Genomic DNA, 72,089 nt, shown 5'->3' with positions numbered 1-72,089 from the left:
AGTCCACAACCCACTTTCTCTCTATGCTATGCACACAAACATGTTCAATATGTACTGTATGATTGTGACATTTTATTAAAGCAGAACAATTTTGTCCATGTGGTCCTTTAGTGAATTTGAAACATTTTTGAGGATACCTCTTGTACAGGACAAATGGAGAAAGCTGGCTGACTGAGGGTTTCTGCATTGATATAAATGTATTTTTACACTGTTGTTGGCTCAGTCTCAGGCTTTGCCATCTGTAGCAGAAAATATTTCATGTGAAGTAGGCTCTTGACTGTGGTTAGATAATAAAGGATTATACTGAAAAGGTTTGTCAGCAAATATCTGCAAGGCTGCTCCAACCAGCCTGTGTGGCAATGACTTCAGCAGACCCAGGGAGAGGTGATGGGGAGTGCAAGCACCCCCGTTGCATGCAATATGGCATCGCTACCTGTGGCAAGAGAAATACATAAACGTTAATATTTAAGCTAGACTTTTTTTTTTTTTTAAATCAAGCATGTAATTGAAAGAATAGTCCTTTATACTTCTGATAATATTGGTTGCATCCAGCTATGCATTGGAATAAAAAGATAGCTGCAGTTTACTCAGTGAGGGCCCTATTTAGCATTCCCTGCTGCCACAGAAGTCTTATTGTCTCCAGCAGGAGCTTTGCCTGACTAAAACAAAAGAAATTCTGAATAGGGACGGAAATAACCCAGCACAATACCCAGGCCTTTCATCACACCCGCCTCGCCCTGAGCCCTGTGAGGCCGGCAGCGGGCACATGCTGCCCTGTGCCCTGGGGACTCCTGCAGACACCCAGCCCGTGCCTGGGACGTCCTGAGCAGCACCACCTGCAGCTCACCAGGGACATCCATGAGAGCCGACCCAGGGCCTCAGTTCTGGCAGCAATGGATCCAGCCAGCTACCTGGTAATATAGCATTTTTGTTATTTGGTGCAGTGACATATACCAGTGAGTGCCAGGCTGGTGAGGAGGAGAGGGTATAAAGCTGGAGAGGGAAATTGTTGCAGTTCCTGAGTTTGGCTTTCCTTGTGTCGGTGGCTGCACTATGTACAAATCCCAAGGGAAAAAAAATGCATTAGAAGGAAAAAGATTATAATCTGAGAACATCTCATGGCTGAGAATAATCTATACAAATGTTGCATTTAATCAAGCAGGCAGGGTTCCCTCTCTTTATGGTAATCATCTCCAAAAGGAGGGATGTCATCACCTATGCTATTCCAATTCTCCTAAGAAAAATACAGTAGTGATTTATCATCCTTATCTGGGTGTCATGCACGAAGGTGCATGCTTATTGTTTACTCTCGCTTTCCAAATGGTGACGGGATTTCCTTCTGAAGGTGCAAAAGAGAACATGACTCAGTTATCCTCCCAGTGAATTCAAAGAATCAGTACTCCCAGTGTAATTTTAGTATATAGTTTTGGGGACTGGGGCAGATGCTGTTTCAACAGGAGTCACAGCTAATGTAACAAACACGTCAGGTTCCCCCCTCCTGCTCTATCGCACGTGGACACAGGGGGCAGGTGATGGAAGTGGCCTGTCAGGCAGAGACAGATGAGAGTGCCTCATGCTCCAAACCCTTCCCCTGCCTTCTGATAAGAAAAAAGAAAGAACATAAAAACATACCTTACTGATTTGCCCAGGAATTTTTTTCTTTTTTTTTAAGTCACTCTACTTCAAGCCATACCATTATAATTAAATCCAAATGTTTTGTTTTTAAAAAGGAAGAAAGAAAAAAAGTCACAAGGATTTCTGGAGAGGCAGCAGCTCCTCAAGTTGTTTGGGTTTCATTTTTTAATGCAATATACATGAATTAGACAGGTAAGAGTACCTGTCATATGCTATTAAATTCAATGAAAACGGTTTGTTTCAATTAAAACTGAAAATTGAGAATGTTAAAAAATTAGTCCCTTGCCATCCCTTCCTGACCTCAAGCTTTCAGTAAAAACTTTGGAGCTGAGCAATTTGTCTCAGTCCCAGGGAACCGATGCAGGAGGCAGATGCCTCTTTGCTACAAGCTTGTACAAATGTCCCAGCAGAAAACAGATCCATCCCCCACCTCCCAGAGGCCCTAAATCTGGAGCCAGAGATGCCCCTGAGGCTCATGCTCGGGTAAGCCCTAGCGCGTGCGCCCTGAGCTCCTGGACACATTTCGCTGCTCCTTCAGGGGCGGCCAAAACCTTCCAGAAAGTAAAATGCAGAAAACCTCCCCCCAGTGCCAGTGCTTCTCATATATTGCTTCACACTTTGGTGTGTGCCAGAATTTTTGGATGGGAGCTACTGTTTCACCCATCTGGCTCCATAGAAAAGCTTAATTGCACCATGCGGTTCTGGGTACTGAAAGACAGCTGGAGCATCTGCCAACCTCACTGGTGCCTAACCCAGAAATATATTTCCAATATTGAAACACCAAGAGCAATAAGGATTATTTACCTTCATGACAAACCTACAGATGATTGGCAATCACATCCTGATGGGAAAACAGAGGGGCAGGGATGCCCTGCCTACTTGGTAGGGATGAACTAATGCTTAGTCTCTAAAAGAGGTGATGGCACAAGTCCTTCAGCTTTCAGGTAAAAAATTTGGGAGTTTCCCCTCCATGGCCCAGTCCACTCATTTGGTAGTTGGGTTTTTGCACTGGTTGTTAGGAGTCACTAGGAAAACTCTGCATATGTTTTTCAAGCTGGTTTTCACAGTTACAGGTATGAATTTAATAAATCCAGGCTATTAAGAACAGTCCTATTTTATCTATATATAGTGCAGTGAGGTCTGGTCTCCTTCCTCTGTATGTACATTTAAATTAGCAGAAAATAGACATAAAATGACAGTGACTTTCAGGCAGAAAAAAATATAAACTTGGGGTTTTTTGTAATAAATAACACGACATCAACTTTTTCCTCTAGGGAGTTTGGTTTGTTGCACCAAAAGCTTCCCCCACTTTTAGGTGCTCTAACCAAAAAACTCAGCAAATCAAAGGGGCAAACCTCAGGACAGATAAGAACTTCAGCCGAAATGTTCTTTTATGGTAAGTCTTGCTGCAATAATGTACAGCAACACATTTTGCAGATTTAAGATGCTGTTTGTAAGCCTGTAAAACATCCTTATACAGAGCATATTCTTTAACAGAGGAAGCAACTTTCTGACAAATACATGAAGCGGTATCATTTATTTCAATTCCCTGATTCTATCTCAGCTTAAAAACAGCAGAACACACTAAATTTTAGTTGTATTAATTACAGTAACACCAGTATTTTCCACACACAAGAAATGATGTTCTGGAACATAATTGTATCCATGAGGCTGCGTCCCCATTTTCCATCACTCCTGCTGTTGTTGTAAAAGTTAATGTGGGTCACAGTGTGTTTCATATACATTACACAAGCAGGTCTAATAACCTTTTTCTCTTTTCTCCAGTTCTGTATACTTTATCACTGTAGCTGAACGTTAAGGTCTTACAATGAATGTCAAGGTAGGATATTAAGCAAAATTAATGAAATTCATGATCAGCTTCTTGCCTTAAGAAAAAAATCCCAATCCTTTAGCTATTTTACTTCTCATTCATTTTTTATTTTTTTTCTTCCCAGAATTATAAAATTGGCTACCAAGGAGATTTGTAGGCGGTTTTAGAAATTAATTGATAGAACCAGGATTAGAATTGTTGTAGGTTTTCTGGTAGTTCAATTAAATTTTATACATTAAAAAGAGATATTATATAATTATATAATAATAATTTCATGTGGTTTTTTTTCCTGACAAGAAGAGGTTTTGTAGTCCATAGTATTCTTTTCTTTCTTCTTCTTCTTCTTTTTAAAAGTATGGCAGTCAGCTTTAAAACAGATGTTTCAAACACTATGCTGGGCTGACTGCCAGCTGCTTTTGCATGATTCTACTGACTTCCGTAGGGTTACACCAACATATACCGACGTTTTGAGAAAACAACAGTGGTTCCACCTGACCAAGTCTCACTCATGTGGTTTTATGTAATTAACGGGTATTTGAGCAGGAAGCGGCAGGTTCAGGTAAGGCCATTTCTGTCTTTTTCTATTGCGCACCTTTCTGCTACGTTACACAGATGACAGAATTATTGTCTTAAATATGACTGCATGCCTCAAAATAATGCTAGAAGCATTTATCTGACATACACATAACTGTATTAAAATGTCCAGGATTAGTCGCAGACACAAGCTCTATCATCAAACCTGATCTTGACTTTTGAAGGACCTTCAGCAAATTGCAATAGGATTTCCGTGGTCTTCAGACAGAAAAACTACTCCAAATGGAGTTTTGATTGTTTCTTGAGGGGTGTTTGTCAAGAAAATACAGGTTGAACACTGCTGTTAATCATCTCCTCTATGTTTGTGTTACCAGACCTCCCGGAATGGAAAGCCAGCAGCTAGCTGTTCGGGGCTGGAGGTTATTGGGGAGATTATTAAATCTTTTCCTGTCTTTTCCCAAAGGCTTTAAAAGCAATGTGAATGCTCCAGGTTTCCCTGGCACACAGAGGTCACGTTTAAGCCCAGTTTGCGGTTCCACATACAAGCCACAAAAGAGAAAAGTGAAAAGCAAATCTCAGGGGGGTTTGAAGCCACATGAAGCAAATGGCAAAGTCCCTGGGGAACTGAAGTCTCCTGTTTTGCTTAGCAGAGAGTATAAATCATGGCATAAATGCTGTAGAAGGTGACAGGCAGAAGGTAATCCCGTTGGCAGACATGCCATCCTATTCACAGGTCAAGATTTATGGCAGATGATGGATACACTAACGGTTATTTCCCTTCTGCATGGTACACTAATGGTTATTTCCTTTCTGCATGGTTCAGCGCCGAGCAAGCTCCTCCAGCTCACCCAGGCACCGCTTTCATATCCCCATTTCTCTGTCCCTTTCCTACCCCAAGCTATTCCTTCACTATTCTCCTCCACTGTAATCCTCAGTCACAGGGACTCCCCAAACACCACCTTCTGGGAAAAAAAAAAAAGGCAAAGTTTTAGCTTTCTGATTTTTTTTCTGCTATTTATTCTCAGCAGTGAAATGGAAGTTGTATTTCTCCTGTGTTGAGCTGGGGAAGAGGCTTCCAAGAAACATCCCACAAACCAAAACACCACCTCCCTCTGTATTGCACTCCCCTTTATGCTTCTTTTTCCAGTCCAACTCCTTACAAAGATCACACAGCCCAGTAGCTTCCAACATCTTAATCACTGCCTGCAATCCCAGGAGAGCTACTTTCACTGAAGATTTTTCTTGCAAAAGTTAGCATGTGCAGGAACACCCAGGCAGACCCAAGGAGCCAAATGTAGCTTCCAGGGCTGTCCGAGCTGCTGAGCTCACCTCCTCCACAGCAGATTCGATGGCACCAGAGGGCATCCCAGAGCTCTTTCCTTGGGAAAAAAAGAGGCAATGTACAGAAAAAAGTGCTTGTTTTCTTATTAACTCCTATGTTTTCTTTATCCAACTACTACACTCTGTGCTAGTTAAAGTGACCAAATCATGCTCATGTACTACTTTTGAATGATTGAAAAAAATATAGATACCTCACAAAGACGTAAATTTAAGTGCTTTTTAGCAGGAATCTCTCCAATGCTCTTATAATTAACCTGCACATGAGCCATAGCCTATCAAACATCCTCCTTTAACCTCCAGACCATCCCAGCAGAGCAGGAGATGCCTGAGAACACCACAGGAGCTTTGCTTTCATGTCCTCAGGTGCCTGCAAACACACGCAGTGAATTGCACACCTTGAGACCCTCACCCAGAAGCCTCAGCACTGGGGAGATGTTGGGAAAGTAATGTCTTCTGTACTTCCTATGTGTGATAGCACTTCAATAAAGTAAAGGAAAATTTCATCTACATCTCTTCAAAATACAAACCTGATGCAAGCCCTGACGCTATTCTCCTGTTAGATGTGACTTTTGGGGAAAATGTCCCCGAACACACTCCTGCGATTACAGGTCTCAAGACTTTGCCTCTATGTCATGAGTCTCAAAAACCTTGAAGTTAAAAATGTTTCTAGTAGCCCCCTCAATTTAATCAACAGAGTAGCTCCTTTTCACTAGTAATTGAGTTGTCAGCTTGCAAAAAGAGTTCCTGTGTTAATATCGCTGCATTCGATTAAAGCCACAATATCGCACGGCACTCGGTCACAGATGGGGCAGTGGCTCTGACTGATGGTCACGCTGATGTGTGCATGTTCACAGCATTTTATGTGCTCTGACAGTGCTGGCCAGCCAAGGAGGAAAACATGACCAAAGGGGAGGATGAAATTTTCTTCTTCTCCTGCCGCTAGTTACGTTCACTGAAGCTGCAGGCTGAGCTTTTAGCGAGCAGAGCAGCCCACATGTACAAATTTGTGAGGATGCTGCATCTGCAGTAAGTTCCATATTACCATATAAATCTGTTGTTCTCCCAGAAAGTCATTTAATTGTAAATCTCATTGCTTAACTTTCAATAAGTAGCATGTTATTCCTAATACTTTACGGTGGGTGATGTCAAATAGAAACACGACAATGAATTGTTCTTCCTTTCTTCAGGCGGTGGCAGTGATTTTAGGGAGATTCTAATTAATAAGAAACATTCATAGCTCATTTGTACTTACTCACAGTTTACATTTTGTAGGGGGGAAGTTGATGCTGTAAACAAGACTTGAAATCATCACCAGGCAAAGTCAAGGAGATGCTGATCAACCCCGTAGTGCTCTTGCACACTTGCTACCCATGCAGAAAGCTTGTTCCTCTTGCCAGCAGCTCCCAGCCTAAAAAATATTAATATTCATCAGAACTGCCACACTTGTCTACTGAAATTAATCAGTACATCATAATTAGCCAGAGCTTTGCACATTTTAGCACACATTTTAATAATTCGCAGAGAGCGACCTGAAGAATTTGAAGCCAAAAAAAAAAGGAAGATACCAAAGGCTGCATTTAAAGTGTGACATTTAGGCATGTAGAGGCAGACAAGTCCAAAATATCAATTCTTAAAGGCGGTGCCTTTCCACAGACTCACCAAGGGGCTGAGGCTGGAAGGGAGCCCTGGAGGTCCCCTTGCCCACCCCCTCCTCAGGCAGAGCCACCCAGACGGGGCTGCCCAGGACGACGTGGATATCTCCACAGATGGAGAAACCACAGTAGCACTGAAAGACCTCCCCAGGTTTGGTCCGCAGGAGCTCCCCGGTGATGTCTGTTCTCAGCCAGGCAGCTGTTTCACCACTCACCTGCCATTACCTGCAGCCGGATCACACACATTTCCATGACCTCTGAACAATGGCTCTGTTACAGGTAATTATTTGGTTGTTCAATAACAATTCTATGCAGCTGCAACTGTGCTTTTCCCTCCCTCCCACTTCTTGCTTCCCCCCCCCCCCCCGCCCCAGTCCTCCTGCAGAGGTGAACGATGCTGCAAACATCTCTGAGCCTTGTGCTGCCGCACACCCCGCAGCACCCTCTCGTCTGCTCTGTGCAATGGACGCTAATGCCACTCCCTGAAAGCCAGGTATCTTTTGCTGGCTCAGGAAGGCCATGCTCATTGTGTGTAAGCATTTCACTTTTATTTAATAATGTTCTGTAGTCAAAGTGAATTGTTTTACTATCACAAAAATCTTTCCAACTTCCTTGCAGCCACACCTTTCCACAGCACCTCCATTTATCACACACACACCCCCACGCCCCCCAGACTCTTGTGATTCATACAAGACTAGCAAATCTGTGGGGAACCTTGCACCAGATTTTTTTTTCCAAATTTCCAAAGGCAGTACCCTCCGACTCCCACCACCTCTCATAGCCGACCTCCACAGCCTTCTGCTCGAGCACCCAGACCCCAATTCCCCCGCTGCCCCCCCCGACATGGGGCCGTCACTCCTCCGCACGCAGCACCCATTGCCAGCTCTAATGAGCTGCAGTTGGCTCCCTCTCTGCTCTGACAGACAGGCTCCACCACAGAGAAACACCAGATCCCTGCTCATAAACCTCCCAGCTGGATCATTCTAGAAAACGGCAGGGAAAGGAGTCACCCTCACAAGGATTTTTCCCAACTGCCTTTTCCCCCTTCTCACGTTTGCCCATCGTTACTTCTGTTTTCAAAGAAGAAAAGCAGATTCTTTATGCTTTAGCTACGGTTTGATGCAGAGGATATGGACTTCTCCTGGTGCTGTGCACATGACAAGGGGAGTAAATTAATGGGTAATTCCCATTATTTGGCTCTAAATTGATTCTGGAATGAGAAATAGATGAGTTGATGACTAGCCTGATGAACAGATAGAAAGGCTGATGCAGTATTTTAGAATAAAGCAGGTTTGCAATGACATTTTCTTTGGCAAGTAAGTTTTCCACAAAGGAGAGAGAGGACTGGATTTTGCTGTACTGGTTAGCACAGACGTTAGCTGGATTTGCCCCAGCATTCTCTGCAGACATGTGGGGGAACAGACTGTTAACGGTGTATCTGTGAAGTCCAAAATTTTGATTCTGTCAGAAAGTCCACTGAGCAAAAACTACATTATCTCACCAGCGTTCATGGAATTATCCTTACTGATGCTGTCTGGGGATGTTGTCCTGGGAGACTGAAATTAATATGAATAAATTCTTGTAAAGAAGCATAAAATCTAACCTGTTGGAGAGTCTAAGCTGTTAACATTTTCATTTCTTCATTTCTGGAATGTTATTTTTTTACTTCTTTTTCAAACAGTGAGAAAAACAATATTAACTTGTCATTACTGATAATAAAATCTCTCACACTGATAACTTTATATGACACCCCTTAATCTCTTTGCTTGAAAACAAACCCTACCTTTGCTTATCTGTAAATGGATTAATGTTTTCAAATGTCTCCATCCATCAGGAGTTTTCATACTTGCAACATCTGGGATCGAATTTTTAAAACGGCACAAAAGTAACATTAAAAAGTAGTCCATGAATATGAGAGCACAAGGCATTTCTGAAAACTTTCTTCTTTCCCTTTGAGGTGTCTGTTTTCAAGCCATCCAGGGGCAATCCTGCTTTGCCATCAGGAAGATCAGGGCTGCCTTCTATCTGATAGAAAATTGCCCCAGGTAGTTTGGGATGTGGAAACAGATTAGTTGTGTGGGTAAAGTATGCTCAGCCCTCGCTTGAGTATGATTGTACGATAATGGCATGTTTTGGCACTTCTGACAGCTGAGTCATTTCCTTAAAGTAAAATTTGAATTCAAGTAACTTCGACCATTAAATTCAGTGTATTATTTACTTCCCAGTTAGAGCTGACACAGATCTCGGCAAGTCGGGTGTTACTGCATCATTTTGCAATTATTTCTCTTGACAGGTTGAAAGTGGCTTCGTGCATGACAACTATTTAGTGACTTTTTTTCTCTTCTTATTTGAATACCTCATCATTCTGCTTGATTGAGAGACTGATATCTACCAAACACCAGACCAGCACCCCGTGGACTCAGAGTCATCGTAACCTTCGGAGCAGAAGCCTCAACCTTTGGTCAGGCTATCCAAAACTCCTTGTCCCCCTCTCACCTCCCCTTCCTCCCATGCACCTATCAGCAACCTGAAGCCACTCACTACTAACAGTCACTTCTGCTTAAATGTTTTCAGCTTCTCCTCTGTATTAAAAACAAGAAATCTGTGACAATGAGTAAAATATTTTCACCCTTCCTTTGCAGTATTTGCTTGGACATTGCTTTTATTCTTTCCCTAGTAGTTTATGCCTCTAGTGAGGATTCTCCCCTTTGTAGCAAACACAGGTGCAGGGTTTTGCAATGCTCACTTGGTGGGTAGACAAGCTCCTGCTCTCTGCAGAAGCCAGCTCCGCATTTTCACACATAAAGCTCATTTCCACCAGTTTTAAGACATTTTAAGGTTTTCATGACACCCCTAAGATACCACTAAAAATTATGCAACTTCAGGGGCTCCTGAAGCGCAGAGGCTCATGCCTTGGTGAACATGATTCCTGCGGGAACACGGAGCAGGTGCCCTGCTGGGACCCTGTGGAAAGGGGGAGCAGATCACAGCCAACATCTTGGGATGCTGCTGGGGTTGCTCCTGCTTCAGAAGGACAGTGCTCACCGCATCATTTGAAATGATCCTGCCACAGCATCAGCATCCCCAACATTTCCACTTCCATCCAGAGGCACATGAGCTGCCCCAGCCAGGATTGCAGCACTTGACAGGGGTGCCTGACAGAGGAGCTTGGTGCCTTTATTCGGAGGCATATCAAAAGATAGCTGGCCCATGTCTGTCTGCAGTACCGGGTAGCCAGGTCAGGATGACGGGCTCCTTCCCCAGTGTCTCACGGGCCCTATTTATCCTTCATTGGATCCATGTATCAAAGCTGGGTTCAACCGACAACGGGATTTCTATGTTAGCCCAGTGCTGACCTGAAAATAGGAAGGTAAGGAAAATAGAACAGAACAGTGGAAAATAATTTAAACTGAGGAAAACAATGAGTATGAACCTGGGAAAGGAAAGAGCCGAGTACATCAGTAAGCAGGAGCCTTCATCACAGCATCATGCAGCTGGAAGTATAAGTCCCAACAGTCATCTTAAACATCACATTCCCAATCAGCTCTGTTTTCCCTAGTGAAATACAGGAACTTTTTAACAAGTTTAGCAAAGGATACAGACTGTAGTCATCTGCACTGTTCTTCTAGAGAAAACTGATGAGATTTTCCTTGCAAGACTTCCCTAGTGCCTTGAACAACCACAGGGCTGCATCCCATGCTCACGGGGAAGCGGGACACTCCAGCCACGGTAGGACCAGCTTGGCTTAGGCTGGGCAAGCACGGTCCCAGCATCCTCCTGTACCACCTGCCACAGCACTGCATCCTCCTAGACCTGGTGTAGGCTGATCCCATCAAATACACTCAGAGGATGGACAGCTACAAAGAGAAGAAAAGAGCATGTACGTAGTGGGTTTTTTGGTTTGTTTCCTTTTTTTTTTTAAATAAATGAACCACCAAACCATTGACTAGCATGAGGGCAGAAGAGACACAGCTTGGTCCACATCCCAAAACTGGCTAATGGGATCTGAACTGAAACACTGTCAGCCGACACAGCGATTCCTTGAGAAACCGCTAAATGCCTAGCAACGACTTCCAGCCTGCAAAGCACGAACTGAAGGTGAAGAAAAGCTGGAAGAGTCAGATATGCTGCTAGAAAACTCAAGATCAGAGGAAAAGCTAAACGTGCAACCAGCTGCACAGCACGCGCCATGTGTAGCTACACCCGAGGGCGACGCAGGGACCTGACCGCTGGCAGAGCCCCCGCAGGGAGCAGGGAAAGAGGTGGAAACGCAGCAGAGGCAGCTGCTACCTTTTCGTTTGCAGGACGGGATGGGTTTTTAAATATTAAGAGACAGAAGAGGCCGTGTTTGCACTTCTCGAATTTGGGATGAGCACACATTCAACAGTCACAGGAGTCTGTCTGCAGAGCTGTTTGGGTAAAGGATAAGGGCTCTCTTTGAATAAAACAAGCTGCTTACAGCACACTCAAGATCATGAAATCAGAGAATAAAAGGACTGCAACACCCTGTTTTAAGGATATGCCACTGAACAACAGGCTTATACTAGGCAGCAGATCAATTCCTATTTAAAATTGGTGTAAATCTAGAGAAAATCCCTTCTAATTAATGGTACGTTCTGGGTCTGCCCAAGTACAAAGGTGTGAATAAAGCCTGACCCATCATCAGCATTCCTTTTTCCCCTTTTATGGGGTAAACTTTTTGTTTGAGATTGTATTTGTTAGTTTAGTATTAAAAGCCCGACCTATTTAAGGAGGGCAGAGGTGAATGTTGGTTTTTTTGTCCTAGATTTTGCAGAAAGTTGAGGGTTTTTTCCATGTCAACTTACAAAGGACATTTCCCACAGCACGAGACATAGTTTCTACCATATTTTTCTCATATATTAAGTTTTGAATTTACCTTTTAAAAAATATTGTGTAGCTGAATTTTGTCTTCCAAGCATGTTTTGTTTCCAGCTCACACAAGTTTTGTAGCTTTGTAATAAGTCCTTCAGCTCAGACAAGAGGGAAGTGGGAGACCTGCTCCTTCACACCAACACTTATGTGAATAAACATGTGAAGCTAATTTCTCTGGCCCTCCCAGCCCAGGGATAGGATCAGAATTGCAATATAAATATCAATGTTAATTTGGACAATATTCAAATTCCATTTACAAATGTGCATTAATGGCAAAATAAACCACATTAGTTTGCAGGAACATTAGAATTATTTAACATTATGAGATTAGATATTTCTAGTGAAATGCTGGTGGTTTCATGGAGAGGGCTCATTTCTGTACAGGTGAAGCGACCGTGCCAGGGTGATGGGAGCCTCCAAGAGAGAAGGGAGACACTGGGGAGTGGGTGGCCAGGTTGTGCTTGGCAGGAGGGGTCAGCGGAGGTAAGCACCTACACACACACACACACACAGCCACACGGGGCTGGGGCTGCAGGACCACGACACGCTGGGCAAAACAGGGTTGGATGTCAGAAATCTCCCATTTCTGGAACGCAGAGCCGGATGCAGAGGCGTAAGGTGGCTGTTCAGCTGCCTATGCAACGCTTGATCGCTTGGTGACAAAAATTCAAACAAATCAATAGCCGGTGAAAGAGACCACAAACTGCAAAAGCAGAAATGTTTCCCAAAAAAATCTACAAGGGAGATATCCTGGCAAGGTGATGCCGGGCTCCTGCCCTGGACACCCATCACCCCAGCAGCATCCCAAACAGAACGCCCATCATAGGCTTCAAATGCTCCAAAACATTGCACTGCAGGTAAACGAAGAACAAACTCCTTTTGGATCAAACTAGAAAGGAAACCCCACGCCAAAGGTGCACATGGCAGCCTGACTGATGCTTGCTGATAAAATCCCAAAGGAGAGAAAAGAAGTTAATTACATCCAGAACGTCTTACCAGGGACAAAAGAGGCGACATTGATCACAGCAGCTACGTCCCAAGTTCCCAATGACCACTACGCACGTCCTCACTGTGGGAAACGGCGCAAAGTTAACACTCAGCCAAACAGCACCCCAATCTGGACCAGAAACGGCGTGCATTAGAAAGCAAATACAGTCCCCACATTACGCCAAAAGCACGCCTCTCGGCCTCTTATCTTCATATGGTTTCTCCCGCTTTTCAACAAAAACCTATAAACAGTGTGCTCCTACTGTGCAGGAAAAGTCCCCAGGCTGGGCTGCTGCTCTGTCCGTGGGATCCAAGTGCCATCTTGTGTTCACACGCTGCATTTCAGGGGAGCTTTTCCCCTCCTATATTCATCAAAACACCACCTCTTGCATGCCACGGAAATGCTTGTAGAGAGTTTTGGGTCTTTTAACGCTGAATTAATTGCATATTGAAATGCCAGCAAAGCCATTTAATAGTAAATACCGCTGCACATTTTATAAACGTGAACGCCTTATGCAATAAATTCTTGGCGCTTACCTTGCATGACTGCTACAAAACCCATTTCCATCCCAACTCCTCCTTTTGGATGCAGGTATAGCTGGGCTGGTCATCAGCATCCCCATTCCTCTACCCACCCCACAAGAGGACGCCTCTCAGTGTAATTAGAGTTGTATGAAATTTTTGTTTTGCAGGCAGGAATGAGGGGAAAGCAGGGGGAGTTGGAAATTGTAGGTTTGCAGAAAAAATTATGTGTTTATAACAATGAACTGCTCAGGAATTAAAGTCAGATTTCCTGGAAAGGCACAGCTGAGGTAAATTAAAAACTCCAGTAAGATAAAGTGCTCTATCTTGAGATGGTCATAGTGGTATACTAGAAAAGTTTCAACATTTAATAATTTAGACACATTTTAAAAGGAAAAGAGATAGAAAGCTAAATCAGAGTTTGTTTTTTCACTGAGGATTAAAGCTAATACTTTAGTCAACCCCCAATTATATTTCCCGTTGTTGATTTTGCCAAAATACTAGCCTATGGCTATCCTGGAACAATATTTTATTTATTTCCTTCACTGTGCACACCAGATCTAAAAATGCCTTTGTTCTCACAGTGCCAATAAATATATGCATTTTCTACTGTCCATTCTTCTGCCTTTATATTGAGTAGCAAAATCTCTTTGTGCTCCACATGAACAGAAGTGATTTTAGATGCTGTATGCACACGTGCATGGACCTGACAGCCCATCCTTCCCCCTCCCCTCGCCTTCCCCCCATGCAATATTACCGCGAACGTCATAACTGTATTTGTAAGAAATCAAGGTACAGGAAAAAAACATTCCTCTCTGGCTTACTGTGGAACTGAAGAGTCCTTCCGCCTTCATGGTGTTTGTGGCACCCATGTCCATCACCTTTGGCGACCCGCTGGCTCCAGGGGTGCCCCTGAGCTCAGTCAGCAGCCTTGGACATCAGAATGACAACCCCAAATCAGAATTCCCTTTTCCCCTCAAATTCCTGATAAAAGTTATCACTATCTTATGAATGAAAATTCCAGTGCTCTGACCAAGTGCACAAAAACGCTATTTTTGGAAGAAGTGCAGTAACGTGGGGGTATGTTATACCCTCATTTATCAGGCAAGCTCTCTGCTTGCTTATTTACAGTGGATTATTTAACAAACTATCTGAAGTCTTTCTTCTTCTAATAAATACATATTTGCATCGTGTCTGTCTCCAGAAGGAGGACAGGAAGGGAACCGAGGCTAATGTCAGGACAGAGATCACTGCATGATGTCCTTATGTCTATGTCATACATAATAAGAGATCAGAAGGTGTTCGTGGTGCCTTTTTACTTTAAAACCTATGAATAAATTTACTAAAGTTTCAGATTTATGGAAAAATAAAAGAAAGTGAACACAAATGAAAAAACTATGGAAAAACTATTCACTATCTATGGTCTTGCAAAGTCTTAGGGTCTCCTGAAAACCATTGGCAGTTATATATTTTGGGGTAGGACCATTTCTCAAAGGGTACAAAATTTGTCCTTCAGGCTGTCACCTCGAATCTCACCCCTTGTGCAGCCACTTGTATTTTTGCTTCTACATCTTTGCCTTTTTACGCACTGCAGCCTGCAATTACAGGCAAGTACAATGCTTTTACCAAGCATAATGCTATGTCTCAGCGTATCACAGAGGGTTTGGGCCAAGACCTGCTAAAACAAATGGAAAAGCTCCCTCTGACTTGTGTGGGTTTGCACCAGGTGCTTGTCTCTGTAGGTTTCCCAAGCTCCCACACATGGCTCATCTTTTGTGACCCCAGCAAGCCTTTATTCCCTCTCCAGATCAGGTATTCTGTTCCCGATAATGCAAGATCAATAGGTGAGACTCCACTGAAAGAACTATGTAGTGACTATGTTTTCTTTCAGACACAAAGGCACCTTTCTTGTAAAGAAACAGCACTTAGAGTTGCATCCAACTTCATCTCAGGGCAGCAACAATATCCCTGTAAAATTGGCACCTCACCCTGGGAGAGAGTGCAATGCCTCGTGAAGATGAGGGAGCTGGGGAATGGGCGATGGCAATCAGACTGGCAGTTGCTTATTAAAAGAGAAGAGCTTTTACTGTTATTTTTCTACATCTCAGGAACTCAGCTCATATTTATCAGCCAAGCTGTTTAACATAGGTGCTGTAACCCTCCCTGGGCTCTCCCAGGGCATGGAAAGAGCATGAGATTTGCATAGGAATACAGAAACACCCAATAGAGGTTCACCATAACACTGGGTGCAGCAATGCCAGAGAATGGGAAGATGGAAAATTAATCAAATAAAAGAAATTTAGGCGGAATAGGAGAGAAACAACAATAATATGAAATAGCCTGGAAAAACAAGAGAGATCCCATTAGCTGGATGCAACAAGTGGACCGGTGTAAAACAGTTCATCCACTGACATGGGAATGGATGAGATTAAATAATGTTTTCAGCACTGGTTGCAGAAGTTATACTGTCTACAGAAGTAATTGTTATTTCTGTTCCAGAGCTACTGTACTTGGGCTGGATAGCTTTTTTGTATCTTTGCTAGCTTATGTCTTGATGGCTCAGTCAGACCAAGTAAGCCCTGGACCACATGTGGTACGTGAGAGTCAGGATGCAAACCAGCTCCTGGGCATTCAGCTGGTGTGGGAGCATGATGCAAAATCATCTCCCAATATACCTTCAGCTTTGATGAAGATGCATCAAGGTAAGAGCATTTCAGATTGCAGAGTAACATCCAACTTTATACTTTACTGATTTCATCACACTTAATTGTAAACATAATGCATAATAGGTATGCTATGGTTGTAAAAAGTTACATGTCCAGGCTGGTAGTAATAAGTCTATAACAAATAAATAAAATAAATAAATAAAATTTAAAAAAAAAAAGCAGAAAATAAAATAATTAAGTTGAATCTGAAATCCACACAGGAAAATATGCCACATAACATGCGCTTTACTGAGATGGAATTTCTTTGCTGTTTCTCCCTACTCAACATATTGTTTTCTCTCATTTTGTAGGTATGTAAAGAATATACCCCTAATTTTAGTTATCTATAACAGATAATCTTCATAAACTCTCAGGTGTTGCCCTGTTTTCCTGTCAGTAAGGTCAGAACAACCTGGAACGATCAAATTTCCATAAAAATCCCCACTGAGGTGCCCTTCCTCAGCAGCTTCCAGGAGCTGCAGGTCTGGGCAATGGCATTTCGTTCAGGGGAGCTAATTCAGGGTAATGCAGACTTACTGGAGATCTCTTCTAATTTTTTTCCCCCCTATGACCCGAATGAAATTAGATTGAAACCAAGGAAAGATTGAAAATAGAAATGAAGACAAAACTGCAAATTGTTTTCACACAAGCTTCATCAAACATGCAAGTCACTAAGTAATAATTGTTGGAATAATGTCTGTTACAAGACAAACACAACCAGAGACTTACAGCTACGGCACATTTTTCAAGAAAAAAGTATCTGTAGTGTTTGCTTTCAAACCCTTTAATCTTTTACCTCTGTAGAAAAGATGTTTTCTTTCCATGTACGTACCCAGTACAATAATAAACCTTCCCATCTTGGAAAAAAAAAAAAGGCTTACAATTAATCCTTAATCCTTTTAATAGTCCTGCTAAAGCAAATGAAATCTCTGGGGATTAAAGTAGTACTTGTTACTCACTTTGCAAGGTCACAAACATGAGTTAGGTTAATGGCAATTAATTGCTGAAGAATGTGCCTTTCCAGTGCGTTTGTCTGTGTGTCTGTGTGCACATTTCCAGGGTGTATGTAACCGAATATTTCTGATGCGGATGTCCCCTCCCTATAAAAAAATCAGGAAAATGCTTGAAAATCCATGAACATGCTGAACAGCATTGATTATTGCAGCAGTACTTGTTATCCGCTTTCTCTGAGCAGCGCATTGCGTTCATTTTTTGTAATAATAATCCCACAACTCCTTTGCTGAGAACAGGTGCCCCAGATATGTTTCTTTCTATTTTCCTTCTAATTCTGCCAAAATGAAGCTCCACGGTATCTGCCTCTGACTCGGAGTGACAGACTGACAGGTGTTGTCAGCGAGGTGCCTAACGACCACGAGATTTGTTTGTCTTTTAATGGAACTCAATAAGGCATAAAAGCAAGACAAAGCAGCAGCATGTGCAGCTCAAGGAAGCCTTTGGCAAGTCAGCCTTGCAAAATGTAAATCCCCCGAATATTTTGATTAGGCAATAAAGAGCATTGTCTATACAGTTGCCTTTTAATATGCTGACACAGACCTGATTACTTATCACTGCTCGGGAAGTGGGTTCTGCCAAACCCACACATTGTGGCTTATACTCAGCAATCTTAAGCATAAAGCCTCATGGAGGTTAAAATGAGGTTTAAAAAAAAAAAAGGCTTCAGCCACTTTAACACGGAGCTGTGGCTCAGCATCTAGCTACTGGTGCAGTCAAGCATTTGTTTTACATAAAGAAAATGCTTATTAAAAAAGTAATAACTCCTTCTAGTCTTCCACATGCTTATTGACAGTAATAAACTGTAGTTCATAACCATATGGCTTTCTTTTTAAATAAAGAGGAAAGGCAGCAGATAACTTTATCTGTCTACTTGAAAATAAAAGAAAACTGAATTACAAGTGTTCCTACATAGTCATAATAGCCTCAGGACTAATGAACCTCCAGCCATTTCATGTCACCAACAAGAACACCTCAAAAGGGACAATGTCGAGCAGTGGTTCCCACGCCTGGAGATCGGCCATGCAGACAGAGGTTAAGGGTGTAACAGCACAAGCATTTGGCAGCACATAATTGCGGCAGTTTGTTGCATGGAATGATTTCATTTCTCTTCCATACAACAAAATGTCATGGTCCTTCCCCCAAAACATTCCTATTTATAAGGCATATCACTTCCCCTTCATCCAGCTATTCCCCTCCATGCATCTGCAAAATCACATGGCTCTGCTCAGGGTTTTGCTCACAGGACATTGGTCAGAGCGCTGTTGTAGCCATGACCCACCATGGGCTCCTGCACTGCTTTAATCCCACCTGCCAGAAGGGTCAGAAGTGCAGGTGACTGCACCATGCCCTTGGTGAGTTGCATGGATTGGCCACAGGGACAAATCCAAATGCCACCGCCCTTTCACCGGGCCAGCCTTCAGTTCCAGTTAGGGTTGTATGAAACATGTTGACACATGAAAAAAAAAAACCAACCTATTTTACCTTACTGAGCAACCAAATTTACCATTGTATTTGTTCTTTCTGTTCATAAATATTAGGTTTTCACATGAATTAATATTCTAATAAGGGAAAATCCTAACATATTGCTGAAGTTCAGGAGCAATGCAATAAGCATCATTCTTTTATATCAAGATGTCAAACTGGATTATAAATAGATTTTCCCATTATCTATTGCTTTTAAAGTATTTTTTTTTCTTTTCTAAGTAAAATTCACATTAAACTCCAGACTAGCAGCTGTTCTTCCCACCCTGCAAGGGTGGACAGGAATCAGCAGCTATATTCAGTCTTGTGAAGGGAACCTGTTTCACGGAAATCAGTGTATTCTCTGAAGGAAAGAATGGATAAAAAAAAGAAACCTGCACAATAGATGGTAAAGAAAATCCTTGTTATTCCTAATACATAGCAGACCTTGTTCAATAGCTTGCCTGTGTGAAAAGTTAAATGCAACCTTTGTGTTTCTTCCAAGGTCAGTGAATGCTGGTCATGCAAGTTAAAGTTGCCTGGGGCCCATTTTACCTTACACAGCAAAAAGTTCATTTAAGAAATCTTAAAACTTTAGAAAAAAGAGAGGTGCAAGTTGAAGGGTTTGGGCCATCACTTTAATTTTTCCCTACTCTGAGATCCATCACTTGGGAATTGTTTCTTTTCAGGGTTGAAAACGCAGGTTTGTACAAATTTTGGAAGCTGCTTCCCAAGGACACGATCCTGCCTGGGACGTTGCTCCTGTTCTCAGTCATCTGCCTGAGCTTCAGATCAGCATTTATCTCGCTGAAAAAAGGGAGCAGTTCCTGTGTTTAAGTTTGTTTTCAGCACAGAGAGAAGTTGTACATGAATAACTGACCAGTTAGGAATCTGTGAGTTTTCTGTACATTTACTATCTGTATAAAAGTGATTTATCAAAGCGCAAACAGAAAAATGGGCAATTTAATCAGACAACTTTCACCACTGTAAAATTTGCATGGGAAAACGTGCATGGGAAAACAAGAACATCTAAGTGCTATTGTTCATCCATCAAGCTTACCTTGACCCAAACCCTTTTTTTAAGGTTCAGAAAAGCCTGATACAGTGGTTATTTTTATTTTTCATGCACCTTTGCTGTTTCAGATTCTGGCTGAGATCAGAAGACGATGCGCTGAAATACCATGACAGAACGTTACAATGGACTGAAAAAGAAGTGCCATCACTTTTTTCTGAAAGAGGCCATTGTCATAAGGTTGCCCACCTAATTCATAGTTACAAGATATTTGGATAAACTTGCAGAAGCAAGAAAAGCTTTTGGGTGCCTGGGACCACTTAAAGTGAGTCTGAATCAAAAATTTGCAAAGACTCAGCTGGGGTTTCTTACTAAAAAATTGTACAGCACTTTTATATTCGACTCACCATCAAATTCCATGGATGAGCGTCTTAACTGGAACTGGACTTCAGAAATCCATACATGGAGGAAAAGAAAATCCAGGCAGACACTCCTATCGCTCTGTGATATCAGCCCTCTGGATAAAGACGCTTTCATGAGTGGGTTTATCGTCACTTCCAGAACATTTCCAAGCTTCTTCCTTCTCTTGACCTTAGCTCTGATTAATTCCTCTTATCTGTGCCTTACAATCATTTCCTTCTTTGCCTATTGCAATCCCATTATTTATGGGCTTCTTATTTTTAGGGGGAGGAGGTTATAACTCTGCCATAAAATTTTCCTCCATCTCAGCCATGGAACAGATTTGCAGCCTGAGAACAGTTTTAAAGAAATATTAAAGAAATTTGTGGATGTTTTAAGTTAAAGTTTACTAGCTTCAGAAGTATTTTTTGTACTTCTGTAACTCAAAGAAGGTATTGGTTTTTTTAATGAAATTGTGCAGATCAGTTAAGTTCTTAATAATAATAAATTAAAGTTGAAAACATTAGATCAAAGGTAACCCCTGGAAATCCATTTTTAAGTTCTCTTCTCTTCAGACAACACTTCATATTTCCCTATTACCTTACCTTTGTATCGAGACAATATCTAGGAACACTTGTGAAGAAAGCTTAGCAGCATTTATGACAAAGACCAGATAATATTTTTCCCCTTGAGCATTTCCATATGGCTCAGAAGGACATGATATTTAGACACAGTTGGACAAATCCTGACCTGTTGCCCTGTAGAAGCATTTACTGATGTGCTTGAACTCCATCCCACCTGCTCCCGGACGCTGCCACCTCCATCAAGTCACTCCCCAGTGATGCGCTATTTAGCGTGCAAACAGAGGAACAGATTTTGCTCTTCTAGGACTTAGTTCTCTTCATCTGAAAGCTAAGGGAGCCGGGTTTTGTTGTCTGCAAAGTTCCTTTTTCTCCCCCCCCCAGTATATTTAGAGACAATCTGCAAACACTGGCATGTTCACAGGCTGATCCCACGGTGCTGCCTGCCATCTGCAATCGCTATTCCCAGCTCAGAACGGCCTTTGTTTGCACTCCTGTTAGACTCAACAGGTCAGATGCAACCATAACATGCCGGCTCTCCGCTGCTCTTCTAATTTACAATATTGCCAGCTTTATTGCTATTTTCATGCAATATGGTGTTTTGCTCAAACGTCTTCTGGAGGAGTCGTATCATAGTGGAAGTCACAATTCATATATAAACAAAGCCTAACCCACAGGGTGATGGAAAAAAAGACTGAAACTCCAAACCCTAAAGCCTAAAAACTTGAAGCTATTTTAATGCCCAATAATTAAAAACTAATTCTTATGATTTTTAAATAACTTTGATGATACAAGGGGCATTTTCCTTGCGTTTGAACATTCAGAATCAAGAACAGCCTGGGTTGGAAGGGACCCTGGAAGATCATTTGGTTCAACTTTTCATGGGAAATGGAGCCTGGGTAAGATTTTCTAGCACAATGTCCAATCAAACCTTGAAAACCTCCAGTGATGGAGGCTCTCCACCATTTAGGATTAGCAAAACAAAACGATTACTGAAGTGGAGAGGTACACTCTTGATTTGGTCTTTGAAGATGGTATCATGTTAAAGCGATGGAATAACTGTAAGGACTTCTCAAAATTGCATCTCAAACCAAAGTAAATATTCCTGAAAACCCAGAAAGAGAAAATGGGATTGAAATGAAAATTTAGTGGCTATATGAATTACCATTTTCTGCTTAGGTGTATAACATGGAGAGGAAAGTGTGGAATGGGATGTTAGTAGAAAACAGGAGACTAAATTAAGTAAATATACACTGACTACACATTACATACATTTCTAACCATGGCATTTAGAGCAGTTAGCCTATTCTGCAGCATGATCCGTACCATTGGTGCTGGGTAAGTACTCAGTTACTAATGGCAGTTGCTGTAAGTATCTGTGTGCGCGTCTAGTAGAATAAATACATTAACTTCCTTACAGAAGAAAGTCTCCTTCTTATTATTGGTGGGGTTTTGGTACATAGGAGAAGACAACTTTACTTTTTCCTTGCAGCAGGAATAAAGTACAAGCTTCGCTCCTGCTACAGAAATAACTAATTTTACACTGAAATACACAAGCTTGCTAGTTAGTTTTTAACTGTTGAAGGGTATATTCTATCTCTTGATTGGACACTTTACAGAACAGAAAACTTGCTAAAGTTTAAGAGTAGAAAACTCTTTCTGTATTAATTTCCATTATTTGGATTAGACTGAGTTTAGATTTGAGTTTTTAAAAAAATACAAATCAATTTAAATGGATAATTTGAAATCTATCCACTTTTTCACTGGAAGCACTGTACATCCTGCATTTCACTATCACTAGAGGCTCAAGAAATTATACATCAGAAGCTAAGACTTGGACTGTATTCAGTCACAGATCCATGAATAAGCATTGTTATTTTTTTGTCAAAAACTCAGTCGTAATTTCCTTTGAACAGATCTCAACAGTCTTTTCTCCATTTCATCCCATTCTCCGATGTAGCTTCTAATGGGTTATGTCAGTCAGTCCATGCTAAAGTTTAGAAAGCAAGTTTCTGTAGCTAAAGCAAAAGAACACAAAAACATTCACACGCTGAGCTGAATGCAAGAAAAATACAGCCCAAGGAACTTTAATATAGAACTGTGCTCCAAAATAATTATTTTTATATTTAACTAGGGCTTCATAATGTCATTAAAAATTTAGGTCAAGCACATGATGTCCAAAGGTTCTCAAGTAATACAAGGATAAAATTATCTGCCAGTAATTTATGTCCACCAGTGAGTAGCAGCAGGTAGCAGTTAATTGAAAAGTGGCTTATCCCTAATTATTCTTCCATATCCTCCTTACCAACCATATTAGAGTGAATACACAGAAAACATACTTAAAAACTGTTGAGCCTGATGTAAAAAGAATATTTGGAAATGGTGATACTTTTATTTTAATCCATGTTTTGCACAAGAAGCTCAGCTTTTTTTTATGCTATATACATGATATTTTCTGAGTCATACACAGGACTACACATTTCATGATGTTGCTCCCACAAATATAGAATTTAATTCAACTCTACTTTTTTTTTTTGTTTCTACTATTCTACTTTCTGAGTTAGATTCTTTCTGTTTTTTTCTGCAAAGGAAAAAAAAGTGGGTTTATGGCTTGAGGTATTGCAGCTAGTTATGAGTAACTCGGAGATGCTCCACAGCCTCTAAAACTACAAAACTATTCTTGGCCTTTCTGTGAATTTCTTTGGAGACTGAGGACATTTTGATCCATCAGCAGCAGATGGCCCTTAGCTACAGAAGTGATACTGACACAGAGTTTCACATTTCATTATTGCAAAGTTCAAGTCTAAGAAATTGCTTTTTTCCTTGTTAGGAAGAGCTATAGCTTCTCCTTAACCATGCTAGCCCCAAGACCAACAGTATATCACTTCATTACAGCTGCTCCTTCATTCACGAGTTTCAGTTTCCAGAATATACTGCCCACAACGACAACAGCATTTTAATGTTGTCCTGATGTCTCTGCATTGGGAAGAGGTGGTGGCAACCGCCTGCAACCAGGGAGCATCTCCTGGATGACCTCATTTGCCAAACGAAAATGACAAAATGATGTGGGACTTGCTCAATTAGGAAAATGCCTTCTCAGTGGCACATAGAGTCCTTCAGCTAGCAAACGCTTAGAAACAAAGTAGGAAAATTTTCAGTCTGTTGAAGTAAGCTGCACAGCTTTTTCTGGAAAAAGGAAAAGGATCAGCAAAATCACCGGTAAAGCAAAAGATCAGCTAAGAAAACCACCACCAAGGCAACTCTGCTTTTCCCTGCACCATTTATGTAAACATTACCTCTCATCCTACGAGCCAGAGGGACGAAACTGCCTTAATTATACCGAGCACATCTTTTCTTTTCAGCATCTCTCAAACAAGTCCTCCAGCCAGAACTAGCCCAGGAAGCCCCTCTGAGATCCTTCTACGCTCCGCTGTGGCCGTGGCTGCGGCTCAGCCCCACTGCCCTCTTTGGTGTCAGCAGTGAATCCCCCCACCTGAATCGATGTAATATGCACTGCCTAATGCTGGAGCAAAAATATTACTCTGCAAAGACAGAGGGATTTCCCCTCCCATGCTGAGGGAGAGTTTCCAGGAGAACAGGATCCGCATTAAATGTGGTTTTTCTTTAGTGGATCTGTTTGAATGTAACCTTTTCAGGCTAAGGACTGCTGCCAGAGCTAAGCAAAACTGGGTTTTTTCAGACCACAAAATGAGAGCAAAATTTTGCAACAGCAAACTTTGACACATGCTGAGAAAACACTAGGAAAGGGTCTGAAAACCCTTGCAGGTTTCTGACTAATATTTGCATCCAGAACTCCATTTTATGGCAGCCAAATGATCTTGTGCTTTCTTGTACCTGTTGACTACATCTAGTAGCATAAATAAACAGATTTTTCACATCCATCTATATATATATAAAAATGCTTATCTCAGATCAGTATCTCTCTTGATTCATATCATGACATGGGTTCAAAATTGTGACCCCCCCATGAAAGTATAAAACAGTTCAAAGTGCTTTTATTCTGAGCCAACAAGGGATTAACTGAGGGTCAGAACAGCAATCCTCTACTGAGATACTGCCTTCTTTTACTTTTTAAGTACTAATAGTTATATACATATGGTTAACATATGTCCTAAAAGGAAACATTAATATGAGACAAAGGACTGCGCAGATGTACCAGACACAAAACATCCTCAATCTGCGATGGGCTTTGGCAGAATACGATTTGGCCCCTGGTCCCTATCCCAAAGAGACTTCAGTCTCCCTAACCCTGAGTGTTCAAGTCTCTGCATTAAAAACAATAACTTAAATTGAAAACAATTCCAGCTTGTGCTGGGAAAAAAAAAATACAATAGGATGAGACTTCACCTTCCTAGTACCCTGGGGGAAAGCACGGCTGCAGCACAGGCTTAATTCACAGGTTTCCTCCTTTAGTGGCCTCGTGATCCTAGCCCAAAGCAGGACACTGTATGCAGCGGTGTTCCCCAGCCACGTGTCCTGCACTGCCTACATCCAGTCTTGACTCCTCTCCAGCTCCAGGAGAGCAGAGGCAGCCCACACCACCAGCCCTGAAGCCATCTTTCAGCAGCACCTCTATGAACAGTTGAGGTTGAACAGCAACAGGCGATGCAGCCCAGGGACATCACACCCCTTACATCTGAGGACTCACCCCAGAAATAATTCTGTTGTAGCTGATAAACACTAGGAGCGCAACAGAGGTTGGCCCTATGAACAGAACAAAGGAGAAATTAAAAATCACTTTAATACAGGGATAACTTTTTCAGCTCTGCTCTAACAAAACTTTGTGGCAATGACAAAGAGGGAAAACTTTGAGACTGGAAAACAAGATCATATAATGATGCTGAGTTAGCAAGAGCATAAAGCAAAACAAGATAACTGATTTTCCAATTGCATTGAATTTGGAGAGTTTAAGACTTAAATAAAGAGAAAATTGTGGAAACATATTGGAGCCAGAAACCATTAGTAGACTCCAACACTATATTAGTTTAAAGGGATTTTGTCAAGTGCAATTTTAGCGTTTTAAATTTTTTCCATGTAATTAATGTCCCTGCAACATTAGTTACACTGTCTTTGAAGCTGGAAAATAGTGTTTACTTTCTTATCTTCACTGACATTGAACTTTCCTTCACGTCTTCTATGGAGATATTACACAGCAGTCTCATCTGAGTTATGGTTTGGTTTATTTGTTTATTGGGCATCAGTGTGACCAATGGTATTCCTCATTCCTACTTTCCCACGAATGTACATGATGTTTTATAAGCAGACAAAGCCTCTCCTGGGTTTTAGGACACCAATAGGCAGTGAAGAAAATCTGGTGCTCATTACTGACGTGAGACCATGGTTTGGAAACTGTTCATCCCAAATATCTGTTAGCACCATTGGAAAAAGTATTAATACTAACAAAAATTATCAATAATAAATGGAAAATATTTGGAGCATGGCTGTATAGGTGTCACGGTTTAACCCCAGATGGCAACTAAGCCCCACACAGCCAATAGCTCACTCCCCCTGATGGAATGGGGGAGAGAATGAGAAGGGTAAAAGTGAAAAAACTCATGGGTTGAGATAAAGACAGTTCAACAGGTAAAGTAAAAGCTGCGCACAAGCAAAGAAGAACAAGGAATTCATTCACCCCTTCCCATGGGCAGGCGGGTGCTCAGCCGTCCCCAGGACAGCAGGGCTCCATCACGGGTAACGGTGACTTGGGAAGACAAACACCATCACTCCCAACGTCCCCCCCTTCCTTCTCCTTCCCCCAGCTCTATGTGCTGAGCATGACGCCATGTGGTGTGGGACATCCCTGGGGTCAGTTGGGGTCAGCTGTCCTGGCCGTGTCCCCTCCCAACCCCTTGTGCCCCCCCAGCCCCTCACTGGTGGGGTGGGGTGAGGGGCAGAAAAAGCCTTGGCTCTGTGCAAGCCCTGCTCGGCGGGAACAGAAACATCCCTGTGTGATCAACCTGTTTCCAGCACAAATCCAAAACAGAGCCCCATACCAGCTGCTGGGAAGCAAATTAACTCTATCCCAGCCAAAACCAGCACAACAGGGTTGCTTCCCTTGCAGGGAAGGACTGGCTGAAGCCCAGAGAGACACTACCCACTGCCCCTCTCGTGAGCATAGCCCAGACCTGGCTCAGCTGGGGCACAGCTCATGTGCACTGGACCACGTGTCCAAACAAAACTGGGTTTAAAAAGGCATTTCGGGGGATGCCAGAAAGGCCCAGAGGAACAGGACCCCCCAAGGACAGCTGAACACAGCAAGCCTGTTGGTTCACTATTCGCACAGCAGCTCTGTAAGAGAAAGAACTGGCTTTAAAATCCCTTTCCTCCAGCAGCACCTGGGGGAGGGCACTCTGACCCTCTGGTCTTCTTTTCAGGCATTAAACTTACAAAATTTCACCCAGCACTAGGTAGAGGGATGCAGCTCAAAAGAAGACACACGCCACTCAAAAAGTACGGTGAAGTCCTCCTGTCCTGTGCCAGCAGCATACATTTTTAGGTGTTATATGAATAAGGTTTACCTCCTTCAGTCTCTTGGGCAGGTCATAAAGATCTCTACCCATAGATTTGTGCCAGCATAGACACATACACACGTAGGCTTATACACCTATGTATAAACCAATCTCTTTATATTACTGAACTCTTAGAAAGGAGCATTATTGTCACAACACTCCCATGGCACAAGACAACTGCTGCCCTGGGTTTGGGTGCCGGGGCAGACACACGCCCATCCCCATGAGCTCTGCCTGCAGGAACCAAGCTTTATAACTCATAGCCTATAGCACTGAAATAATGTAATTATTAACATCAGTTTTGCTTTATCTTATTGACCAACACTAATTTTCCTTTTGTTAAGCTAACTTCATCATCACTTCAATCCCTGGTGGGATACAGAGAATTAAGGAGCAGATTAAGGTGCCTGATTTCAACAAGTCTCCGTGAGAAGTTGACTTTATCTGGGGAAATTCTGACTATTTACTATGTACCACCCTGACAGGAAAGCTGCTAACTCTCCAACTGATGGACTCGGATGTGTCCAAGCAGCAACCCATGGGAGATACCAGACAGTTCTCCAGAGTCAGGGACCAAGTCTTGTAGTTAAACATGGATATAAATAAATTTTGCAGTAATTAGCATTCCAAATGGCATGTGGAATTTCTGCCTTTAATAGCGCGTTATCACTCTTCTGGTTTTAACATTGCTTTGGGGAAAAATAAAGAACTTGTTATAAAAGACTGCCTGTGGGAGATTAAGTTTCATTTCCTTATTTTTGCCGTGGACTTGGAGGTCCCTTCAGTATATGGTTTAGCTGCCTTCATGAGATGAGTATTTATAAAACTGTGTTAATAGACGTTTTCCTTTCCCTACCATCTTCCCATTAGGGATATTTCATTTTATGTTATACAATGATCACACTGGGAGTCTCTGAAATCAGTAACAATTTCTGCTACCATGACACACAAGTATAACCTGTGTTTACATCATCAGATTTAATTATTCAGACAGCAAGACAATCGGAAAAATCCATGGCCACTATTAGATGCAGAAGAAAAACCATTGGTGTTACATGTGCTCGTGCCTAGTGCACTTCAGAAATAGCTGCGTCCTGCTAAAAGAGATTATTCAAACATCAAGAATGATTCAGGAAAATTGTAAGCCTATTTATACTTATGGTGGTTTTATGGTACTTAAAGTCAGAAAATGTTATGCCATAAGTTATTACAATTTATCTGCAATAGATTTTATATCACTTATTTTATAACATCAATTCATACAGACATCTCTTTCAAGCAAAGTTGCTTTGAATAATTTTAAACATCTTTATTCTCCTGGTAATCATTTATTATATGTACCACATTTTAAGAAAGCACTCTCAATTAGACCTTATTTTATGCTCCGTGTGCAATGCTTTAAATGTTGTTTATGCCAGAAAGACCTGAGAAGTATCTGCAAGCAACATATTACTGTAATAGTCCCAACTGCAGCCAGTTTGTCTGTCTAAACCACTTCTTCCTATGCAGAAAACACTGAAGTCAATTGGGCTCCATGTGGGCTCTCTGTACTGACCTAAATCTATTCCCTGATGATAAAGGCAAAACTCCCAGGGCCAAGCATAAATACTTTTGAAAGCCAGCTTGTAAACACTGGCATTTTAAAGAACATTTTCCACAGGGTCATATATGGCCTTAGCATTTGCTTTAAGCTAAAACTTGGCGTATGAGATTTCTTCACCAGAGAACATTTTCCGAGCAAAACCCGAACTTACTTCTTCCTCTGTTCTTCAGAATTGATGTTGTCAGTTTTGTGCTTTAAGTAAGAAGCAGAGCTTATCAGTTTATGTGATTTCAAAAAAGACTGGATGAGTATCTTTAATCACACACAGAAGTTACAAGTCTTCATAGAAATGACAGGCTCAAATTTAAGCACAGAGGAAATTCTCAACTATTTCTATTTCACATGGTCTTATTGTTACCCCAAGCCTGTGGGCTCAGAGACCTTTACCTAAATTTATATTCCACCAAAGATCAACACTTACCTTCAAATTTGAGACCACGAACATATATCTGCCAGAAGAAATGAGAAGCTTGGAGTCAATTTTAGCCTGTAGATAGTTAATATGCAAGTTGGGAAAAGATGTCAGCCGGTATTTTTAAAGATTTCCTTTGTTCTACCTTAGAATTCAGACATTTTAAGAAATGTAAAGATAGCTGAATCTATACAGTTATCATCATTGCAACATATCATAAACATACTTTTTTTTTGTCCCATCTATAGCCTGTAAGTCCTTAGCAAGCCTACATATCTTCTTAGAGATAGTGAGGTGCAGACTGGGTTACACTGTTTAACTACCACACCTTTATTATCTGAAAGCCACCAGGTAAAGTGACAGCATTCAGTATTTGCACGTGACTTTAATGTTTGCCGTATTTTGAAGATAATTTATCCAATGGCTTTCTAGTGGAAGATCTACTCATGTGAATACAAACAGAAATTTAATGCCTAACTCCCACTGAAAGGTAACAGCAATGGGATATCCATCTCTCATTTATTCTCTTCCTCTTTTTTGAGTGGGGACCTTTGCAAGACACCACTTGCAGGTGTCACCACTGCAGTGCTCATATTTTGAACACTGTTCATAATGCACTGCTTGAACACACTGTTCACCGCTACCTGTTCTTGCTCCAAGAAAACCTGTTGGCACATCAGGATCACTTGACTTGCCAGACTCGCAGGCTCATTGGAAAGGCTGACTGATGAAAACAATTTATTTATTGCTTTTGCAAACCCCAGGGGCACTCTGCCCAGCTTCAGAGAGGAAACCACCCTTCCTCTTTTTAGTCTAGCCCCAAACAAAACAAAAAATAATTATAATAAGTGACAGGTTTATGTCTGCTATTGTAACACATTACCTCAAGCTCCCAGGTGTGATATGGTGCCATGACATGCTCTCGTGCAAGGGGGTCTCGTCCTCACTGGAGGCTGTAGGAAAGCAGGGTAAGAGTTGACAAAAGGCTGGAGGAAATCAACAGTGATAAACATGCCTAAAGTGTAACTAGAACTCTTTGAGGGAGAGCTTTTATAAAATATTATTTTGAGAGACAGGAGAAAGAGGAGGGAGGCTGAGAGTAGTTGGTCAACTCCTGCAGCGGCACGTGCAAAGGGAAGGAAGGACAGAGCAAAACATGTTTCACCTACAGCCCTCCACCCCTAATACTAATAAAGTTTGGAAGTTTCCTTAATCAGTGAAGACTACCACAGAATAACCATGCTACGGTATCCAAATATAGTTATACGGTTTTTGTATAAATCCCACATTTTCATCGAAAAGTTAAATTATTTCAGCATCTTTGCAGAAAAATAAATTTTCGGGAGGATTCAAGTCAGAAGGGTAGCAATCCAGCAGGGACCAAGAAACACAAAAGGGGAAAAGAGCATGAAGAATTCTGTATGTTCGGTAACCCCTGACACTGCTGGACTCCAGTCTCGCTACTTCTGCTGGCAGCAGCTTTGCCTAGCACAGAGGTGAACAAGGTGGCCAGGAGGGAGAGAAAACATTTCTGAATCACAAACCTGGGCTAAAGCATTTTTCAAATATCATTTCACAGAAAAAATGCAGTTTGGGAGAGGATGAAGCTCTTGAAAGACTCGGCTAGAATTGGAAATGGGATACGTTGAACTAAAGAAATGGAAAAACGCTGAAGTATTTCTTTTTTTTTTTTTTTCCCCAAGTGTTTCAATTTTTCATTTCCAAATGACATTGCACCTCACTTTCTGGCAGCCCATCTTCCCAGGCACCACCAAAGCAAGCACACTTTCTGCCTATGGCAGCAAACAGGGAGCTTGCAGTATTGTTTGAACACTGCGGATCGTGTTGGGATGGGTTCATGAGCCACGCTGGACACCCGGAGCTTCTTCAGGGTGCTCAGTCACATAGAAGGATTAAACAAGAAGCAATTTTAGGTTGCCAGGGGGAATGGAGGGGCATTTTTCTGCAGCACCTTCACAAAATTGCAATAGTCAAAACATTCATATTCATCTCAACACAGCCGCCAAGGGATGTACTCATTTAGTCAGTCCCTTCCCATCTCCCAGCAGACTCAAAGAGATGGGCACTGGCATAGCTAACAGCAAACCTTCCAACAAGCTTCTCAAATGGGAGAAGTCTGTCAGACCAGGAAAGCTGTAGGGTGGCCATTCACAGGTTCTCTGGAAATCCTTCACTAGCACAAGAACTAGGAAAGATCCTAAATATTAAATCTGGGGGGTTGTGCAGTGTCCAAAACAGATATACAATTTACTTTATTGTATGCCTTTAATAAAAACAACAATTTTATTTAGCAACGACTTCCTCTGCATTCCCCAAATTTTATATAAACTTGTATAAAGTGAGGGTTATGTATCCCAGTTTGTCAAGCAATGGTCAGTCTGATCTCTGGCAGTGCTCAGGATAGTGCAAGTTCAAGATACTGCTTTCACTACTTGCTATCCCCATATGAGAGGTGATGATGGAGATGACCATGACGACTTTTAATTTCTAGCCCAAAAACAATCTGGCTGTCAGCTTGCCTGAAGCTGCTGCAGCAAATGAAGAGATCAGCCCTTCCATCAGCAGACACAAAAATCTGAGCAGGTAACACCCTCGACTACACTAAGACATGCAGGAACAATTTTCTTTCAACAAAACCAGAGGACAAGCACTACAGGGCCTGGGTCAAAATACAACAAAGTCAGTGAAAGGCACTAAAAAGGCCAGAAAATTAAAAAGTTAAAGTTCATCCTAGTCCAAAAAGTCCGTTTTCCTGATTCTACTACTCAGATCATAGCTTAGATTAATAAAAAAACCAGTGTCTGTACCTCAACTTTATGAGATGCTCAAGCCTTGGCAAGTACAATTCTGTAGTTAACTAAATGTTGTTCAGATACAAACTCCAGGACATTGTGAGGTGCTACACTTTTCATTCTTTTGGAGTAACACATTAATGGTAATGGCGGGTCTACTTGTGGACTCGGTGTGAATATCCTTTTGGGTGAAAAATTTAAAAATATTGTCATTCAACTGGTATTTAAAATCCACTGTTTTCTCCCCAGCTTATGAAAATAATTTTCATTAAGGGGAGTTATACCGCTAGAAACATTTGGCTTCCAAAAAGAACTATAATTTAAAGCTGATTCTGCAAGCAATCTCATTGCAAGAGCACATCTGGAGCATTTTTAAATGTGCTGAGTGCTGACATAATTAAATAGCCTCTGAAACCATTGATTCAGCCTCTACAGCTGGGATGCTGCGAGACGGGCAAGTAGCTTATTCTATCACTCATAAAACAGGATTGTTTGATCTCATCTCAGCTAAGCAGACAAGGAAGAGAGGGAAGAAATGAAAGAACTCTGCTTTTCTCTTGATTTTTAAAACTGAGGGACATCCTACATCTTCGATGCACCGTGTACTTTGTTTTGTCAGATGGCGGCTGCTGCTGTAAAATAGGAAATCTTTTTATGAGAAAAGAGAGGAAAAATGAAAAGGAAAGGGGGGGTTGGGGGGGGGGGGGAAGACAAGAAAAAGAAATGTAAAGCATGTAAAATAAAATTTGAGCCACCAGGAAAAATAATAAGAAGCCTCCTGCAAGGATCATGTCCTGCTGCCATTACGGCTAAACCACCACCATCAATATAAAGCCTTCTTCTCTGTGATGTCTTTAAATAGAATTTAAAATAATACACACCTGAGAAGAGTAAAGAATGGGGAAAATTCATTTGCTTATTTTACGCTTTCTCTGCAGCAGTTCACTGCTTTTATTATACAATAATACACAGGTGTAATTCCATAACTTCAAAGTTCTTTCTATTGCAACTATTTCTATATTACACTGTGAATTACAGAAATATCTGGAGGGGAACTGAGAGCCAGCTCCACTTCTCAAACAGAATAAGGACTGATTCCTGCTACAAAATGCTTATTTATACAGTTTGTTATAAACTAGCCTATAAACAGGCCCACTCTCATCAACTTACCTCATTAATCCTGGCTTGTTAATTAACTCCCGTGTTCCTCAGAGCATAGTTACCCAACCTAATGACTTTGGGAGATGGTTTTCCTTCTAGTATCAGCCCTCACTCCTGGTTTGGGTCCTCCCCGGCTTCAGGGATTGCACAAGGGAGCAGGCAGCATCCACCCTCACAGGACCAGCAGCCCCTCACTGCAGCCGGGGCTCCCCGGACTTGTTTCCCCTCCTTGGAAAAAAGAAAGCTGTATTTATTAGTAAGGAAAAGCATCTAAACACCTCAACTCTGCAACCATGCACACGCTTACCTCTGTAAGGAATCAACACAGCTTCAAGATTCACACACTTATATCTAAATATACATAGCTGTCTTTGTGGAGTCAGGGACTAAACTGAATGACAAATTCCATACACAAACTCGAGGTCTTCATATGAAATCCAAACCCGTAGGAGAATCCCGTGAGTCAGGATTTTCATCACGTATTCAAAACTTAATGCAACCTCAGGCTTCAGCAAAATGGTGAGGAACGATACTGCTACTGTTCAAAAAAACATCACTTTCTACTCATGAAGCATAAGTATGAAAAAAAAAGTCATTGGTATGTTTAGGATGCTGTAGTCAAAACTAAGATAAAGCCTGGTAAAAAGCACTGGAGGAAAGGCTAAAAAGTAAAGCAAAAAATGAAATTTTCCACTTGTGTGTTTGGCAAAAGCCAGCAAAATATAATTAGGTCTCTGAGCATCTTGTACAAAATAAAACACCCCAACAAAAATGTTTCTGTGCTGTGGTTTCACTGGAAAATTCTTCAGCAAACTTTACTAACGCCAGCTCAGGTGCCGGCTGCTGCCCTCCTGGCGCGCCCACGCTGGCAATGCAGGCAGGAGACACCCACACCCTGGGGTGGCCAAATCACCCCACAAAAAACCCTCACCCAGGAAAACAAACGGCCCAGGACAGGAGTTAATTACAGTCCCTACAGCACACTTCAGGTGCTGCCGTGATTACTACGGTATAAAACCTAGAAACAGCCGACACTGCAGCTGAAACTTGAGCCTCAGTGTGGAGCTGATTTCAGCGTCAGCTTGAAGCCAAGCAAACAGTGGTGCCCGAGAGGGGTGATGTAGGTTCAAAACTCAAGCACGAAAGATAAGGCAGGGGTGAAAGTTCCCAGAGGATGAAAAATCAAGGTGTATCTGGCCTTTGGCGAACAGAAGGCAGTGAGTCCCACCTACCCCTAAGAATGCTTCCAAGCACTTAAATACTTTAACAATAATCCTAACTTATATTCAGCTGCTGCTAAACTATTGTACGCCAGGCATTGAGGAAACATTTGTTTAAAACAAACCTGCAGTTTATTTCTTAGAGTTACAGAAATTTACTAAGTCATTGGTCTGGTTTATTTTAAAATAAAAATAAAAGAGCAGATTGCAATTTATCGGTAAGGTTGCAGTAAAATTCTGATAGCGTATCATACCATAGGGGCTGTTAAAAGATTTGCACCTCCAGAGCATATCAAGCCTGATTGTACATTAGAAGTGACTAGAAAAGTTAAAAGAGGGTAAATAGTTTTTACAAAAACAGATGTGTTGCCTTCTCTATCAGTCTTCGGTAAACACGGAAGAGCTGAATCGCTAGGTGCCAAACACCAGTGCTGAGCAGGCTGCGAGCGCGCGGCAGATTGCAAATACCAAACGATTTGCTTTTTTCTGCACCATTGCCACCTAAGCTGATCATGAAAAAGAATTAATAATTAAGGGTAATTATCTGACTGAACACTTTTTAATATGCTGAACTCAGGCCCGCATTTTTTCTGAATAGCTTATGGCTCTTGCTTTCCAGAGCGTGCTGCTTCCCCATACGGGAAGGCGAGGGGAGGGGGATGGCAGGCAGGGGGGAAATAAGGAACGGCATATGCTAACCTTATCATTTTGACTTGTTTTGACTGGACACTTAATCTTACCTCTCGCGAACACCACATTCTTCTTCTCCATGTGCCACTCTCCCTTGGATGCTCACCAGCCCTGAATGCCAGAGGTTACAGGAACAGAAAAAACACTTACTTCCTAATTAAAGAGTCATTTGGCAGTGTGTGCTGTAATTTTACTGCCTTGGTTCTTTGCTTCCTGTATACAGCTAGAGCGGCAATGACTTTTACTAAATGAAATCTCAACAAAGGAATGACAAACCTGTTAAAGTAAAACTTTGATTTATGACCTTTACACTAAAAAGATCCCTCTCCAGCTTTGTTATTAAAAAAACATGTGCTGTGAAAGGTTAAGAGATTGGAAATAGACACCTTGAATAGAGCTCCTCAGAGAAATACCTTAGGACACGCCAGTGAGGATCAAGCAGTATTGACTGAGGTCCAGGTAGAGAGTTCCTCACAAAGCCTCAGCATCCTGGCAAATAGGTTTGTCTAAGGCAATCTGCTGACTTTTCCAGCCTAGAGCTCCAGTCATGACTGCGGAAGCATGAAGATGATGAAAAACTCAGGAAAACAAGCCTGAGCTAGGTTACTTCAGTCGGTGCACCAGCTGGTGAGCCCTGACGTGGATGCACAAAGAGGTGCACGGCACACGACTGCACTCACACCCTTGCATGTAGAGCGATGACGTTTTGAGAAAGCATGTTGGAAAGAGTCTGACCAGCTGAATATCAGACTGACTGAGGCTGCTGACTTCCTGCAATATTGACCAAACATTACTGCATTCACCAGTACAGTAAGCATCAAAAAACAGCAATCCTATGCATAAAAATTGATACAGGAGCCAAATAGAGATTGGTTTTAGAAGACCCAACAATTAGACAAAGTGAACTCGCACAGCCAGGCCTGCAGTATATGCAGGCTAACACATCTCTGCAGTCTAACAAACTAACACAGACCCCTAATTTCTGACATTATTTCTCAGACCAAATGTCCGCAGAGGACTCACGGGTATTTCAGCTACGCGCTGCTATAATTTCATGAGCATCATTGTCAAAATTTCAACCTTCTATTTTGCATCAGTTTTTACATGGCTTTGGCAGCCTAAGTGACTTTTCCACTGCCTTTTCAGGTGCCTCACTTTTCTCATCATAAACCAAAAAGCTGCATGAAATACATGAGCGCACAGTTTGTGTGAGCCAGCTCTAATACAAATTATTTGTCAAAGAAACAACTAGCTGCAGCTGCACATTTGTAGGCAAATCTTTCTGTGCGTTAAGTGAGATAACAGGCTGGGATGTATGTACGTTTTATATCTGAGTTCTTACAAAATCATTTACCATCGATCAGTGTGCAGTCTAGACCTCTTCTGCTATCTTCCATTGCCTTTCTGCTAATGTTTCTTTCCATCTCTGTGTCCTGTAAGTACGTGTAATCAATTTAAATGTGATACTTATATCTTTTGCCCAGCAGACTAAATGTTGCTGTCTGTTAAAGGATTTGTACAATTCACGATAAAGTCAATTATTATTTTTAAAGTCTTTTTTAACATGTGACATATAATAAAAGCTATTGTATTGCTATCCTAAGTCACAAAACACTGTAACCCAGCTTTACTTCCATTTTCTTTACTTACACATATATCTTGCATGCCCTTTATTAAAAGAAAAATACTTTCAGATAAGGGGAAAAAAAAACCAAGAACTGAATGAAAAACAAGCAACTTCTGCTACTTATGCCATTGTACATTGCTTCCTTGTAAAGAGAATTTCCAATATTGGAGCAATAATTTCAGACCAAATTGGACTAGTGGGGTCACCAATCCTCTTTAAGAGGCACCATTTCCCAGGAGGGGGGCAGCAGGTTTTATTATGCTCTGTCTCTGCTTAAGCGCTGTGTAAATTATGTGATAAAAGCAGATGGTAGTACTCTTTCTAGATATGGTTGAAAAAATTGGACTTGCTTAGAATAGTCCCCGGGGCCTTTTCTTGGAGCATTCCTCTACAAGGAGAAACAATTCTTTTACTTTTGGCTGCTATTGTCTCCTGCTGAGGGAATACATGTACAGTAATGATGAACTCTGTGAAGGGTGAAATGAATGTTGCTGCTGTTTCAGTACATTCAGTGCTGAAGAGTTTTGGCTCCCACGGACCTGGCAGGACTCTGCTAGCTGTAATCACACACTGGCTTGAGTTTGCTTAAAAGCGATGCTTTATGCTGTCACCTGGCTGGAAGGAACAGGGGCAAAGAGCTGCTCGGCAATGAAACCCTTCACAACAGGGCATGCCCAACACATTATTTTACACCACCTCAGGTGACACTAACAGTTTATTTCCTAAACTTTATTAGTAATTTGTTCTTACCGGTGCTGAGCTCAGTTATGTACCATTAGGCCCTACTAGCTCAGCTTAGCACCACTCTGTGTTTGCCTGGGTGATTTCAAAGCTTAGCACGTAGCAATTTTGCATCTGTCCACAGTATGCATTGGATGCCTTAATAACCCAAAAGCATCCTCTGCATGGTTTGACCCAGCCCCACTGAAATCAGGGGGATTCTCTCTAATGGCTCTGGCGGGAGGTAGGTCTGCCCCCGAATGAGTGTATCCATCGAGGAGAATGCTGCACAGAGGTGCTTTTTATCTTGTGAGAGATCACAGACTGTAGCCCCAGACTTTAACCAAATGAACCAATAGCAGATAAAGTTAATGATGGAAGCCCACCAGCTGCAAAGGAGTGGAGGAACTGGCAGCAGCTGTATTTGTAATAATAACCATGGCTCTGAGTCCAGAAGGATGATTCATGTTCAACTGAGACTTACCAAACCTTCAGTTTAGCCAAGCGAGATCAAGAGACCGGTTGTAGCCACCAACTGTTAGTGGCTAAAAGCCACAACTTTTTAATGGATTTGCTTTTGGAACTGGGCCTTTGCACCACGAACTTTACTATTTCAACATTTTTCCTGATATCAGACTTATTTCTGAGTAACTGCAGTCCATGCCATCTCCTCAACAGTAAGCAGCTTGTCTATTCCCCTGCTACATAAAAAGCAGCCTTTTTTATATGATTGAAGAGTCTTAAAATATTCTACCTCAGGCTTCAAGGTTGTTAAAATATTCTGTTTCAGACTTCTCTTCCACCAGCCCGAAGTCACTTAAACTTTTAATCATAGGTCATGTTTTCTAGGCGTTATCATTCTTGTGCCTCTCTTCTGAGCTCTCCAGTTCATTCGCTTCTTTATTAAAACAAGATGCTCAAACCTAATGTAAGGTGGCTAACGCTGCTCCTGCTCCCACCTCCCCAGCACCCAGCCGAGCAGTAGGACTGCTAAGCCTCTCCGATAGGTATGCTCCTCATTAGTGCACGCCAGGATGTCAATCACTTTTTCAAGCCGCCTACGCTCCTGATTCCACTGTAAGCCCTACACCTTTTTCTGCAAAACTGCTGTCTGGTAAGCTGCTCCTTTTTCCTGAATTTGAAGGTATTTGGAAGGCCAGCAGCCTACAGCTTGCAAACAAGGAGTGTTTTTGCCAGAGTAGCTCATCTTCCTAATAAAGGAAGGAAGTCACTGGTTGGAGAGAACAAGCATATTTAAGGATTCCTTTTTTAATTTTAGTAGTAGTAATAGTAATAGTATATTTGTGGATTGATGTGGGTTAAAATAGGACATGAAGAAACCTGACTGGAAATGCAAGGGAGCATCTCCCACACAGCAGTTATCCTCCACTGTTGGCAGCCTCCCACTGAGTCTGTAAATGAGATCTCTGCCCTGGAAGCAAGTGAAGATCCAGATCCTGTGCACCTAGAAAACACAAGTGACAGTGGTGGGCGGGAGACACCCACCAGTCAGCCAGCCCTCGTGATCCCAGAGGTATGAAGATCCAAAAGTGGGACCACCCCAGACAGGCCCCAAACCCACCCAGCAAACCAACTATTCTGCTCAGCTATCTGGGCACCAGAAACGGAACAGTTCTGCCAAAGACCATAAAAAAATGACTGACCTGAGGAGCCAGAAGCTCCTCAGAGCACAGATGGCATTACCCTAATCATGCCGTACAAGAGCCTGGACTCATGTGAGAACACAAGTGTCTTTAAGATAAAGGTCTAAATCAGCCATAGCCCAGAGTCCCTATGGCTTTTCCAGATGTAGAAGATGAAGACACACTGGAAAACAGCACATGAAGAACTTGCCCCAGTACACGATAATCTCATCTGTACTACCACCACCACTTTTTCCATGAGACCCATCACTCCAGATCATACACCAGGAGTGAAATAGTACCTATCTAGTGGTATAAATGATGTTACCTCATAAGTATGCATTTGGAATGCCTAGAGATTCATAGCAAAATCATAATTTTGCTCCTGCAAAATAGCTGTCTGGGTGTACTTTGAATTAAAAAAAAAACAAAACAAAACAAAAAAACCCCACACAACAAAAAACCCAAAACCAAACCAAACAGACAAACCAAAAGAAAAAAAACCCCAAACCCTTCCCTCCCCAAAGCACTATTCTTCATTTCATGACTTTTTGAAGAACATGATATTTCTTTGGGGATGAGTAACTTTGCTCTTTCCCGTATTTACAGCAGAATGTGGAATTTTTTCATTATATTTTTCATTATATTCCTCAAAGAGAGGATGTCTAAATTAAGTACTTTTTCTAAGCAAATTATCATAGTGCTTGGTGCTAAAAAGACACATTGCAAACATTAGCTCACTATCTTGATTAGGTACAGACTTTATAAAACAATACAAAACTCAGCTATATACGTTCTAGAATTTCCAGAAAGCTGCCATCTGGCCAGAAGCCTTCCTCAAACTTCATTTTTATCAATACAAGGTGACCTGCTCATCTCAGTTAAACCTACCCTTAAATTTATACTCAAACTACTCCTGAAAACCCACGATTTCTATTTGCACATGGTTATATCAAGTCTTTTCTTTAGCTGTACAAACACTGACACTCTACCAGTTCTCATCTTTTCCCTAGCTCGCGCGGTTTGCAGTCGACACCCTTGTGCACTGATGCTGTTCACTTCCTTTCCTTTTACAAGTGTGCTGAATCTCATTAAAATTCTCCATGTAGTATTTCATCCCTCTTTATCTGTTTTTCATGAAGCTGGGCTAGCATTCTTTCATGGACAATAAAGGAAAGAACGGGAGCACTACATACCATTTACCACATACTTTCAAAGAAGCTTCCAAAATAGATGTAAAATAAATATTTACAACAACATTTTTCTGCTCAACTTAGAGGTGATCATATTATGTGGTAATCTGCATGGATAATTTTAACACCTCCATCTTAATGTATGCAAGTCATCGAAAGAGTTTCTTTCAATATGCTTGACTTATACAAGGATACATGCACAGGGCTGGTCACTTAGCCAGGGTAAGCACACAGCTTCCTGACCCCCAATCACAAAATAATTTCCACCGAACAGGACCTTGGGAGATGATTAGTCCAATGCTATGCTGGGAGCAGCTCCACTACAATAAAACCAGGTTTCTCAAATCAAGTAACTTAGTCCTGTCCAAGCAGAGATCGATAGCGCCAAGGGCTTCTGCAGTTGACCTATACCTTGTTCCAAGTGTGATACTGCCCTCATTATATTTTAAACTGGACATGCTGTTATCTTCAAATGGATATAGCCACTACTGGTTTTTTTTGTTTGTTGTTCTTGCCATAGCAACACCAAGGACTGAGGTACGATCCCACGGTGTTTGCAGGATGTTTATCTCTGTGTTCTGGACTAGCGTGTTTTCAGCTTGTCATAATTTTTACTGAATTATAATTAAATACGTATTCACTAGCTTCATAAAATTAACTTTAGAAAAACCAGTAAATCTTACCTGGAAACCTGTTCTTTGTTTTTCTGTTATTGCTTATCCTGCTCCCCTCATAATAGAGAAGATTCTCTAGAGCACATACATTTCCATTCAAATGAAATTAATTCTGATCAGGTATGCATGGATTTACATGCTCCTGGGTGCTGATTAGATAGAAGAGTAATCTGTTTTGAATTAAACATCCAGATTACATTACACTATTTCATGCCATTCGTCACATTAGGAAATGAAAAGTGTTGCTTTACAAGAAACAGAATCATTAAATGAAACACACACTGCTATGAAATGCTTCCAGTCTGAGATACTGCTAGGACAACCTACCATCTACACAATTATTCAGTTTATTTTCTTGCTTATATTCCTTTCACTGACATAGAAGTCACAGCATTTAATAAGGATAAAGTTAAACTAACTTGGAAAAGAGAGAGAGCTGCCCAAAAACATTGAAATTAAAGATGTTATGCTGTTACACTTGAAAGTATCTTTGATTTCTTTCTTATTATTTTTGAAAATTGCTGTTAGCTTCAGGATTTGTTGCGTTACCTACATCAAGCATAGGAGATGCTGTAGTTCTGTAGCTGGGTGCTCTGCTGACTCCCAGGCATCAGGGACAGGATGGCAACAAGCCTCAGCTAAAGACTCAGTCTAGTCCTGCTGCCCCAAACAAAACCAGAGATGCTATTACACCTCACCACCAGGTACTGTAGGCATTCGCCTCCCTAAGAATAACTGCTCAGCTTTCTGGGAACGAAAAAAATAAAAGGGCTCCAATCTCTAATAACCTTCTTAAGCTTTTGTCATACCTGCCATGATCTACACTGCCAGGAAGGAGTTTTTTCTGAGCTCAAAGCCCTCAGTTATTATCCCAATGATTTAATTAAAAAGGAAATTTTTCCTTCTACAGCCAGAAAGCAGCCAAAAGTATTAGACAGTTACGAAGAGGAGGAAAACAGCTCAAGGATATTGTTAAAAACATCTGGGTAAGAGAAAATGCAAATAATTTAACAATTTGTGCTAGAAGGAGACCAGACCTAACACTGAATGTTAGACTAGGTCCAAGCCAGAAGCTGTTTTCCTCAAGTTTAACCTGTGTTACAGAGGGGTTTTTTTGCCCTACAATTTGAGCGACAGCTGGAAGCACCACCTCCAAAATACCAACAGCATTTTTAACATCCATGAGTGCAAAAGGTGCATTACTCTTCGGAAAAGGAGCACATCCTTCTGGGATCCGAACCTAAGTTCAGGGGCTCACTTATTTAAACTTTACATACTTATCAGGAGCAATCAGAACCACGTGAAGCTTATGTGTCTCTGGAAAGGATGTAAACGAAATTCAACCATTATATTCCAGAGTCTACCTGCTGCTTTTGTCCTACTCGATACGTGAGGGGGAAGAAAATTGCATTCACAGCTCTCATGAGGAATGCCACAGAGACAGTGAAAGAGAGGTGTCCTGAGCTAAACTCAAGTACTGAAACACCTCTCTGAGCCACTCGCACATTTCTTTGCCAAGCAGGGACCTCTTCTCCTCAAAAATATAGAGAAAAAAATAAAGGGCATAACTTCAGCTTCGATTCAGCTGAAAGAATAAATACCATGTTTCTTCTGGAGCTGAGTGAAACGGGTTGTCTTTGTGTTAGTCTGAACTCATAACACCAAACTATGACTGGAATATACTCATTGGTCTTCCTAAATGCTGGAAAGCATAGAAGAAAATCTGTTTTTCACCCTCTAGTACACAACTGATACAGTGGCTTCACCAAACCAGTGATTTCACCAAACTGATTTCTCAAAGTCTAAAGAGCTGAGATATTTATGGTTTCAGAGAGTGACCAACCACTGGACAGATGCTTTCACTACAAGTCCACTTTTTTTTGTGTGTGTAAACAACCTCTAAAACCCATGTGTGTGCAGGTAGGTTACAACAGTCTAAGTGCAGGAGTTGGTTATTCAGCTTCTTTTAAAATTAATAAATGAGGAAGTGTATTATTTTCCCGTGGGTACAGGCGGTATGCTTTGCCTCCTCATGTTTCTAAGGCTGAAGTGGGAGAAGATTGCCTTTGCTTAATCCATATGTAGGGATAATTAACCAGGGACATTTAATGATTCTTTGTCATTCAGGATAATTAACTAGGCTGACACAGAAACAGTGTTTGCACAGGTTGTCTTTTCCTGAGTTGCTCACTCAGGGATTTTGTTGTGCATGCATTTATTGTGGGTTTTTGTTCTGGTTTGGGGTTTTTTGTTGTTGTTTATTTGGGTTTTTTTTAGAGATCATCAGTTTTATCCTGATTTAAAACATAAGAATCTCATCTGATTACCAGAAATTATCAGGAGTGATCGTTAGCAGCTCTGTAACACACCAAGTCACCTCCTTTCATACCTGGGGGTCATACCTTCCAGGCAGGCTGATTTATATGCTACTATCCCTTAGAGCCTTTCACCTATCCGTTAATCATCTCAGTCCCATATCATCTTGATAATATCTCTTCATAATCTCTCTTCATTCTTATTAAAGACAGAAAATATATTAGCCAAGTACATCAGCCCCCTTGACTTACATAATTAATCTCCTCTCCTATTTGTAGTGACAACCTACCGACTCTCCAGGGGTTTCTACCCAGCCACTCTTTCTTGACCTCTTTCACTTTGCTTCCTCCTATGACACTGGTGGTTTGCACTGTTTCTACTCAAGTTTACTTACATGCTTTCTTTCAATGTTTTCCTTTCAGTCTTCTCTGAGACACTCTAGTCATCCCCACAATAAACTCATACTTTCAAAAAAGCATTTACTGGTATTTTCAGCTTTCAGGGCCATCCAGTGGCAAAAAAACCCACACAAAATGGCACGACTCAGAATCAGTCTGTGTGATCCAAACACTGAGAAGTGGAAGAATTGTGTACAACTGCTGCAAAGTAAGGACAAAGTAGAGAATGGGACCATCTCCAGAAGGACTGGAGACAGCCCAGTCCTGGATGGAGTGTGTCTTTTCTCCTTAGTCACAACTATTGCCATTTGCCCCATATTCTCTACAGCCGCTAGGCACCTATACCACACTTACCTTCACAGGACAATATAGGCTTGGGCACATTTCTGAGCAATTTGGTCCTAGTATAAGACATTCATCAAAATGTATTTCTGCTGTAAATCAACAATTGTCAAGGATAAGTCTCCATGGAGATGCCTGAAACAGATTATTTTCCACTAGTGAGAATTCAAACTTGTTAGCACGTATGAGCTTCGCACAATGGAGGAGGACCTGCCAAAACTGAATGATGTTTCACAATTACTTTTGGAGGATGAATTCCTCTGGCAGTCCTCACCCCTAAACCCACACACAACTTCATCTCTGTGGGAGACTCCCTGCAGTGGGAATATCCATTGAAGAAGGTTGACGTGGGATGGAGCTGGATGTGTGGCTGATTAGTAACTCTGATGCTTGAAAACTGGTATGTTCCTGAATTCACTCGTTTCTTTTTAATCCCAAATGCTATAAATGCTACCATCGTAAATCATCTTTATTTTGACTTGTGGAAAGTATCATCCAGAAAGCAGTGGAAGCCCTCTAGCTCCAGGACAGGAAGGACAGTGGAAGCAAAGAACATTTCCTTCAAACAGAGCCTTTGTAAGGACTCTTTTTGGTAAAACACCATTCTCCCAAGCACCATTCATTGTACTGACACACAGGCTGTACAGCAGGCTTTGTTCAGAGTTGGTTTACACCTTTATAACCCTATACACCTATATAATGAATATACTTTTAATGTATTCATTCCTATTTACACCTCAGAGGATGCACCAAGAAGCCTCTTGTTTGCTGGTATGGATCCTGCCTTTTATGTCCCAAGAAAAATACCCAAAGTTAGATTATTTTTTAATGTCATTTTTATCCAGTGCTTGACAATGGCAACAAAAACAGAACACAGAAGAATTATGCTTTTAAAGAGGAGTTTCTATCAAGCAGCTATCCTTGTTCTAGTGTAATATCTCATTTTCTCAGCCGTTGATTAAAATCCATTCTGTTCCACTGGGATACACCCAAAGACACTCCCCTGATACAGTGATATACAGAAGAGATAAAAGAAAATAATATATCACTGGCAATGCTCAGAACATCGTTAAAAGCATATATTCAGTAACTACTTATCTTTTATGTATACAGATATCTGTGGTGACAGCCTACTATGGCATGTGACTGACTGAAAATAGACAACAGACGCTGAAAAAAAAATACTGAATAACGTGATGACCGTTTACTGGTCACATTTTACATTATTCCTCTAACTTTATGCATTTTCAAATTACCCACAGGGGAAAGAAAACAAGGAAAGAAAACAATATAGTTTTAATGTGTCTCCAGCTAAGAACTGGAGCTAGTTATGGATTCCTTCAGTAATATGGCAAACAAACAATGGGACTTGGGTTTACCACTGTATGGAGGTGGATGCTGGCAGCATCAATAAGTACTTCTCCAGCAGTACCAGGTGGTCTTGACACTTTCAGGGGTCATCAGGAGAGAGGGTGATGACTGCATCAAAACAGGAACCAGAGCCCACACTGAGAAAAGATACCTAAAGGCAGGGTAAGAAGAGAAAACAATCACATCTCAAGGTCCTGAGCCCTTTGTGACCCCGTGTATCTTCCAAAGGGACAGCAAGAAGAGGCACAGGGAAGAAAGGGGCCATGAAACAAGGAAGGGTTAGTGACTGAGTGCTTTATCCCATTTTTTTGCCTTTGGCTCATATCATACAGATTATGACTCCAGTCATCACAGAATCACAGAATCACAGGTTGGAAGGGACCTCAGGGATCATCTAGTCCAACCTTTCTAGGAGGAGCACAGTCTAGACAAGATGGCCCAGCACCCTGTCCAGACAACTCTTGAAGGTGTCCAACATAGCTGAGTCAACCACTTCCCTGGGGAGATTATTCCAATGGTTCACTGTCCTCTGTGTGAATAATTTCTCTCTCGTGTCCAATCAGAATCTCCCCAAGAGCAATTTGTGCCCATTCCCCCTTGTCCTCTCCATGTGACTCCGTGTAAAAAGGGAGTCTCCATCTTCTTTGTAACTACCCCTTAAGTACTGGTACACGATGATGAGATCCCCTCTGAGCCTCCTTTTCTCAAGGCTGAACAAACCCAGCTCTCCCAACCTATCCTCATATGGCAGCTTCCCAATCCTTTGATCATCTTGGTGGCCCTTCTCTGGACCCCTTCCAGCCTGTCCACATCCTTTTTGTAGAGTGGGGACCAGAACTGTATACAGGACTCCAGGTGTGGCCTGACAAGCGCTGAGTAGAGCGGGATAATGACTTCTTTCTCTCTGCTGGCGATGCCCTTTTTGATGCAACCCAGCATCCCGTTGGCCTTCTTGGCCACAGCAGCACACTGTCATGTCCTAATATGTTAAGATACGTAGAGAATAGGGAGGTGATTCAAGACAGCCAGCATAACTTCACCAAGGGCAAGTCCTGCCTGACCAACCTAATGGCCTCCTATGATGGAGTGACTGCATCAGTGGATAAGGGAAGAACTATGGATGTCATCTATCTGGACTTCTATAAGGCCTTTGTCTAGGTCCCCCACAACATCCTCCTCTCTAAATTGGGGAGAGACAGATTTGATGGGTGGACTGTTCCGTGGATGAGGAATTGGTTGGACGGTTGCATCCAGAGGGTAGTAGTCAATGCCCCAATATCCAGATGGAGATCGGTGACGAGTGGTGTTCCTTATGGGTCCGTATGGGGACCAGTAGTGTTCAATATCTTAATCAATAACATAGACAGTGGGATCGAGCACACCCTCAGCAAGTTTACAGACAACACCAAGTTGAGTGGTGCGGCTAACAAGCCTGAGGGACAGGATGCCATCTAGAGAGACCCGGACAAGCTTGAGAAATGGGCCCATGTGAACCTCTTGTGGTTCAACAATGCCAAGTTCAGGGTCCAGCACCTGGGTCAGAGCAACCCCCAGTATCAAGACATCCCCCTGCAGAGAATGACTTTGGGGTACTGGTGGATGAAAAGCTGGACATGAGCCAACAATGTGCACTCGCAGACCAGAAGGTTGACCATATCCTGGGCTGGATCAAAAGCGTGGCCAGCAGGCCGAGGGAGGTAATTCTGCCCCTCTACTCTGCTAAGACCCCCCCTCCCTGCAGTACTGCATCCACCTCTGGAGTCCTCAGACAGGAAAGACATGGATCTGTTAGAGGGGATCCAGAGGGGGGGCCACAAAAATGATCCGAGGGCTGGAGCACCTCTCCTATGAGGAAAGGCTGAGAGGGTTGGGGTTATTCAATGAGGAGAAGAGAAGGCTGAGGGAAGACCTTATTGCAGCCTTTTAATACTTAAAGGGGGCTTGTAAGAAAGAAGGGGACAAACTTTTTAGCAGGACCTCTTGTGACAGGACAAGGGGTAATGGTTTTAAACTAAAGGAGAGTACATTTAGACTAGGTATAAGGAAGAAATGTTTTACAATGATGGTGGTGTAAGACTGGAACAAGTTACTCAGGTGTCCGATGCCCCATCCCTAGGAACACCCAAGGCCAGGCTGGACGGGGCTCTGAGCAGCCTGATCTAGCTGAAGATGTCCCTGCTCACTGCAGAGGGGTTGGACTAGATGACCTTTAAAAGGTCCCTTCTAACCCAAACTATTCTATGATTCTATGATTCTAATACAATAAATTGTTTGTCACAGGTTTACAAGGTTAAAATCAATTTTATTTGTATAGAAATATTGTGCCTTCTCCTAAACATTGCAAGATGGACACTTATCTATGTGGGTTAGTCGGCATACAACAATCCCATGCAGAGAAGCAGATGTGAGACTAGGAAGAAAGAAGTTTACAAATGAAACTGATTTGAGCAGTCTAATACAGAACTAAAAGTGCAGAGACAAAATTACTGCAGTCTTAAAGCAAAACTGTGAAACTCATTTTGACACCAATACCGTTGTTTCTATGGAAAAAAAAACACAAACCCACACACCAAAAAAACCAAACCCAAAGCATTTCAAGATCCTAAGTATTTGGATATCAATGTCCAAACAACTAGTGTTGACCTTGCTCATGCATCAACGGTGATGAGCTGAACCAGGACAGCAGTTGTCAGGACACTGCATGGCCTGATGACTGCATTAATATGTCAGAGGCTTATCTCTGCTCTTCCGAGCTCAAGGACACTTGTGCATAACACCTTCAATAAAATTCTCACAGCTGAGAGTGAAAAATCCTTGAGCTCCTTCTTGGATTTCTACTCACTTTTCATTTGGGCAAATTCTCATTCATTTTAGGTGAAATGCAATCCTCAGTGAAATCACCTGGGGTTTTGACATTGGCTTAAAAGGATCCAAATGTCAAAATTTAGCAATAGCCTGCAAAGAAACTGAAAGTTTGGCATCCAAAATCCATTCTGGTGCAAATCTCAAACAATGCTGGGCTAAGGCGATGGTTTGATTTTGAATCATATTGTGTGTCTACTGGACTATTGTACAGAAAAATTTCAGTAGTTATCATAAACATGTTATAGCTGTATACACAGAGTCATAACAGAGAAAACTGGAAAATTGCTGTTAGATAGACCTGTACGCCATGCTTCTAGTGAATTAACTAAGGATTCAGCAGCCATATAGATTATCAGATCTCTTATAGTTTTATTTGACAGAGTAATTAAAAAAATGCACAGGCTTTAAGAATAGTACTTTCAGAGACCCTTTGTTCATTAACTCTTTAAGCTCTCAGTAAAAGTTAACCAGAGTTATTTTTTACATAAGTCCTTTTCACTTTCCCATTCATTTTCTTCAGACTTAAGACAACCATATAAACTTTTCTCCTTAGACAGATGAATCTATAATTACCCAACTGAGATTTCTTTGCAATTTTTTTTTTTTTGTCAGCATCAGCTACCCCCCACTGCCAAAGATGAGATACTGGTCATATAGTGCTGATCTAATCCAAAATCACTGTTCCTGCTACCAGCAGGTAATAATTCTTTTCATCAGCTTCATTCATTTCACCTAATCAATCATCAATTCAGGAAAGCTCGTTGAATTTTTTGTATCTATCATTTACATGAGCAAGCGATACATATTTAGCTCCCTTAATATTACTTCACACATCAAGTCATCAATCTCTCTAGTCCCTCAATCATTTTTGTTGCTCTTCTGTGAATACCTTCTGGCTTTCCCAAGTCCTTCCAGCATTGGAATGCTCTGCTGAGATAGCAGCATTTCAACTGCACTCTCACAAGAGTTCAGCAGAAAAAACTTCTTTTTTTACCAGGCATCCAAATTAATAATTATTTTATTTGCCAGTTAAGGCAACTTCTTGATTCTAAATGTTAAATCTGCAGTGGCAGCACATAAAGAAGCTTGAAATTTACTGAATTAGCTTTGCAAGGCTTCTAGTGACTATTTTCTACCATTTTGTTCTCAGTTAATTTATAAATTTTTACTGGGAATTTCAGGTTTGAAAATAACTGAAAACACCAAAGCTCAACACCATTTGGTTTGCTGCATTTCACCTCAAAAGTATGATGAAAGTAGTTTGATTTCAATGCAAACACCACAAATCATCCTTTGCTTTTCAATTGTTGTTGCACACTTTCGCTCAACACATTGGGCACTGCCTTCTTGAACGTAGACTGAGTTACTACCTCCCAATGATGTCAGAGGCTGGCAGTCTGTTAACGTATTACATATATAGTTTGTATATGGGGTTCACTGTAAAACAATGCAATATTTCTTTTTCTACTACCTTGGTAAACTTTATTAAACCCTTGATGGACCTGATTTAGGTATGAAATAAATTACTAACATTAATTGGGCAACAGCCTACTGTAATATCAACAGAAAAAAACTATGGCTACACTCTTGTCTGATAGCCCTTTGTATTGCAGGAGGTCTGCTCAGCACAGGGGGACTGTCAGCGTCTCCAAAATCAGCTGTGGGAGGCTAGTTAAGCATCTTTCCCTGAGCTCAGGAAGAACTATCATTTTAGGGCATAAATCATCTTACACCTAGAATTTTATTTTCCTGGTGCTGGGCTCCAAAGCCCCTGACAATGCCTCCTTCCCAGTCAACAGCAAAAACTCCTTTAACTCCCTCCTTGCGCCTCTTGTTCCACCAAAATAGATGGTGCAAGGATCCAGAAATGTTGTGGACTTCAAGCTATGACTAGATACACAGGCAGCCTGAACGAAACAGTCTTCTCACAGCATACTGGACACAAGTTTACTTAGGCTTGCCTGAAGCTCTGAAGAACACATTTAGAAGGAAACTCTACAGCTCCCCTCTCTCTTCTCAATGCTTCTGAACCTTTATTCTTTTCAGGCATGGGGTTTTATATAGATGCAGGGAGTTTTGAGGCAAGAAGTCGTCCCTCAACGGGTGGCAAGGGAGGCCAGGTGCACGCATGCAGGTTAGCTGCATTTCAAGCTGAGTAAATTCAACAACCTATATAAGCCCAACTTCAACTAGCACAAAGTGAGGTTCATGAACCAATACTTTGAACCCTACACTCCTTGAAAGCTTTTAGAAGCTACTTCATCCCTTCTACTCACAAAGTTTTCTAATTTATTACAAAAAGGTGAAAGGTCCTCCCTCCCATTACCAATTACCTGAGCCATTCAGTCCTCTTTGATGTATCCTTGCATGAGTAAGTTTGTTTCCAGACTTCTTTGTCCTTACTTCTTTAACATAAAATGTTTATCAAACACGAGCAATTTTCTACTTATGCAGAAGCCAGCTAATTAGTATGGTAGCCTGTCATTCTGTCACATCGCCTTGACAAACAATATAGGAGATTAAAGAGTTGCTAATTGGCTGAAACTGTTAGCAGCAATTTCATAGTGCTAATGTACCAAGAAAACATTAAAAAGTTGTTTTGATCAGACTATGGAAAAATTAAACAAAATGAGCTTTTGCAAGATGAAGAGTGTTGTCCCACAGAAGAAATCCCATATACAGGTAGAACTTTCAATATGGGATTAAGAAACACTACTACTATATATATATATGGTAGAGATGCTCTACCAACAGAAGAAAGTTTATAGCAAGTCATTCTTGGGTTTGGGCACTATTAATGAAAAATAGTGGGAAAAACACAGAAGAGATCATTAAGACAAAAATTATGGACATATTTAAGGATACAGATACACGGGCTTCTTGTAGGGGTAGCAAGGTACACTAAACTAGCTCATTGTGAAAGCCTGCGATCAAAAAAAATGCCAATAATTACCCCAAATCAACTTAAAATATGACCACTCTCTCCTCAGCCACTGAAGATGAATTAGAAAAGATAGCAGATAGAATATAGCATGCCTTTCAGTTACAATCAATTAAGCAGGAAAAGACAAGATAATAAGGGTAATTAACAACATTTGGACCAAGCTAGGATTATAAAAATTAACTGCATTAATTTTGTTACTTTCAGTTAATGTACCCTTGGACAGATTTTAAATGGATGGGTAGCAGTAAGGTCAGCGAACAGTGTTACATTCCCATACTTGTCAAACCAATGAGAAAGAAATAAAACGTAAGTAGCAGGAAATACATTAGTGAATTGTTCTGAAAAATACCAGAGCACTCACTTTTTCTCGGGATCAAAATGAAACAGGAAGACATAAGCATTTAGAAACATACAAACAATACTCACGGCATGGTAAATGTCGGGATACAAAAGCCTAGATAATCTTAAAATATCTTTTTTCATTGCCAAGTCCTTGCTGAATCTCCATATATCTTTAAAAACCCTGTAACAAGAGGTGGTAAATAACCACGCTTGGGAAGATGTTGTCTCTTACTGTATCTTGATCAGTTCAGCAAATGAGTCAGAGCTGTTCTTTTACTTCAACTGCTTTCAAGTTACAGTCTCCTGGTTCCTGCAGGGAAAAGAAGAAAGAAAATAAAACAACTTCCATGCAGTCTCCTTGATAACTATAGCACAGATCCCGAGATAGTGCACACTGCCTCCCAGAAATTGAAAAATCAGGAACCAGTTTTTTAGATATCCTAAAGTGCTTGGGTATGCATTTTCCATCCTCTGCAGGAGTACTTTTAATTATGAAAACATGTCATGGCAAAAAGGGCAAGTGAGCACGGAATTTGGCAAGTCAACGTGGTTGTCAAAACTAACGGGAAATCCATCCGGTACCTGTTATTGCAGGGGATGACACGCGGGAGTTAATTTTTGTAAACAAAAACATTGAAAGTCAAATAAAAGTCAAAGAAGAAAGGATGGAAGTTTCTTTTCTGTCTGTCTGCTGGAAGTTGTCTCCTTCAGGAGCTGATCGCGCAGCCCATGTCAAAAGAAAAGCTGACAGGTGGCTGGAAGCATGGGAGACCCAGAGCTCCACCTGCTTGGCACAGCGGTACTCGCTTTGCATTTTTGGATAGTCAGCAGCAGATAGGACTCTTTGGCAAGACAAAAGAAGAAATTAGTAAGGTGTCTGCTATCAAGGCACTGCTCTTTAGCACCTTAAACTCGAGTCCAAGTCACTGCTTCTTTTTTCCTCCTCAAAAGCCCTGAATCTTCTGAGAGACTTTGGGAAGAAATTAACGTTTATGTGTTTGGAGGGATCCAAATGTTACCATCTGCTGTTCTACTATTTTTCTGTATTTTCCTGTTTGGGTTTAACACATTAATCATTGACATGCTATTGTTACTCGTTGGAATAACTGATGTTGTCTAAAATGATGAGCAAGGAAAAGAATCATATTGAATTAATTTTAGCTACAAGGAAAGCTACTGACTTCTCTTCAGCTGCTTTCCAATTTAAAACACTAATTGAAATCAGTCTACTCCTTGTATCAACAAACGAAGGATAATTATGTTGTTCTTTCAACCTTGTGTTCAGAGATTGAATTGATCTTCATTATACTAATAAGCCAACTTGTTCCTTCATTTTTGCTAGCTTTATAAGTAGGGATTTATACAAGAAAGAATGAAATGAGATGCTGTGCATTGAATATACCTGTGTTTTTCCTCTTGCTTGTTTACCATTAATGGTTTTACTTCATTTGTTGCTTAACGACATTAATGTTTAAGTGATCTGATATTAGTTCACAGATATTACAGACTTAGATGTGGCTTTTACAGACAAAAACACAGGAATGGCTGCAGAATTTTTTCCAAGTTCCCAGAAGATAAACAATTCATTCCTGCGTGCTGTGAGGTGTAGATTCAACTCATCACAACATAGGAAGCTATGCTTATCTCAGCCCATAAATAGTCAATGTAGGAGAAGACAACATTCAGTGAATTTGCAGGAAAAGGGTTAATTAAAAAGGGAGCAATTGAGAGAAAAAGGATGGAAAGCAGAGAGGAAACAAGAATTAACCCATAGAAATGTGATGAGCATTCATAATCCTTTTGTTGAGTAAAGCATGAGAATTACTCAAGCATCACTATTTCTTTGCTAAATCATCCTGTGTTCTTGAGCTCACTACATAAAAAATCTGCTTTTAAAATAATAGAATATTTCAGGAAACATTTTCTCTGTGTATTTAACTCAGTATCTTCTTGGCCATTAAATCAGGTCCTGGGATTCATTACTTCCTTACCCTCCTCCATTTCCACAAATTGAATTAGGCTGTTACCATCCCCCCCAGGGCATATTTTGCAGCTGAGGACCCAGATGGAGGAGTTCAGCAACAGCATGCTGGGGTCTGTATCATCTCCTGGCAAGCCCAGGTTGTCTCAGCTGATGGCTATGGACTCCTCTGTTAGCCTGGAAGGAGATACCTCTACTGTTGAGCTTGTTTGTGGCCTCACGTATCAAAGCCAAGAAGAAGAGTATGTGGTCTTTCTAACATGCCTGTGTGCAAATCTTCACAAACTGTGAGTTAAATTAATAAGATTATTTTCCTAGGATGTTATACTTCCTGGGCAGAAGTCCGTGATGAAATTACAGCCATATAACATGTCTTAAAGCTTGTCTCATATGTTATAAATTTTGACCAGGAACTAGAAATGCTGTAACTTCACCATTAGACATTGTTTCAAAAATGTAATGATTAAAATATGAAATCACTTTCAGACACAGCAACCCAATAATCATTAAAGACAAAATCATCATAATAGCTATCAAGAGTGTAGCATCTCTGTTAATAACATGTATGACATTTGCTCACACTGAGAGGGTTTGCACACATTTTGGAGAATAGGCTCAGACTTCAAAGTGACACTGGCAAATTGGAAAAACTATCATAAAAAACTGCGGATATGTGCAAACTTCTATATACAAGAAGGAATCTGCTGAAATACAGCATAGGAGTAAGTTACTAGGAACTCAGAAAAGAAACCAAGGAATGATTGGATTACAAGCTGAATTTAAGTCGCAGATGTCTGGCTGCTGCAGGAAATGTAAGAGTGACTACAGCAGGCAGTGAGTGTGGACACGTCTGTCCTCAGAGGTGGTGAGGCCTCATCCAGGGTACTGCACCTGATAACCAGGTGCTGCAAATTGAGGTGGGCCAGAGAGCTCAAAAATATGACCTGTGAAGAGGGTGGGAGAAACTGGAGTGACTGGAAAAGTGTGAGTGGTGAGAAATGAAACACCTCTCTACCTAAGCAGGTGTCTCAGGAGCTTTCATAGTAGAGTGGGTGTGCCCAGACTGCTCAAAAGGCACTTTCTGAATGAGCTGCCAGCAAAGTTTTGTTGGCAAACAGTTTTGGGCTTGATGTCCATGTTACCTAAATCAATCCTTTAATCTGCCCGGATGATCTAGAGGAAGAAGCATTCAAACTTTGGTACATCCTCATGCAATTATTTTGGATGGTGTATGTGAGGGAAATTTTTGAGGAAATTGGCTGTTTGATTTTCCTAGTAATTGAGTTTTATTGTTAAAAAAAAAAAAAGCATATGTGTAAAACCCTTGTTCTTTCAAATAAATGAAAAAAGTTAGCTTCAAGCCTACAATATTTTAGAAGCATAAGTTCTAACATAAGAGCAATTAGTCCAACAGTACACAAGTCCTACATGAAAAAAAAAAATCTTACTTTATATGTAATTTCATTTCTACTGCATTCAATTCTAGTTCTTATGATTGATAAATAATAAGAAAAAAAGAGTGGGGGAAAAAAAACTTAAAGAGAACACAACAGTTTTCTTAAGTATGCTATCCGTGTATAAAAAATGTACTATGTAGACTACAGTAAATTTAACCTGTTATTAATATGAAAAAGAAAAATGAGAACAGTCTAAGAATACTGTTAATGGGCATTCATTTACCACGGATTGCAATTACAATCTACGCAGCACTTCCAAACTGTTCTGCTGAGCTATGAAGGGAGTTTATAAGAGTATAGAAGAAGAATGAAAATTATGCTCCTTCTTGTTAAATGACTAACAATACAATTTCGAGACATATTAAACATTAAATAGCTAATCTTGCACAATGCTAAATTCTTCGAGTCCCATTTGAAATCTTAAAGGCTTAGTAAACCACACAGTGAATGCCTCTGATCAGGAAAAGGTCTGACCAATTTACGAGGCCAAGTCAAACTTCTCTGTCATTAGTTGTTTATCAATGTCATTTTTTTCCCCAGTCAATTAACTTATAATAATGAAAGTTGGGGCTTTTTTCAGTCAGTCACACCGAATATTTCTCAAAAGCTTTACTGGATTTAATCACACCTTTTACAAATCACTTTTGTTTTCAGAAGCAGCGAATGATAAACCCTCATTCTTCTAGATGCCACATTAGACAGGGTCAGTCACATTACATTAAGTAATGGACATAGCCAAGCCCATTGCTTCTTAATCTGCTTCCCTATTTACTCTTTAAAGATACTTTCAAGTTCTCAGTTAATCAAAGCTAACACAGACCTTTCTGTTTGATTTCATACATAATTTGTAGAAATTGCTGAGAGTATGAGTCGAGCCACCAGCTCTGGAGTCACGGACCACTAGGGTAATTGACTTTATGTTGAATAACTCAGTCTCAGAGAAGGCCACCTCTTCACCCCTACCTGAAAAAGCATGAAGACAGACAGCAAACTCTGAGTCAAAAAAAGTTTTACTTTCACTAATTCAAAGGAAAAAGGAGGGTGCTGCATCACAGCTTGGCTTCCGCCAGCGTGCTTGACCTTGCAGGCTACAAAATAAAAAATCCTTGTAACTATGTTGGTAAATAAACTGATTCAGGCTGACACAGTGGTGATGGAAGAAGTGATATACATAGAACATCAAGCTGTCATTTCTATAAGATGAATTTTTTTTAAAACTAGTGGCACTTTAGAAAATGCTTTAAAACACAGCAATCTCTCAGACAATTTTCTTATGTTATAACATCAAAAAAGAAGGGATGAAGGCTGTATTCAAGTACTAAAGGACAAAAAAAAAGGGCGTTTTGAAAATCTTCAGTACTGTAATTACAAATGGGACAGCTGCTATTCATATAAGATTGGAAACAAAGAAATATGAAACTTACAAGCTTCATGAATGTTTACTAAATTTAAACATCCCTATTTAACTTTCAGCACTTGCAGCTTCAGTTCAGTTACATTCAAGCTGTTTTCATTTTAAATGACCTTTAAACCAAAATTTGATATAAAAACATTGTTAAGTGCTGGTAATACTTAAGCCTTGCAAGTAAGCATTCTTCTTCAAATATAACCCTCTATTACTTCCATGAGAAATCCTGAAAAGTACACTTTTCTCATACAAAGAATGTTGTAGTTGCTGCTTACCTACCATGAATCTCAAAGGAGCAGAGACACTGCTGGATACTTCAGGCAACCGCATGCCACATTGCCTAGGCAAGGGATTAGGTGCCTGTTTAGCTTTAAAAATCTGACATGTATTCTCCTAATCCACATCTGTTTATGGGATTATAGTACCTAGCTCACAGGTAAATCTCAATATCCATTTACAAATGTTTCATTAGACTCCCATGAAAAGTCAGAAAGAAGAGTGAAGTATTGCTATTATTTCCACTCCAGTGAAGAATTTATTTCTTCACTAATGATTGAAAGTATCAATTATAACAACACTTACAGTTAATTATTGTTAATATAACTGGAATTTATTATCTGTGGGTACGACTTCAGCATTATTTTTAAATTTTATGCTTATGGCTGTTATACTTTGAAAATCATCATCATTTTATAATTAACATGCAGGGTATTAAACAAATTTAATCTTTTAAAGCTAATATTTTATGAAACAGCAAGAGGAAAGACTTTCCCACAAAACAGCAGCCAGAATTATTTAAATCCAAAGCCCAAGCAATCACACAGTTCATTTTAACTAAAATAAATCCATAAGAATCTAGCGGGAGCTCTAGGCTGAAGGGAGGGGAGATGAAGGTGACCACTTGGGGCCAGATGGACAGTTCAGACAGGGCTGGGGTACAGAGGGTGCAGCCGTATAGCACATACGCTGCTTCCCGCGTGTGAACTGGGATAGACATTCAGCCACAACAATGGAGACAAAGGTGTAGCAGCAGTAACTTTTCTTGAACCTTTGATGTAATGGGGAAGGGAGCAATGATGTTTCATTATGAAGCTAAAAGTTGCATTCCCCTGAGGTTAACAGGAATTAGCTGTTTATGGGTATCCCCTACATAAAAACAAAAATGTCACAGTAGTGAAAGGAATCCTCAGTGTTAGAAGAGGAAACAAAGCAGTTAAAGTACTGTAAAATTTAACCTTCAGATTAGGAAAAAACTATTATTTTAATTGGCTGAATGACATTTATGAGGCATCACAGGCAAAAACAAGAAAAACAGAGATGGTTAATTTTTTTCTTTTCTCTACCATTACTGACACCAGTCCAAAGGCTGGGAAACTCTCAGAGCAATGTAAAACAGCAGAGGAGCTTGTGTACAAGACAATCAGGAAATGGATTTGGAGCTGATTATCAGCAGGAGCAATTTTCTCCTGGAAGCTGTAACAATTCGAATCTAGACTTTTGGTTTTCAACAAAGTACTAGCTCACAGAATATAAAATAGTTGTTACGTAAACGATAACAGCTATGAAAGCAGCCACCATTATTGAGCAAAAACATAGCGACGGCATGTATTTTACAGAGATGATGACTATCTTACCCCCTCATGTTGCACACCATTTAGGTATTCCTTCCAGAGCACATCCTGCTCTGAAACTCTTACTGCACTGCATTTCTTCTTTTGCAGTGTAATATCCACTACCATAGCTTTATGTTTGTATGTAAGGTGTAAGAGCTTATCCAGAGGAAAATAAGATGGAGCTGGTCCAAACATTACATTGTCCTCTTGAAAGGCAGAACACAGCAGTAGACAAGTCACTGTCTGCTGTTTCTCTCACCCACTGCTGAATGATCATGGTAGTAAAGGACCTGCAATAGAGGCCAGTCTCAAAGAATCACACAAAGGACCCAAGGTTAACAGATCCAGCTACAGAGGACAAGAAACTTCATAGAATTATAGAATTTGACTTGATAAAGTAAAGTTTTCATATTTCTATCTTAGAGTCACTTGCAGACATCACGGGCAAAGTTTTGTGTGGCTGCTATGTGAACCATAAATAGTTTCATCAAAAACAATTAACTCAACTTCAAAGAGGTTTTTCTAGCTTTGGTATAAACATGACCCTTCATAGACTGTAAGAATTGTAGGAGATAGTCTGCACAACCTTGCCTTCTGTTTTAAGGCTGCAGTGGTCAAGGTATACATTCATGTTTCAAAGAAAAAGCAAGCCATGCATTGATGTGGGTTTCCTATTAAAACGTGTTTTCTCACTAGTAATCAGACTGAAAACAGCAGTGAAAAGATCATAATCATCATGACTACGACAAATAGTTATTATCATTTATTCTCAGATCAGTTTGGTCTGGAAAAGATTCCATGAGAGGGCCAACAGCATACAGTTATGCTGGGAAAGAGTGAAAGAATATACTAGAATACATTAATTCCCTTTGTACAGCAGTTGTAAAGTAACCAACTTCTGTGTTGAATTCACTCTATTTTACCTTGTGGAGCAAGTACTCCTTTAAGTACTGCAAATTAGAAATGAATCTCTAAGAACAACTCAAGCTCCTTTCACTGGATTCATAAAACAGCTGCTGGGGGAGATGCATTGAGCTCAGGAGAATGAGACCCACAGTCCTTCATGGCAGGTATTAAAATTCCCAGTGAATCTAGGAGCAGTGTCCTCCAGTACATCCAGGGGAATATCCAGAAGGATAAATGGAAACACTATAAGGAGAATGACAAAATCTGAGCAACGGGTGCTCAGACTCAGATTTCTTAGCAGATAAGGGTTATCCAGAATTTGTCAAGAATATATTCATTCTGCTTGGGAAAAATGCCACATGCTGAGAAAATCCTGACTATAGGGTTAACAACTGCCTCACTCACCAGGCTAATGTGGCTCCTGGAACCTGAAAACTGAATTTTCTCTTTCATGTATCAAAGCCATTTAACCCAGTCACTCAATAAAAAAAGAAGGCTTTCATTTACAAAAATTGATCACCCCAGTGATCCAAAAAACAGGCAAAGGAGGAGAAGTAGGGTCTGCAACCCCTCTCTGTGAGGAAAGAAGCACAACAAATGGTATGTTGATTTTAGTCTTTAACTGGATTTCTCCTTAACGGAATGTTGCCTACCAAGGTGGATTTATCAGATCTGCACAAATGGCCTGAACTGCTGAGGAGCAGGATGGCTTTCCTATCCGCTTAACGTCACAGGACGGCACAAACACTGGCAGACAGCGTTGGCGAAATCGTGTCTGTTCAGGCAACAAAATTCAGGTCTTTTAAATAGTTGGCTGCACTTTACTAAAATTACTTCAAAGTATTCATAAAGCCATAAATTCTTTTTCATGAAAGAATAAAGACGATCTTCTCTTTCTCACTGTCCTCTGAAAGAGACAGTAAATGCTGACATCTTTGAAACTATTTCAGGGCTGGAGCCAGAGGTCCATATTTAGTAGAGCATTTTGCCGTGATGCATTGCACCAATAGCAGATTTCAGCTTACCTGCAGATACACGCAGACCCAAGCGCGTTGCTTTCATGCATGTCTTCTGTGTCTTGAAAAGTTCACACCACAAGCATCAACTTGACACCGCTCCTCCTGTATGGGATGATTCAGAAAAGTAACTCACAGGGGACATGTAGTTGTGGCTGCTTTGCAGGCTTCTAGGACAAAAGATGCCTGGAGATCGCAGCAGTGCCAAAACGAGAGAGAAGTCACCTCCAAGGTAATTTTAGCAATGGATAGCCCGGTGGGTTTGGAGCAAGCACCAAACCTTCAGGAATGGCAGCCACCCACTGAAATGAAACCATGAGATCATTTTGCATGCAGCTGGTCTGCAGGCAGCTGGTTGCAGGGGATCTCCTTCCTGAGGAATGGGTTTCTTTGGACTGGGAGTCCAACAGGTAGAACAACAAATTATGGTCCACAAGCGACAACTTACGCTATGTTCTTTACTAGGAACCACTGTGAAGGTTCAGAGTGCATCCATAAATTTCATATATACTAATAAGACCCAAATATTAATAGTGTAATAAGAATTCAAAAATTCTAATAATGCTCTAACACTCAAGGTAAGGGAATTCAAGAACTCCAGTGTAAAGCAGGATTAAACGTATCCAGTGCTCTGTTCCTGAGGACTGCCAGCGCGATGGACATTGGTTTAGCACCCTTGTTCAGAACCATATTGCCACACAAGTATCTAAGAATTACCACCTATTCAAACATGCAAATTTAAAGCCAAATTAAAAATGGTTTTGACCAGGAGGCAGAGGATAGAGGTACTTCAGATACAGATTCATAAAAAAAGTCTCTGTTTTCTTGTTCTGTTTTCTAATTATTTTTATTAAATGGAAGTTTCTGTTCATTGAATACTTACAAGGCAGCTGAAAAACTTTATTCAAATTTTAACAGAAATAAATCAGCCAGTGAATAGTCTGGAAAAGTCATTTTAACAGAAGATGAAAGCAATTAAAAAACATCCTTTAGCATTACTCTGTTTATGCCAATTTATCTGTAGCTGGTATTAGTTACCCCAGTCACGGCACCTAGTAATGTAGGAAGCACTAAGATGAGGATAGGTAGTACATATATTCTCACTTTTTATTTTTTTAAAAGTTTTATCAACCTATTTTGCCTCTTCTCTATTTCTCTTACCAATGATTTTTGTACTTCTTTAATTAAGATATTTTAAAACCCTATTAGTCCATAATGAATGAAACACCTAATGGAAAACCAAATAGATTTCAAGACGTGAAAAAAGGCCCTAAAATATCCAGGGGGACTGTCTGGTCAGCGCTCCTGTTCCTCTCTATCACAAGCTAGCAAGGAACAAAACCCTGTCATTGCGATTTTTCACACGTTTTATGTGCGTGTGTACTTTGCAGCTGAAGTCTCATCCACTGGCCCAGAGCAATCCTGGGTGTTGCTGATACAGAGCAAGTAGTAACACACAGAATAGAAGACAAACTCAAGGAAAACAGCAAACTACTCCCACAGATAGGCATCCCACAGGTTTTGCTTGCTCTACAAATCTCCCCGCAGGTGTGCTGGAGCAGGGCGCTTCCTCCCACCGTGGCTGTGAAAGATGCTCTGCTGCTTCTCCGCCGCTCCCTGCCAGTGCTCACCTGGAGGACCGCACTTCTCCCTTCTCCCTTTCTTCCCAGAAAAAAGGCCAAGGATATTGTGAAAATATGAAAATACTCAGTGAAGCGTTGACATGTCTATTCCAAATAAACTCAGGTGAACTTCCCCACTTCGCTATGCTGTGTTTTACGCTAAATGCTCAAGCAGAAGCCACAGTGCCTTTGACATTTATATTGTGCTGCTAAAGAAAAGAGAAAAAAAAAACAGATGGAAAAGGTCCTCGATACTTCTAGCAGACACAGAGTTTCACAAACAGGACAGGGAGAAGCATCAGGGAGCTGGCAGGTAGCATCTCCAAGCAGAACCCCATCAAATGCTCCCTGCAAAAAGGCAGTGTGCTGCATCTGGATTCTCCCTACCTGTGGTTTTCGGCTTCTGCATATTAGACCTAGTATGGAAATAGCTTGAGCACATAAATGTGCAGCTGAAAAACAGAGACACTGAGTACAGTGAATCCATCAGGGCTCTCTGTTAATTCTGGAGGCAGAGAAGGACGGAGAGAAGGGGAGAGACATGAATATAGGTATTTGGTTCTCACTTTTTAGCACGGATTCAAAACAGGTGCCTCCCCTCAGAGAGGATAGCTGGGGCCTGGGAAACATTTAGTAATTTCTAATAGTTAGTAAATGTTCACATGAGGAGTAAACTAAATATCAATAAGGAATGACAAGGTAAAGTGATAAACTCAGCATAGGAACGAGGGGCTTTTAGTGAACTAGAAAGTGTATGTATGGCACAGGATTATATGCTGTGTGATGTATAAATTATTTTTAAACAACAAATAATCAACTGTCCTGAAGTGAAAAGCAGATAAATTATTAAGAAACAGATTCCTAGCCTGTGCTGTGTTGACTCAACTCCTCTGAGCAGGACCTGGCTTTCAGGGAAGGCAGAGTCCAGACTCATGCTCACCACCTCTGAAAAACTCAACATAATGAGTCACATTTTAATATGTTCAGGCTGCAGCCTATTAAAGAAATAGTCAGAAACCATCTTTAAAACTGCTTGCCTGGAATTTCAAAGAGCACGTAAGAACACTTTCCTAAATTGAGTTTCAAAATTTGCCAAGGATTATTCTGAATTAATTCAGCAGAAGAAGTTGTGCTTTCCATCTCTTTCCCTGGCAGTACATTGCACCGATACCCTGCTTAGAAACCATTTTCCTCTCTTCCAGAGCGCAGGATCAAGTTTGAGGTAAGTCATTTACATAAATCCATAATGCATCCACCAAGCTCTTAGTTCTCAAGGGTATTATAATGATAATACAGAAATGACAAAGCAGTAGTTTTATCTTCCTAGACCCAACACCTCTATACTTGACATCTATAGCCCTGAACGATAGATACAGCTGCAGGCTTTCCATTGTAGTATTTTCGTAATCCTTGCTTCTGGGCATTTATGGTCTAAAGCTGTCTGCTAAGGACTGTAAAAATGTTTTACTAAATCAAGTCAGTCTTAAAACGTTGAAGACTGTTCTATTTTATGAATGGATGTTTAAACTGTTACTTGCTAAGCCACAGACAACACTTGCAGAACAGCCCATGGTTGCATTCGTAAGCACTGTAGGGTCAAAACCATTGGGTAGAGCACCCCGGATTTCACCCTATAAACCAGAATGTTCAGGAACAACACACAGCACATGCCAGTCCTGCTGGCCCTACCACCCAGTCGGTGACAGATAAACAACCGTTAACGCTCAAGACCAGGACCTATACATACAATCTCTCTCTCTTGATGAAGAAGTACTACGGCCTTTTTTTTTTTTTTGTCCTCTCTTCCGTAGAACAGAGTTTACAGGGGCAACATATGAGCCTGACTCACCGGCAGGCCACTGTGCAGAGGAACAGCCCTCTACGTTTTCTTGTGTTCTGACCCTCTTTGGCCAACAAAACTATCATTCGCCCAGCACACTTCTCCATACCATTTTTTTAGGATAAAGGGTTGTTGAGGCAATTTCTTCTCTTTCATAATTCGGGTCTCTTTAAAGTATAGAAAAGTCAAAATAAAACCAGTGGGCTTTCTCCTAGGAAGGAATGTGATAGGGGTCTGGACCCCTATCATTTCAAAACCTCCTCAAAAGGTTTCTTTCAGGCAGTAATAAACAGCAAGGCAAATTCCTTACTCATACAGATCCAATGGCATAACACAGAGGTGTAGGAATAGCACCAAGAACTATAAATATGCTGCCACAAAGTCCCTGCTAGCAGAGAAATAATTATTTTGTGTAGCATTTTGAGTCTTCTCCCCATGCCCTGACATTTTAGATGTAGACAAAACATGGATTTCTTTTCTGGAAATACAGGGATCTATAGCACAACTCTCTTACCTTCAAAATGCTCTATGAAAAAGTTAGGAGTTGAAGTCCAAGAAAGAACATCCATGGATCTGATGCACTGCAACCAAAAGGAGCTTTGAAGATGGAATTAAAGAATGGGTGGGCACCTGCAACGTATTCTATGTCCATCTAAAATACACTGCATATTTTTTCCTTAATTTTGTTTCCATTCCAGAGTAGGAGGATATGAAGAATACCCAGGCAGTCTAATTCAAGTTACTGAGGGCCCAGAACTGCTACTAACTGCCTTCCAGATATGTCCACCTCTCTCCATCAGCTGTAAGAGAAGCTTAGACTCCTGACATCACTCCATTAAATTGTGCTTCAAAGTTTGCTCCTTTTTTTTTTTTTCTTTTTTTACATTTGCAGGAACCTTTTTTCCCTTTTTTAGGAGCTGTTATTGTAATTGACCTCACATAATACCATACATCCTTTGAAACTTTTAGCAATAATTGATCCATTTTTCCAACATTTGGGGGGTGGGGGGTTAATGTTTTTTTGTGTTAGAGGAGCTGAGCACACAATACATCTGAAAGCAGTTAATCCGATTGTCTTTCACCCAAAGGTTAGATATTCCTGAAACAACGTTTTAGAGAATGTAGTATAAATGAGGAGTGACCTGCATACAACAGCCATCTTCATCTGAGCATCTGTATAGATCACATTTCCCCTTACAGGAAACCATGTAGGATACAAAAGTCTTATTGTAGGACTCAGAAAAAGAACAGAATCTCAGGCTTTTTGAGCTAGCTACCCCAAATGCTGTTAAAGGAGATGATCTATCCAAACTAAGATATTTTAAACACCAAGGTCAGAATCCAGTACAACAGTTTCCTCAATTACTTGCACCATAGTCTATGGCCTCTTCCCCCACTGGGGAGCTGCTCAGGAAACGTAGAAGCAGTACAACATTTTGCACACCAGGAATGCACCACTTTTTATGGCTGGAACATCAAGTCTCATTTGCCACTGGCAACTCATATAAACTAGGTAATCTTATATCAAGAAAATAACATTGCTGCAGAACAATACAAAACTATAGTTTGACCCAATTTCACATTCCCTTGATGAATTTTAGAGGATAAAAAAAAAAGTTGATTTTTACAAAGTAACAACTTTTAAGCTGAAAAATAATGCATAATGTTAACACAAAACATTTAAATTAAAATTGAATTAAAATGAAAATTTTGAACTATGCAAAAAACTCAGTTGTTCTTAATACAGTGTTGAAACATTGTCCCTCTAGGTGCCCTTTAATGAATAAAGCCAGTAGTGCTGCCGATGAATCACCTATTAAAATGTCTTAGCTACAGACTAGGTACAGAGGGGATGTAAAAGCAGTCAAATTCTGAAATCTTAATCATGTACTGGCTTTATATTTATTTAAGTTATTTGTGGGAAACAGAGGTAACATTTCATCAGATAAACCCCTTTAAGATCATTTGCTACATCTGTTAGACTTTTCACTGCATGGTCTATGCTCTGCCCAGGTACTGGGTGATGCTGCTGAAAAGTGGGGGGCGAGGGAGGAAGGGAGGGAGGAAGGGAGGGATAAAGGAGGGAAATGGCATCATAGAAAGTTTCATCCAGGTGAGTGCTGCTTTTTTTATAGAAGGCCCAACTAAATTAGTACCCCGTTATTTAAGCACAGGTGACAAAAGAAAGTCATTTTCATATATAAGCATTGAGGAATGGATAATATAAAATGCCTCTTCCTTTCCCCAGAATCTGATTTAAACACTACAGGGAAAAAAAAATCCTTCTGTTCCCAGTGGGCGCTCCCCTACTTCCATAACACAAAGCTTCAAAACTCTGAGGTGCCCTTCAGAAGTGTCCAAACCCATCTCATTTCCAAAAAATATTCACAGAAAATGCAACTCAAGAAGTTTCCAACCAGAACAGACCTGTGTAAAAAAAATGAACAGCTGAACACCAGGGAGCTCCCGAAAATCCCTGAAGTGTCCTTCTGGTTCAGAAAACCTCACCAGCTTACAGCCATGTGCTAGTAAGGATGCACCTTCCAGCTCACACCATACTATCCTGTAGACTAATAAACCTAACTCTATTATTTTTCCAATGCATGCTGGAAAATATCCAGGACACGACAAAAACAGCATCTACATATTTCCTTCAAACCCTACTTGGTGATCCTATTCAAAGTTTTACAAAACACACATATATATGCCCACGCACGTGCTTTTTTTTGCACGGATATCTTCATCGCAGTTACTAGCAGGTGTTCTGCTTTCCCCCACCTGTATCAAGAACATTGCTGCTTGCATTTAGATGCAGATTTACAGGTAAATGGGAATACCAGGCAAGGACTTGCCAATGGAAAACTAGAATATGATAGCTACTTAAAGAGATTAACTTTCTTATTATTGTGTCACTGCACACTGTAATTCAAACAGCTGGTAGCCTCATTTCTGTAACTACGGAAAATTAAGCTGGGAGAGAAAGCTCCTTTTTGTGCTGTTGTTTTCATGGCTACAAGACTTGGTTATGTGCCTTTTGTGCCTGTGGTTCTGTACAGGAGGCTCAGCGTTTAAAGGGCAAGAACAGTTTTTTCTCCTATAAAATCTGCTTTTCTGTAATTTGGTAGAAAAGTAGTCCTGTAAAAATCTTCAGATAATCTAAACTAATTTGCAACAGCGATGTTAACATCTCACCTTTCCCTTACAGAGCAAAGGCAGGCAATAAATGCAGCAAAATTAAATTTTCTTTGTTTTAATAGGTTTTTCACTCTAGGCTGCTAATTTTTACAACAACAGATTTAGATTTTATGAAAACATATGTAAAACACTGCTGTATATGTTATGGAAAGCAAGAGGCACTCGCTTTGCTGACAGTGGGGACCCAATCTGTGCCACTCCTCACACTTCTCTGGAATTTCGTGCAGCATTAATTTCAGCTTCAGTAATATTATTGCTGGGTTAAAGCTGTTTTCATATGAACACTTGGAGCAAAACTGCCTTGTAGCGTAAATAAAATGAAAACTTTTTTCCTCCATTATAAAACCATCTTTAAGCTCCTTGGAGCTCTACTGCTACAGCAGCTACTGTGGGTTAAATTAGCCCATCTTTACTGAGGGACAGGCAGCAACCTTTTTCAGAGAAAACTATTTCCATGTGGGTACCCCAGGGGTGTTTAAAAATCCGTGCAGAGTATCTTTTACTCATGTTCAAATTAACTATACGAATTGGAGAAACTCAGCATGTATCATTAGCTTTGGAATTAGCTACTTTCCTTTCAAAGCATGAGTAATTTGTGTGCCTTCCTATTCCATATGGGATCCACGAGCCTTTTATTGAAGTAACAGCTAGAGAAAGGTAATTACTGGAGAAAAACACAGGAGAACTTAAACAGATAATAGGTTATGTAAAAATCTTAGGCTTATCATTTCTAAAGAAGATTTTTCCCATCAACCTCAGCAAAATGCTAAGGGTTTGCCTTAACTGGCGGACTAGATTGAAACTCTGACTCTCGGGACAGGGACCAAGATGTGGCTCAAGCGAAGAGAAGCCACTAGAGAGAAAAAAAAAGATCAAATCTAGAAAATATGACCAAGAAAGGAAGATTGAGAAAACTGGGATGTCTGGTTCCCAGGTGCCTAAGGGGAGGGGCAATAGCATTCTGCCAGTGCATTAAAGGTAACTAAACCAGTTTGGAATTAACTCTTCTCCCACAGTCCCTGGGGAGAAAACTGCAAGTGATGAGCTGAAATCACAGCTGAAGGGAATTAGGTTAGGCACTAAGAAAAATTTCCTAATGGTAAGGATAGTTAGGCACAGGAAAAGATTGCCCATGGAGGCTATAGACTCACCAACAGCAGAAAACCTTATAATAGGTAACACAAACATCTGCTGAGAAGAGTTTTGATGCAATGGTGTTGCAGCAGGATGAACTGAATGACTTTCCACACCTATTTTCTACATGTAAATCAAAGCTGCTCTATTTACCAAACCAAGTTCTCATTTCCAACAAGACCACTATAGCCACTGTACTCCATTTGGAGCACATTGAAGCAATTTGACAATGGCTTCACATATAAACAAGTATCTCCCCCCAGTACAAATGACTGGAGGAGAGCTGCAGGAAGGCGGCAACCAGCAGCAGCCGGGGCTCCATTGTCTTACTGCAAAAGGGGGTTCCTGCCTGGCAGTGAGATTCTTACCTGCAGCCCCAATGTTATCTGTGTCAGCCCCACCTTAGAGCATTTCTAAGCTCAGTACGTAAGTTTTGCTCTTGTCAACAGTGCAGTGATTTGGATTAAAATCTGTCAGTAGAAAATACCTTACACTGTAGAAAATACAAACTAATTTATTTGTACCCGTTTGACTGAGAGCTGTAGCTCTCTATTTGCACTGGCGTAAGAGGCTAACACGAATATTAAATCTACAAAATCACAGAGTGGTGGGGGTTGGAAGGGACCTCTGGAGATCACCTCATCCAACCCCCTGCGTGAGCAGGCACACCCAGAGCAGGGGGCACAGGACCGCGTCCAGGCGGGGGGTGAATGTCTCCAGGGAAGGGACCCCACAGCCTCCCTGGGCAGCCTGTGCCACTGCTCTGGCACCTGCACAGGGAAGGGGTTTTTCCTCATGTTGAGGTAGAACTTCCCATGTTCCAACTTGTGCCCATTGCCCTAAAACTGGCTCAATGAAAATACGTAGGACTGGTCAATTCCCTTACAATGAATGACTGAAGACGATTTACTATCACAAAAAGAGAAATCTGGAGAAACAGTTTATATTTCTGTTTCAGCCTGATCGCAGTTAAACCTTGGACCCTCAGTGCACATCAGCTCTTGTTTCTCTCATATTATATATATTAGAAGTTTTCTAGAGCAGGGACAATCTCTTAATACGATCTGCCCAATACCCAACCAAATAGATATTTCAGATACATAGTCCAAAATACTTAAGATTAATGATTTTCTTTCGTTGAGAGAAAACACTGCTTGACACAGCTACCAGGCAGTCACATTTTGTTGCGTCCTAAAAACTTATTTCTTCTCAGTTTTCCTGAAATACATTCAAAAGAGAAAAGCCTACCAAAGAAGGTGCAGAAAATGTTGTTCAGTGCAGTCAGGTAAACAGAGCAGTTAGTTGCTTTACTGTTCTTTGGTGGTACACAGGGCTTTGGAGTTAAACATGTGAAAAGCTGAGTAAGGAGAACAAAAAAAAAAAATCATGAAATGCAGAAGGAAATGTGGTCAATAGCTCACTAAAATGGTATTACTCACCTGTACGTGACTATTTAGTTCAGTTAAATTAATGATCCATAAAATAGAGAGCAATAAAATCAAATTTTTTGTTGTTGCTGTGTTGAATTAAAGTATTACTAATCATGCTTGAGAAAACATTGCTCTTACTTAGACACTGTTGTGGTTTTTTAATCAGGAAACTGAGCAATTACAGATATTATTTCCCCTTGACAAGCTTCAACCCGAATTTTTCTTAATGTCCTAGTACCTTAAAGACTCCCGTGAGCACAAAATGCCAAGCTCTAGAATAAAGACAGTACCCAAATTATTAGACATTCAAAAATTACGCAATGCTTTAAGTACTTTGGGTTTCAGCCCAAAGTAGAGCCACAGCTAACGAAATGAATCCCTTCTGGGGACTCTGCATCATCCCCCGGCCCTTGCGCTGGGGGGCACAAGCACATCGTGTCTGGGGAAGCCCCTACGCTGCTTGCCAGGCAGCACAAGCGTGTGGCACATGGTTAGGGCAGGCAGCAGGGTGGACACCTAGGCACTGGTACCTCCTTGTGATCTCCTGCTTTCATGGTCACCGCTCCTCAACTGCACCGCTTTGAGGTTCGCTCTGCAGTGAGGCTTTGTATTTTCTTGTTTTCTGTGATATTCTGTACTGCTGACACTTCTATTGCTATTTTTCTTATTCTTTCTCCTTCTCCAGAGACAATTTGGAAATTTCTAATGGTGGACTTAATCCTGGCCCTCAAGCACACTTCTAGAGCAGCACAGCTGGGGAGGTTGTACTGTGGCCAGCCTACAGCCTAGAGCTGAAAGGATGGGGAGGCCACAGAGCAGTACAGCACACATGCTTGTGTCGCCTTACACACACTCCTGCTTTTGTTGCAGTTTGTAAGTGACATTTCTTTCAAAAACAGCTCTGCTACAAGTGGAAGAAATCTACTCTCAACATGCATTGACAGGAAAAAATCCAAACCCCTATAATCTTCATGGTTTCAGTGCTCATTTAGAAAGCACTGATCACTCCATAATCTGGGCGCTGCATGCTATTCAAATACAAATCTTTAATAAAGGTGAAGTTGCTCCCAATAAGTATCCTTTATGCCTGTAATTTTAGGCTCCTGGCTTTAAACATAAGAAGCTAGATGTCCTGTTGTTATATTAATATATTGCCCTCATTTCTGCATTAACTCAAGTGATTCTCTTAGCTGACTTCACCCTTTTGGTGATAACACCCCCGTGGTGTCTAAATGGAAGGTAAGTACTTATACATGAGTTAAGCGGGACTGATGAATTGCAGATGAGGATGACTTATGCAGCGACAGCACAGACAGCCAGTACACGTAAGTGGTTTTGAACTACAGGTGTCTGACAAGTGTTCTTTTGCATTTCCCCTATAGCTTCAAAGACAAAATTCATCCATTTTGTCCTGTAGTAAAATTTAAATGACTGCCCCATACCTAGCGGTTTGATAAGTGAGACTGTTCTCATTTTCAGGCTAGAAAGGGTTTCCGAAGTAACCATCGGGAAAAAATAAAAATCGGTCCTCACCCAGCCCTTTAAACAGAAGAGAACTTTGTTACAACCACAATTTTGCCGCATACAAGAGCCATTGCTGATGAGGTTTGCTCTCGCTGCTCTCCCTGCTGGAGCTGTTTGCTCTCGATGTGTTTGTTATCGTTGCAGCTTGCCATCAGCCTCCACTTCTACCTTGGGATTCGCACCAGCCTCGTGCACAGCACTCCTTGCTCCCAGCACCTTCGACTGTCAGATAAACCCATTCTTCCCCCTAACAGAGTATCAGGCTGGCATTAAGCTTTTGAAGACTGAAGAAACCTGCTGTGTTAGAGGGGACTTTGTAACCCATCTGCTGTCGGGTGGTGGCCGCAGCATTGCAACACCGAGGACCAAGGAGGTGCAATGCTACGCAAGGTGGCTTTTATACAAGCACAGACAGCGTTATCCTCACCGGAAAAACCCAACCCTGCATGATGTTAGTGATACTGCTGCTTTATCACTTGTTTTTAATAAAACCTTGCTGTCTTTAGAAAATCCATTTCTAGCTGTTTTCCAGGTACCTGTGTGCAACTCATGCAGCTCTGATACTCCAAGCAATAGATATGGCTGTAAATGGCTACTCGTCACAATTTTAGTGTCACTTTTACAGAAACAGTAATCTAAATTTTGAGGACACTTGTTCAAAAAGGCAACTGTTTCAGAGTACTACTACTGTCAAAATATATTAATAATATAGTCCCTTAAATTTCAGCTGCATTTAGAAAATTGAAGGATTCTATCAATAAAAAAAACTTTGCATACACCAAATCATAAACTTAGTGGAACAGATGGTTCCATTAGTATTATACTAGTCAAATGCTAGAAACAGTCTATTACTTTTAAGACCTACGTAGACCTTTATAGAAAACTACAGTTGTAAAGTTGTAATACAGGTGAAAACGTCATTAAAATGAATAGCCTCTGAAAGAATAAGAAATTACTCAGTAATTTCAGAATCCCAATGAGGACAAATGACCTATAAGTGTCATCTGCTGACTGATACAAGCAATTGAGTCAATGTCAAATAAGCAGAGTGACATATAATTTAGCTTTAGCTTTCCTAGTATATCATAGCAGTAAATAAAACACAAACATAATGCTATCATATAGCAAGAGCAAAAGAAATTAATGAATCCTTAAAAAGTGCACTTGAGACCATTTTTAAAAAGATTTCTAATCATTAAATCCACTGTGTCTAAATGCAAATGAAACAGCATAGCCATAAAAATGAATAAACCTCAATTAATTCAGATAACCATTTCAAAAATTAATCTAAAGCTTACCCCGATGTCTTGAACCAGTAAAACAAAAATTCAGCCTGGAAATTCTCTGTGAATCAGACTAATTCTATGATTTCCAATAATTAGGTTCCTTCTGGTGGAAGGACAGGCTATTTCAGATATTTCAGCTAAGCTCCCAGTTCTTGCCTGACCAGTATCACAAACTAAGAAAATATCTATTACAATTTTCAGAACTCACCTCCTCTTATCAAAATATTCAAGGGTGTTAATACAGTT

Source organism: Phalacrocorax carbo, chromosome 7 (assembly GCF_963921805.1).
Source record: "Phalacrocorax carbo chromosome 7, bPhaCar2.1, whole genome shotgun sequence".
Classification (NCBI taxonomy): domain Eukaryota; kingdom Metazoa; phylum Chordata; class Aves; order Suliformes; family Phalacrocoracidae; genus Phalacrocorax; species Phalacrocorax carbo.
This window is presented reverse-complemented; position numbering follows the sequence as displayed.